The sequence below is a fragment of the Pinus tabuliformis genome, chromosome 5_1, assembly GCF_031772625.1.
Source record: "Pinus tabuliformis cultivar Carrire ecotype Pingquan chromosome 5_1, CPIR1, whole genome shotgun sequence".
Classification (NCBI taxonomy): Eukaryota; Viridiplantae; Streptophyta; class Pinopsida; order Pinales; family Pinaceae; genus Pinus; species Pinus tabuliformis.
The window spans coordinates 697688216-697760304 of record NC_142305.1 but is presented as its reverse complement, the minus strand read 5'-3'; positions in this window follow the sequence as shown (position 1 = coordinate 697760304).

Below are 72089 nucleotides of genomic sequence, written 5' to 3'. Positions count from 1 at the left end.
TTAGTCCTTGGTATTTGGACCTATGGTTTTGGACCATGGTATCTCGTCCGAAGTGTTGAACCCAGGTATTAGGTCCATGGTATTGATTCTCTATGGTTTTGGACCATGGTATTGAGTAAGGCCTAAGACTATAAAAGGGAAAGGAGATCATTAGGCAAAGGCATTCACTCAAGCATTGAATATCTTATGAAGAGAAAGATCTAGAATTGGGTTATGGTGCATAGCTGGACCTGAACCAAGGAGGAACCTGAGCACTAAAAGAAGGATAAGTTCTATTGTTGGGTCAAGATCTTAAGGGTTGAATAGTAGTATCTTTGTGTGATTTTGATCTGTTATATTTTGCGCATGACTTGATCTATAAATCTGATAATCTGGGTATAACGGATGTCTGAATAAGTGAAAAGGGTAAATTATCTTTTATAGATCTGTACGTAGGTTCGACACAGTAGATACACGTATACACGCTGGTTTAGTAAGTCAAAACAACATATACGCTGGTTGGCCTTAATACAGAAGCGTATGCACGCAAGTTCTACATATTGAAGTAGCATACGTCTCATGAAATATGTTTTAGCTACTTCTGTTTATTGCTGCAGTGTTCTGGGTTCAGGATTGGTTTTTGGTTACTGTTAATATATTCTGGTTACAACATTCAGAGAAGTAATTGTTTGATTCAGTTTTGATTGAAGCAAAGGAGATTGGTTGATGCAGATGTATTTGATGTTTGATTATTGTTATTGATGGATCCAGTCTGAAAATTTATGAAACATGGTCCCTGGAAGAAAAGAGAAGGTTGTAGCCTTCTGTAGGTCAGCACCTACGTACTAGTACATCAACTAGTACAAGAGATAAGGGGGTTGTAGCTCCATTCTAGGAGAAGCTGGAGAATGGGAGAAGGTTGTAGACTTCTACAGATAGAAGCCTGCGTACTGGTATAAGACTACACCAGTACAAAAATATTGTAAAAAGAAGTCTCTTATTAAAAGAAGATAGAGACGAATTGCAACAGGTGGTTTTCACCCACATTGGGTTTCCACCTTATATCTTGTGTTCATGTGTGTGATGATCTATTCTGTTTTACTACACTTGTTTACTATTCTTAAGGTTAATGAAGTTCTGATGCACTGATTAAAGATCAACATTTACTGAACCATAAGTTTACTGATATACGCTGGTTGCTTTAGACACAGTTGCATATATACGGAGTTTCCCATATCTGACGTAGCGTATACAAATCTGATTATGAAATGAAAATTAATTGATTTGATAACACTGATTCACACCCCCCCCCGACTCTTAGTATTATTTCCAAAAGTCTTTAAGTGCATTGATGAAAGAATATGGCTAATTCCTTTTCTGCCTTGTTTTTTCTCCTGATATGTAGGGTGTCCATATACATGGAAAATGTATGTAAGATTTCGGTCTTCATATCCTCTAGTGTACCTCCTATCTCATTTTTAGTAGTCAAGGAAGAGGAAAAGTGACTTATCGAACTTTTGTTTTCTCTACCTCTTTTTCTAGAAGCACTTGAATGATTTTTGAATACCACTTTGATTTCATCATAATTGAGCTGATATATGTCTCCATAGACTAGTAGGTTGAGTGTTTCCATCACTTATTCCCTGACTCCTCATAGTAGAACTAGATTCGAGTAGTTTGGATCCAAGGTGCAATTATGTGCCCTTCTATAAATAAACGAAAGCCTTTCCTCAAAATCTTCCAAAGAATTGTTTTCACCTTGGACCATTCTGAATATCTCATCTTTGGTATTCCTTAATTTGCAATAATCCTGATAGTTGTTGAAGATTTTCTTCATTTGTTCCCATGTGGTGATGTTGTCTCCTTCTCAGCTCATGAACCATCGAAGCGCTGCATCCTTAAGAGTAGAAGGCAACAATTTGAGTCCTTTCTCATCAATTGAATAGTTATTTCCTACATACTACAATGAAATCAAAACATAGAAGTGTGGTGGCATAGATGGACTAATGTTTTGCATTTTACGTTCTCCATCTATTTCTCTAATAGGAAATGTGAACACTTCTGGTTGTTTATCTTCAACCATGGTGTTGGTGTGATTTGAAGGTCTTTATCCTTCTCCAATCTCCTCAAATATCCTTGCTTTCTCAAAAAGGGCCTCAATGGTCCCTGTGGCTAGGTTAGGAGGCTCATTATAACCTAAAAGGGATTGGATACTATTGGAGGTGGGGGGTTTTGATAATATTTTTTTGGTTTTGTCCCTAACCCTTCGAGGCATAAAAGAAAGAAATATTTTTTTGAAAAGTAGATGCTAATGCAAATTTTTCTTTTTGCATTAGATGAAATGAAAGAAAGAGAATATAAACTAAGGAAAAAGACAATACATACTTTGACACCTCCTCGACAAAAATGCCAAAAAATGATGGCCCCTAGTATTGCAATAATAATGTTGCATCTCCTAAGGGTCTCAACTTTAATTGTTAACCCAATGTTCATACAAACTTAAGAGTGGCCGACACTACATGTGCAACAAGCACTATCTCTTCCCCTTTGTTGATTTTTATATAGGCTTAAGTACTAAGATGAAATATGGCTATAAAAAGACCAATCTAATTGTTTTACAACACTGTAAAAACTGAAATCATGGGATGTGAAGGAAAACAAGTAAACATAAGCTAATTGCAAGAAAGGAAGGAAAAATATTCTAACTGTAAATCAGTAAAAGCACACCTTTTTTTATCTTGCAAGGAAAGAAACACCCTGCTAAAATCAAATCTTGCAAACAATAAGCCCTAATTATGCAGGTGTTGTCGTTGCGAAAAACACCCTCCAAAATTTTGCTTACACTTGAATTTTGGAACCTACTTGTTGGGTGTGTCTTATATTCTTTCCACGCATCATTTTGTTTTATTTATGCGGACCCAATAATAGTTTGGTGGACCTAAGGATGGGGGGCAAACCCAAAGATGGAGGGTGGACCAACCCATGGTTTTGTGCATGGTTTTTGCACATGGTTTTGGGCATGATGGTTTTTTTCCCATGGTATTTTGTAGATTCAGTCAAGGGAACTACAATTATGTTCTAATCTAGGGTTCATGGATTGGAGTTTTATGAATGCTTCAACATGTATATATATGTAATGTAACATTGAAATGAACATAATGAAAAATAAATCTGGTAGTCTCGGTTTTGGGATTTAGGGGAAAATATCTATGTATATTTGTTTTATGTTCTCGCCATTGTATATATATATTTTTTATTTTAAGAATTCATTTGCAGGTAATTTTTATACAAGATTAACACATACATTTGGTATCAAAGTTGTTTCAACTTCAAGGGGCTGTCTTTGCTATTGAGGGGTTTTTCTTGGGCGTGTGGTAGACCTTATTACAATGGGAGATCTGCGGGATCAATTCTTGTTGTGAAAGGAGATGGTGAATAGTGGAAAGATATAGATCGAGAAATTCAATGGACAAAGTTTTGAGTTGTGGAAGCTCAAGATGGATGATATGTTGGTGGATAGAGATTAGTGGATCACTATAGATCTAGGTACGACACCAACAGGAATGTCGACAGAAGATTGGGCGAAGTTAGATCGAAAGGTGAAGAGCACAATACGATTGTGTATCTCATATTTAGTATTGTTTAATGTATTAGGGGAGGCTACAACGAAGGCTTTGTGGGACAAGTTAGGGACTTTGTATCAATCTAAGTCTCTGCTGAACAAACTATTCCCGTGGAAAAAGTTGTTTAACCTGAGGATGAAGGATGGGGACTTGGTGACAAAGAATCTAAGCACCTTCAATACTGTGGTAAGCCAATTGTTACCTGTTGATATTAAAATTTCAGATGAAGATAAGTGCATCAGTATGCTATGTTCTCTTCTATATTCGTGGGATAGTCTGGTTGTTGCTATAGGTAGCAATACAAATACCTTGAAGTTTGATGAGATAGTCTCATCCTTGTTGTCGGAGGAAATGAGATGTTAAAATATGGAGAGCCAAAATGGAGATGCCTTGTCTATAAGAGGATGGTCCCAAAACATAAATAGAAATAAGTCCTCAAGTGGGAGATCTAAATTTAGAGGGAGATCTAAATCTCCAGGAAAAACTGTAAAGGTATTCTAGAAATGCTGAAAAGAAGGGAACTATAAAAAGGATTGTAAATATAAAGTTCTTGAGAAAGGAAAGGGATTTGATGATGCTCCTTATGTAGAGGCGAAAACCACTACAGATGAAGGTGGGGATGTGTACTTGGATTCTTATTCAAGTAAACATGTAGACCATGAGGCGTGGTTGAATGAATCAGGTGCATGCTTTCACTTTACTCCCCATAGGGAGTGGTTCTGCGAGTACAAGAAATATGATGGTGGTGATCTCTTCCTAGGCGATGAGAGGAAGGCCAAAATCATGGGATGTGGAAAATTCAAGCTGAAATTGCAAGGTGGAAGGATTAGAACACTTCCTGGTGTTCTGCATATTCTTACATTGGTCGGAAATATGATTTCTATAAGCAAGATGGATGATGTAGGTGTAAAAATAGTGTTCAAGAAAGATACATGGGATATGGTTTGGGGAGCACTCGTATTGATGTGAGGAGTTTTGATTGGAACTCTATATAAGCTTATGGGTAGCACTATTATTGATGGCTGCAACAATTCCATGGTTCCTAAAAGTGGAACTGAAAATATAGTGGTCTCTGGAGAAAAGACCATGCCATGGAATCAAAGACTTGGACATATTAGAGAGAAGGGCCTTTGAATACTCCATGGTAATGGTATGGTAGAAGGTATGTCTAATTTCTCTATGGATTTTGATTTATGTTAGCATTGTGTATATGGGAAGCATAATCAAGTGAGTTTTCCCTCTGGTGTTAATAGGGTGAAAGGGATATTAGATCTTGTGCATAATGATTTGTTTGGACCTGTTTCGATTCCATCTCTGGGTAAATATGTGTAGTATATGTCTCATTTATAGATGACTTATTGAGGAATACATGGATATATTTCCTTGGAAAGAAATATGATGTCTTTGACAGGTTTAAAGAATTTAAGGCTCTAGTGGAAATCAGATAGAGAAGAAGATTAAGGCGTTGAGGACAGATAATGGTGGAGAGTTTTGCAAGAAGGAATTTTAAGAGTTATATAAGAAGTGTGGTATAAAATGACAAAAGACTACTCCATACACATCTCAACAAAATGGAGCTGCAGAAAGGATGAAGAGGATGTTGACGGAGAAGGAAAGAAGCATGCTTAGTGGTGCTAGGTTAGGACAAGAATTTTGGGTAGAGGCAGTCGTTACTACATGTTACATGTTTAACATATCACCTTCATTAACATTGGAAGATAAGACTCCACATGAGGTATGGAGTAGTAAGAAACCCTCTCTTTCACATTTCAGGGTATTTGGTTGTGATGCATAAATACATGTTCCAAAGGAGAAAAGAAGTTTTATAGTAAATCTGAAAGGTGCATATTTATTGGGTATAAGGATGGTTTAAAAGGTTATAAGATTTGGAACCCAAAAACAAGGAAGGTTGCGTAGAACTGAGATGTGGTGTTTAGAGAGGTGAAATAGGTTATTAAACATGAATTCCTACCAAAGGAACTTGAGAAGATAGAGTTTGAATTTAAGGAGGAAGAATCAGACTCTCCAACAGAACAAGAATAAGAAGAGGAAGAGCCACACACTCTAGTTTTGAGAAGATTAGTTCGAGAGAGAAGAAAACCAGAGAGGTATAAACCATCTTATTTCTAATAAATTACTAATGATGATCACATAAATGTTAGGGAGGCAGTGGATTCAAAGGATGGAAAAATATGGAAGGAGGCCATGGTTGATGAAATGGCATCTTTGGACAAAAATGAGGCTAGGGATCTGGTGGAGTTGCTGACTGGAAGGAAACCTATTGGTAGAAAATGGGTGTTTAAAAAGAAGATGAATGCAGAGGGAAAGGTGGAGAAATACAAATCTTGGTTAGTAGAAAAAGGCTATTCCTAGGTGTTGAGAATTTATTTTTGTGATATTTTTTCTCCTATAGCAAAGTTAGCTTCTATTAGATTAATTTTATCTATTTCTACTTATTTGATTTTGAGGTAGAACAAATGGATGTGAAGACAAGATCTCTTCACGAGGATCTGGAACAAGAGATCTACATGAAGCAACCAAAAGGCTTTGCGGTGAAGGGTAAGAAAGAACTGGTATGTAGGTTAAAAAATTCACCAAGGATGTGTTTTTAGAAATTTGATACATATATACGAGGAATTGGCTTCACAAGCAGTAAAATGGATCACTGTGCATATTTTAAATTAATTGGTGACTGTGTTATTTATTTAGTCTTATATGTGGATGATATGTTGCTGATTGGAAATGATAAATAAATTATCTAGGATTGAAGACCCAATTGTCCTCCAAATTCGACATGAAGTATCTTGGTGCTGCAAAATATATTTTGGGCATGGAAATTAAATGAGACCATGCAAAGAGGAAGCTTTGGTTAAACCCGAGAAAGTATGTTGAGAAAATATCGCAGAGGTTTAATATGCATGATAGTAAACTGGTCAAGGTTCATATTCCTGTAGGTGTAAAGTTATTTGCTGAATAGTGTCCCAAGACATAAGAAGAGGAATAAGACATGTCTCATGTTCCATATACGAGTGCAGTTGGTAGCCTTATGTATGCAATGGTTTTCACCCGACCAGACCTTGCGTACGTAGTGAGAGTATTGAGTAGGTTTATGTAAGAACTAGGGAAGGATCACTGGAAAATAGTGAAGTGGTTTTTCAGGTATTTGAATGGCACTAGTGATTATGGTCTATGATACCTATGAAGACCAATATTGGATAGAGTTTTCAACATCCGTGGCTTTGTTGATGAAAATTGGGTTGGAGATCTAGATAGGGGAAGATCTACAAGTGGGTATGTGTTTAAACTATTTGGAGGAGTAGTCAGTTGGATGAGCAAGAAATAGTCTGTAGTTGCACTTTCGACTATAGAGGTTGAATACATGGCAGCCACTCATGCAAGCAAGGAAGAAGTTTGGTTTCAGATATTTTTTTCAAGTATGGGGTTGGTACGACGAGCTATAAGGATAGACTGTGACAGCCAAAGTGTAATTTTATTGGCAAAGAACCCTGCTTATCATTCAAAGACAAAGCACATTGATGTTCAATATCACTTTGTGAGGGATATGGTTGAAGACAAAAAGTTGTTGTTGGTAAAGGTGGATACTTTTAAGAATGTTGCAGGTGCATTGAAAAAGTCTATGAGCACTGATAATTTTTTTTGGTGTAGAGAAACAATGGGAATTTCAGCGTTGGACTAATGACTAAGCTCTCCTGCGCCCCCTAGTTTTGAGCATGGTTTTGGGCATGATGGTTTTTTTCCCATGGTATTTTATAGATCTAGTCAAGGGAACTACGATTATGTTCCAATCCAGAGTTAATGGATTGGGGGTTTATGAATGCTTCAACATGTGTATATATGTATTTTAACATTGAAAGGAATAGAATGAAAAATCAATCTGGTAGTCCTGGTTTTGGGATCCAGGGGAAAATATGTGTATATTTGTTTTATTTTCTCACCATTGTATATTTTTTGTTTTTGTTTTAAGAAATCGTTTGCAGGTAATTTCTGTATAGGGTCAAAACCTACACTACTAAGGATCTTGTGATCTGTCCTCCCATGATCACTTCATGGCCTTCTAATGTTTTACAAAGTATTAAGTCTTCTTCTAAGTGTTAGATTCACTTGCTTACACATGTTTTGTATTCGATGAATTCACAAACACACATCTTTCTATGCAAGCTTAGATAAGCATCATGCATCTCTTGAAGGTAAAGCTTACAAAATCACTAGTGATAGTGACTGCGCAATCTATAAACACAGTGTATTGGACAACACGTGTCTCCAGTCAGTGCGCACTCTCCATTGACAGTCTTCCTCACTTCGATTGCAATTTTACTTCTATTTCGGTGGGTTTTCTCAACTGTCGCTTTGACGCGTGTTTGTTTTTGCAAGTGTCACTTTCACATTCACGACTCTCGTTTTTGCTTTCATTCACTCTAAAAAGTGTCATTTTCAAGTTATCTTCATTCTGGCATGTGTCACTTTCAGTTTCTTTAAGCCTTTGTAAATGTCATTTGCAATTTTCTCTTACTGTCATAAGTATCATCTTATGGTTGGGGAAGTGTCACATCTAGTCAAAGGGAGTCATTTGTACATTCTTTAAGGATAGTTATGATGCATTCTACTACACTACTGTGTTCCATCTATCATAATGACATGCATTAGACACATTCCCCACGTTTTATGCATTGTTGTACTGGTGTCGTCACTGTCGTTGGAAAGTGTATCTTGAGTGTCACACTTAGAGGAGGATGTTGTTTTTCCTTCACATTAAGGGATCATGTTTATTTTGAGTGTTGAGTGTTCAATGTTGTGTCATCGATAGTTCCGAGTGTGTGATCATGTTCAAGTCATACCTTAGTTTCACCTCTGCCTCACTGGTCCCACACTTAGTCAAATTCTGGAATATTTTCTTCCCTACCAACCTGGACCCTCTTTGCCGCTCTAAACTTTTCATTGTGAAGTTGCAAGCTCCATTCATTCATCCTTACCTCTTGGAACTGCGTTATGTGTAGTCACTACCTCTAAGGAATGTGCATTGCGCAGTCACAGTGATTAACTGCTGCCACCTACCCTTCATAATTGCACTGTCTTGCTTCCCAACGAGCCTATTGCTACACTTTACACAGTCTCAGTCATTAAGATGTCTCCCTGTCTCATTGAATTGCACAATTGAGTAATCCCATTTCCAAGTATCTCCCTTGAATTACACATTACGCAATCATAGTGGGAAAGCCTGCCTCATTATGTTATTGACTCCCTCAACAACGCGATCTTCCTTCTCTTACCCCGAGATGCTGCGCATTACACAATCATAGTCACTAAACCCTCATTCTTGCCTCTTGGAACTACACACTTCACAATCCTTGAACCTCCTCCTTAGCACAATACCTTGTTCTAGACCAACTAGTGCATTTCATGAAGAAGGTTAGACTAGGATATTTCCGGGCTGATGTCGTCTTGTCATGAGTAAATTTCATTTGCAGGTACTGTACTTTGACATGACAAGATGGTTCTTACAAAGGAGGAGGAGGAGACTATGCTAGAAGACACTTGTGAAGTGGGAACCATGAAGAAGTCATCAAGAAAGTGTTAGGGTCCTATAATAATAAGATTCATAATTTTGAATTGACTATGATTAAGTCTTGTAATATTGTACATACTTTTGCTTTCTGCAAAATGTTTTCCTATAATAAAAATAAAAAATGTAACGAGGGTAAGTCCTAAAAGAAAAACCAAAGGACCAAAAGAAAAGGATCAAAAAAGAAAATAAAATATGAACCCCACCAAAAAGAGATAAAAAGCAGATTATGAAAGTGATGCAAATTCAAGTGCCACTACTTTTTACTTTGCCTTGCAAAAATAAGATTGTGAGCAGCTTGTCAAAAATGCCACAATACATGATGGTCAAATAGTTTAATCTTGATTCATTAATGCTTTAAATTTCATGCTGATAGATAGAGAAGAAAGATCTAGCCAAATTGTTTAATCTTGGCAGATCAGTAGTTAGGTAGAGAATAATAATGAGCTCATCAGTTTTTGCTGAGCCATTGGAAGTTATAAGATTATAATTAGATAGTTTTCTTATCAAAGAAAAATAAATAAAGGGTCAGCAAGCTCAAATGCACCCAATAAATGAAGAGAAAATGCTAGGGTAAATAAAGGGTAGGTAAAAGAGGTTTTGGAATGCATAAGGTTGCTAGCTCAAATGCACCTTCATCATGCTTAATCCTATGTTTCATGTGTAGGAGGAATTATCAAAGAAAGAGGACATTCACAAAAGTCATATATTACTTTGGGTATTTACCCTAAAAAGTTCTATATAATTTTAGGCCTGAATACTAAAGGTCATTCACTAATTTCCCCTCATTTCACTAAACCCCTATAGTATAATTTATTAATTTCTCTTCATTACCCTTTCATTACTTATCATTCACTAATTTCCCCTTCTTGATTCCAAAGGACCCTTCCCTCTTCATTTCCCCTTATTCTAACTCATTTACCCCTTGTAAAAATATCCCTTCCCCTTCATTTTTACCTTTTCCCTTATTTCATCTCATTTTCCTTGTAAACCAACTAAAGCCCCTTATCCTAACTTTAAAAAGTTAAATTATATTGGGCCCCATTGAAAAACTCTCCCCGATACCCTTTTAACTCATCCCAAATGTTTTTCTAAACACTTGCTCTCGTATTCCCCAAACCCTTTATATTATTCTAACCTATAGTCCTGCTTTATATATTTCACCTTCCCACTATATTATACCCCCGATCCCTAAAAACCTTAGCATATGGGTTATAACCCTCCGCCGTATAACCCATGGTCCCCACTTCTATTTTAATACCGTCGCATCACTTATCCCCGGGCCCCACCAATCAACACCTCGACTCATACCTTGCAACTCCGCCACGCGATAACTCTCCGATCACCCACCTCCAGATCTAACGGCCCTCATCCTATATCGCACGCTCCAAAATCCGATCTTTAATAGCTCAAAAGCACGCAAGATTCACAGTTTTCCCCACTCGCCTTATGCTACGTGGCAACCCCACATTATATCACATCCTCTGAAAAAATACCACCTACCACTCAAAAGCGGTGCGATGAACTATAATACCACCTCCTCGTGTAAGATGAAACCACTTACTATTCAAACTAAATCCCACACCCAAAGCTTAACCACTGCTGGTTAAAAACCAAAAATCTTCCCTTTCCATTCTTTTTACTGTTATTCTGTTGCAAAGAACCTTTGTCGACCAATTCTAAAGCCCAGAAACTAGGCTCAACTGTTTTAACCCATTCACGACTAGAAGACGCTGCAAACTTTGATTTGAAGCAGCATAAAGACCATTGAAGCCTTAGAAAGCCTCCGTTGTCCCCAGAGAACTTGTCTGCATACCAAATCTTCGTTTTCCAGGTATTCCTGAAAGTACCAGAAAGGCCCTGTACTTAAGCTCTGCACAATATTTATAATAGGTTAATCAATTGAACTAATTAAAAACCTTTCCAAACTAAAGAAAGCCACTGCGCATCCAAAAAACCCTTTTATGCACACTGTATTCACCTTTCGTGCTATTCCAGAGGTCCTAAGCTTACTCCTTAAGCCAGATAGTGATTAATTCAATAAAATAAACAAATTTATGGCTTCCCAAAGATTTTGAATGCAAAACCCCTGCAAAACCCCTCACTTGGATATTGACTACCTCCCATTGGCCGACAAAGATTTCCAGATCAAAGACACAACCTCCACTAGCCATCTATTAAAACTCCACAGCTGGAGTAAAGATAAATTCCTAAACCAGAATGATGACATTCATCTATGGGAATCAAATTTACCCAAATACTTGTTCCCATAGGTATACCAGTTCCCTGAAATCATCCACCTATGCCAACTCTACTATATCCCAAGTCAAAGAGCCATAGTCTCTCTTAACCAGCAAATCTTGTTCACAATCACTGCAGAGTCAATAAATGGAATGTTGCAGATCCATCCAAAGCCTAATGAAACCCCATTTTCTATTGAAAACCTACTTGATATGTACTTAAAGTTGGACCATCCCAAGAGATCTCAAAATTTTCAGAATTTCATCCTAGAAGATGTTCATATTCCTACAGACAGTCCTCCATACACTGCCACCATTTTCTCTGAGAGGGCCAGACAGATTGTAACCATGCTATCTTGTATTCTAGGATATACCACTGATGAACATGTAGATGAGCTTGTACTTTTTTTCCTTCCTATTTTTTGACCAGGTAAGCCTCGAGCTATAGTTTTCCATTCTGCCCAGTTCTTAGCAGACAGAATCCATGATCAATTGATCAGATTTCCAGATGAAAGAGTATTCAAATACTCTTCAATATTGTTCCATATGTTCCTATATTTCCAATCAGACAGGTTTCCAGTTAACATCCAAAAGCTGGACACTAAGGGAAATCCTAGATCTGTTATCTTTTGGACACCCTTAATCCAAAAATATTCCACAGTTTTCAGCTACAAGGAGTTCATTGATTCATTTGTTCACCTAGTGGTTAACATGCTAAGCAGTAGCAATCAACGTAGGGTCAGTGATGAGATAAAGAAAGTTTTACAGTTGTCTAAACACAGTAGAATAGGGGACTGGTATTTATACCAGAACCACACTGAAATTAGGGTGTATGGATGCCAGCTCACTCCCTATAAGCTGCCTAAATATCTCCCCATGAGGATATTTTCATTAGAGTATATCAGGAAGATCATAAATTTAGATGATGTGAATTTTCTGTCAGCCAGGAAGAAAACACAATTCAAAATAAAAAACCAGCTTGGTCCTTTTATCTGCAATAATAGGGAGGCTGGAGAAGAAGCAAAAAATGTTTACAGGAAATGAAGTTCAGTAATAGTTTCAAATGACAGTATGATCCTTTAGGTGTCATAAACAAACTAAGACTAAAATTTAAATTGAGCCCTTTTATGCATGAGTCCAAGCCAGAGATTGAAAAATATGCCAACCAGTTAGAGTGGTTGGAAAACACCTTAATGGATATGGAGAAACAGATGGATACTAGTTCCATTCTACATACTCTAGCCCTACAGGACAACAATGAAAAAAGGACTAGGGAAGAAGGTTCTTGCTCAAACAAGGATACAACAGATGACAGATTTGAAATTATGTACAGGAAGAAGTTCAAGCTAAATCCTGTAAATGAGCAAGAAGAGATAGTTGATACAATTGAGATCATTGGTACAGATACAATGGTCAAAGAGAATACAACTCCAACAGTTTCAGAGGAAACTCATCAACCTTCAACCTCTAATACTTAGATTATTTAGAAGCAGCTTAGTATTGAAGTCTCTTCATCCAGCAAACCAGTGGATAAAGAAAAATACATAAAGGAGAAATATAAATAAATCAAGTTGAGAAATGAAGCATTGAAAGCTGAAACCTATGCCCAATATTTCAAATAGACTCCTAGTGATCAAAATATGTTACTTTCAACTTTTGACCTTAAAACAGGGAAGATGCAGATGACCTTTTTGCAGCCCACAATACAACATCCTAAGTCATTAGCAGATTACAAAAAGATAGAATTTGAAGTTTTGGCCAAGAATGTTCATCCTATAGATCAAATTGAGTTTCATAAGCAAGCAGGAGAAATGATATACTCAACAATGACCAACAAAGCTATGAGTGTACAAAAACTTCAAAATTCTCTAGAGAATATCACAACACAGTTTAAACTAGAGAAGGCATCCTCACAAGCAAAGGATAACAGAATTAAATCACTAGAAGAATTGGTTATTGAGATTGGATATAATCCAAATGACATCAAGGCAACAAAAAAGCTCATAAAAAATAAGAATGAAGACATTGCTGCATTGAAGAAGCAACTAAAATTTCCTCCTTTTGAACATCCACAGACCAAGGAATTTCTAGAGAATCAAAGCCAAAAAGATGAGATGATGGACCTCATTCTTCAGTTAAATGCTCAATTAAAATAAATGGAGAATGAGATGGATAAGTTAGTGCAGGAGAAACAGGCCAACATGGAAGAAGCTACTGCCACTGCTATTCCTACAGTTACTACAACAGTTCCTTCTACTTTGGCAGCTTCAGTGGCCACAACAGCTCCAGTAGCTACAACACTTCCCACTGCATCAGCAACTACATCAGCAACAGGTTCAACAATAGCAGCAGCTCATCCTAGTGATGAAGAAAGTAAATTGATCAAAGCCATGGAAGATATGTCCATCCAAACAAATGAAATAAATAGACTTAAAGAACAAATAAAAAGTCTAGAGGATGAAAAGAAACTGGCTCAAATCATGCATAAGAATGAGACACAAAATTCAAATAGATTGAATGAAAGGATATAGAAGTTAGAGAAAGAATTGACACTGAAAGAGCCACTAGCCCAAGAAAAACAACTTTTATGGGCCAATATCATTGACTTAGTCAATGATATTTGGCCATCTATACAAGTGATATTTGAGTAGAATGATTTGGTCAAAGAGGCTGGTGAGGCAATTCAAAGGGTTAGAGCCAAACTTGGGAATAAGCCAGAAGAAGCCTCAAGAATAATCCAGTTCCTTAACTCAAAGAACAAGTATGAATTTCAGGAGCTTGGAATAGATGACAGAACTGAGACCATACTAGAGGTAAAGAAGGTAATCACCAAGAGGAACCTGATGGTACAACTTGAGGAGAAGTGCCAAACAATGGAGCTAGAAATAGCTAGGTTTATGGTGAAATTTGATGCTTTGAGGCAGAAAGGTCTGCCTAATCCGTTGGTGATTAATGATAAGTTGATGGCACATGAAGACTATGATAAGAAAATCAGAGAAGTGGCAAAGGAACAAGCCAAGAGTTCCTTCATGAAAGGGATTCCTACAGGAAAAATGCTCTATCAGACTTTTGAGAACCTCTTTTACCTCCAGCATGCGGTAAAACATATCTTTATAAACAAGCCTACTTTTGCAAAATACACAGAAACTAATGAAGTCTACAGAAGAATGGTAAATATTAAATTACCAGATGCACAGTCTTGGGAGAAGTTGAATGATTTACTATGAAGATAAAAATTAAAACAGGTAAAAGAGCAATCAAGGTTAAAACAAAAAAAAGTAGTAACAGAGTTTAAAGATGAAAGAGTATCAGTGAAAGGTAGTATAAGAGACAGTTAGCGAGAAAAGCCAACAACAAGCAATAAAAGAGAGACAGCTCACATTAGTTACATATCTGTCTCTATTTTCTTGCATGAAGATGTTTCATTTTCCTTGAATAATTCCTGAACTAGTTTTAGGATATTTTGTAATAGTTTTTGTATAAATACTTCACAACTCGAAGTATTGAGCGGTGGATTGCTGAAAATTTCTATAGTTATATTGATCTAAAAACCTGAGGGTTTATTGTAACATTTTCAAGTTAGTAGACTAGACTGAGTAATAAAGGCATTGCATTACAGGATTCATGTGTTGGGCCACTTCAGTGAAGTATCTTTCATTTGTTAAATTGTTATTTTCTTAAGTATTTCACATACTTACATGTTTTCCAATTTGAATGAAATAACTGGAATGTTACTACAAAATTTGTTTAAGTACACTCTGTCTTGAATAGTTATTCATTTTGATGTTTTCTTCTGATATCCAGAGTAGGGAATTCTTCATTGCTCCTTAGTTTTGATTGAACTCTTTCATTTCCCTCATTATCCGTTTGAGGAATCCTTAACTACTCCTTGACCCCGATTGAAAAACCATTTCACCATCCATCCTAAAAGATCTGAATTTACTCAGCTACCTTGCCCTGTGAACACTATCTTTAGAACTTGATTCAATCCTGTTTTCTTGACATTTGGACTCCATGGCCCAATGGTAAAAAGACATTTATCTATCCATCTAAATCATTGATTCCACCGCCAAATCAAATCAAAGCCCAATCAATCTTAAATAACTAGCCTAAAATCAATTTATTCAACAAAGTTAATTTAAAAAGAGATAGCCCTCTCTGAGCATTAGGAAGGCTAGATCTTGATCTCAAAAGTAGGTTTGGTTACCTCTATTATTTCTTTAAACACAACATGACAACCCTAGGGAAATTTTAGAGTGATAACATAGTGGCAACCATACTGGGGACGAATCCTCAGTTTAATAAATCTTAAAGGAAATTTTAAATCTCATCTTTTCACCTTAAGGCCATTTTAGGGTTACAAAGATTTCATTAAAAAATAAAAATTAAAATTAAAATTCTGGCTTCCAAAAGAACATACTATACCAAGGTACATCCAGATCCAAACCCTACTATAATTGTTGATAATCCAGACAAAATCTTAAGAAAAAACAATAAAGTAGAAAGTCAAGAAAGCATTAGTCAGCTAACCAAAAAAAATTCACTTCCTAAAGAGTTATCAAACTTAGAGGATCTTCAATTTGATTTATCATTTGAGCACCAAATCTGAAACTTCAGTCCATGATACTATAATAGACCCTGCTTTTATTCAATTTATTGAATCAAAGAAGAATACTATACATCTTGATTTAGATCAGCATGTTCTAGACACTTTTGACAAACTTGATGCTTTAACCTCAAATTTGATAAGAGATATAGACGAAGCCTATTTTCAACAGTCAGTTGAATTAGTTTCTCTAATTGTTGCTACTCCTAAGCATTCTACCATTCCTTCAGAGTCTGAAATTTCATCTTTATTTAGTACCACCTCATCTATTATTTCCACTACACTTCATTCCACATAATCATTCATCCCCAAGCTTCCTCTTCAGCCTAGATTTTTATTTCCATCTCCAAATACTTCAAGCTCATCTGTAAGCCCTTCAAGTTCATCTTCAAGCACTACCACTTTACCTCCTTTCCAAGCTAGAATCTTAGCCATGGCTGCCAGATATGCTCCTTTGACCTTGCCAGCTCAACTACATTCCATGCCCCAAGACTACCAGAGAAAAATCTTTCAGTTTGATGGTACTAGTCAATATACTGCACAACAACATGTAAATAAAATGAGTGATATTTTTGAATTACATGAAATTGATGAAGAAGATGTACATATGAGATTATTTGCACAAACACTAGCAAGAGATGTCAAGAAATGGTTTAAAGGTTTACTTGTTGGTCATATTGCTGATTTACCTGCTTTCCATAGATTGTTTATCAATAGATGGGAAAGGAAGAAAAATCCTTTACAAATATTGTATGAATATGAAAACATTAGAAGAGCTCCTAATGAATTTGTTCAGGACTATTGTACTAGGTTTAACAATATTTATAATGCAATCCATGCAAATATCAAACCTCCACCAGACTTGGCACTAATCAAATTTCCTGATGGTTTTGACACTGATATGTCTTACCAATTGAGAGAAATAAACCCTCCAACTCTAGAATAGATGCAGAGTGATGCAGTTAGTGTAGAAGCTAACTTGTTGGCTAAAAGAGCTAGAATGAGGAATGAGAGGAGAGTTACCATTAAGGAAGAACCATCCACTTCAGATGTTAAGATAGATACTTTGGCTAAAAGTTTATAAAAGTTAGTTGATAGATTATAAATTATGGAAAGAAAACCACAATGGGATAATCAACAACAAGGTCCTCAAATAAGAAATCCAAACTTTAGGAAGAATTCCAATACTGGTAAATCTAGAGAAGGGCCACTTGATCAACAGAATAGACCACCTTTCCAAGAAAACTATGCTGAATTTCTCACCAAAATGAAGAAGATGAAGACACTCAGATTAACTTAATGGGAATAAATGATGGTAATACTATTTTTCTTACCCAAGAAGAACAAGAATTATGCATGTTACAACAATTACAGTTACAATCTGGAGAGTCCTTTGATTATAAACAAGGTTATGAATTTTCCATTAATGAAGTTCATAAGCAATATAACCTTAGGAGTAAGAAAAACATAGAAGCCCCTACTAATAAAACTGTCCAAACTCAAACCAAGAAAATAGTGGGAGCTCCTGCAACCAAAGTGCTGCAAATTCTCTCAAGGGAAACCAAAAAAACTTTCACTCCAAAGATTGCAGCCACTCCAAAAATTGTGGACATTATAGATACTGCTGTTAAAACTTCGGCTGATAGTCAAAAATCAGCTGCTGTTAAAACTTCAAAGGATGTCCAAAAGTCAACTAATACTCAAGCTTCAAATGCTATTCATATTTCAACTGCTTCCCAAACTATTCCAGATCAAAAAATTGAAAATAATAAAACAGTGGACACCCAAACAGAAATTGAATTACCAACCAAAGATAAGAAAGAAAAGACTACACAAACTCCAATTTCCAAGGAGGAAATCATTCAATTAGGCAAAACACAAACTCCATTTAATATCCAAACTGAAATTGCCAAATTGAAAATATCAGTTCCTTTAACAGAATTGATAAAAAATGATTCCTACAAAGCCCAAATCACTGAAACATTGAATATAGATGAAGGAGAAGACTCTGTTAATATAAATGATGACCAACCAGAGTTAATATTTGGTCCTGAGGTAAATGGAAAACATGAACAAAGTGGTGTTCCTCCATTCTACATTAGCTTGACTATTCATGATCAAATCTTACACAATGCTATGTTAGATTTAGGAGCATCTCACAATTTAATGCCTAAAGCAATCATGGAAACATTGGATTTAGATATAACCAAACCATACAAAGATCTTTTCTCTTTTTATTCTAGTAAATTTAAATGCCTGTGCCTAATAAAAGACTTGTGTGTCACTCTAGTTCAATACCTAGGTAAGAGTATTGTCATGGATATTGTAGTTGTTGATATCCCTCCAAAGTATGGAATGCTATTGTCTCGCTCATGGGGAGAAAAATTGCAGGGATCCCTACAGTTATACATGTCTTATGCCACAATTTCAGTATTTGGTCAGCCCAAAAAGCTTTATAGAGAAACTTTAATGAAATACATGGTCAGTAGTACAGATAAACCACAGAACTATCCTATTTATTCTGTACATTCTGATATGGATTATTTCATTTTATATGATTTAGACACTGGAAAGGACAATAACATAGTTGTAAAACAAGAACATAAAGAACCGAACAATGATAATATATTTCATGAATCCAGGTGGCACCTAGACTTTGATGGTTCAGTGAACAAATTAGGAGCAGGTGCAAGAGTTTGGATTCATAACATGAAAAATAATCATTTTGAAGGTCATGCCTTTAGATTAAACTTTAAATGCACAAATAACATGGCAGAATATGAAGCTTTGATCTTAGGATTTCAAATTGTAAGAAACCTTGGAGCCAAGAGAGTTTCTATCATGGGAGACTCAGAATTGATCATAAAACAAATTAAAGGAGAGTATTCTGTTAATAAGCCTAGACTTAGCCAATACAGAGAAACTGTTCTAGATCTAATTAAAGAACTTCTTGAAATTGATTTTACTGTTATTCCTAGGAAACAGAACATGCAAGCTCACAGTTTGGCTACTTTTGCTAGCACTTGCAGATTACCTTTTCAGCCCAATCACCAGTACACTACAGAGGTAAGACATAAGCCTGTTATACCTGATAATCTGAAATATTGGCAAATTTTTTCACAAGATTCTCAAATCTATGATTTTATGAATGCTGAGGGAGAGTTCCAAAACTGTAACATAGATACTGGTTGTATAGTAGATGACATCATAAATAGAGAGATAGATATAAATGATGTAAACGTAAGTAAACCCACTAAATTCACTAAAGTAGAAATAGATAACTTAGAAAAAGTAGAAGTAGAAGAAATAGTCAATGATGATTTTGAAAATTTAAATCTTAAAAATAACTTTTTGCCTAAGGGATTAGTCCCATTAGAAGATTTTTTTTGATTCAAATGATGTACCTAGAAAACCAAAAATGGAGCCTTTAAGATCAAACATAGAAGAATGTAACCTAGGAACAGAAGAAAAACCTAAGCTTATTAAATTATCCAAAGCATTACCTCCAGCTGAAAAGCTGAAATACATAAGTCTGTTTAAAGAATTTCAAGATGTCTTTGCCTGGAGTTATGAAGACCTCAAGTCTTATGACACCAACATTATTCAACATAAAATACCCATCAAAGAAGATTAGAAACCCTTCAAACAAAAGCTTAGGAGAATTAATCCAGTTCTTATGCCATTGATTGAAAAATAAGTAAAAAAGATGTATAAGGCACAAATCATAGCAACTATTATATATTTACATTGGGTCTCTAATTTAGTCACCACTAGAAAGAAAACAGGAGAAATCAGACTCTGTGTTGATTTTAGAAACTTGAACAAAGTATCATTGAAGGATAATTATCCCCTCCCTAAAATGGACCACATTCTCCAGAGGGTAGTAGGGTCATCCAAAATTTCATTACTTGATGGATTCTCTGGATACAATCAAATCCTAGTCCAACCCAAAGATCAAGCAAAGACTGCATTCACCACTCCCTGGGGAACTTTCATGTATTTAAAGATGCCCTTTGGATTGATGAATGCTGGAGCAACATTCCAAAGAGAAATGGACATAGCTTTTGCAAAATAAATCCATGACTTTTTAGTTGTTTACCAAGATGATATCACAGTGTTTTCCAAATTAGATAATGAACATCTAGATCATTTGAGAAGAGTATTAATAAAATGCAGAAAATTTGGCATATCCTTGAATCCTAAAAAGACACTCTTTGGGCTAGAAGAAGGTAAACACTTGGGACACATAATTTCAAAAGAGGACATTAGAATTGATCCAGCTAGAATAGAGGTAATCCTAAACATTAGTCACCCTAGGAACATTAAAGAATTGCAATCATTCTTAGGTAAAATAAATTTTCTTAGAAGATTCATTTCTAATTTAGCAGAACTAATTAGAGAATTGAATAACATGTTAAAGAAAGATTCAACACTTAAGTGGACAGTAGAGGCTAAGCAGTCTTTTGAGGCAATCAAAGAAGCCCTTACTAAAAAACCTGTCCTCATAAGTCCCGATTTCAAAAAGGATTTTATAATTTTTTCCTTCGCTTCAGAACACACTATTGCAGAAATCTTGTTGCAAAGGAATGATCAAGGTTATGAGCAACCTATTGCATTTTTCAGCAAATCTTTGAGAGATGCCTCACTAAAGTATAATATAATGGAAAAGCAAGCTCTTGCTTTAGTAAAATCCATAAAGGATTTTAGAGTGTACATTTTATACTCACACATTATTGCATATGTTCAAAATTCAATAGTAAAGGACATTCTAACACAGAATGGGCTTGATGGAAAGAGAGGCAAATTGATTGCCACTATTTTGGAATATGATATTGAAATAAAGCCCACAAAACTAATCAAAGGCCAAGGTTTAGCTAAACTCATGGCCGAATCGAACTGTAAGGCCTTATATATAAATTTCATTGGTGGTTTGGATGATCAGGAATAGATGGCGTATCCATAGACTAGTGAAGAATTTTTAGATTCACCTTGGTATACAGATATCATATTTGTTTTACTGAATTTACAAGCTCCTCATAGTTTATCTAGAACTAAAGGTAGATTCTTGAAAATGAAATCAATGAAATATTGTATCATAGACAATGTTTTTGTTAAATTGTTTATTAAAAGATGAAGCTGACAAAGTCATGGAGGAATTTCATGCAGGAGATTGTGGAGGACACCTATACCAGAAAACAACTGCTGATAAGATTTTAAGGGCAGGTTTTTACTGGCCCACCCTTTTTGCAGATGTCAGAAAATATGTGACCTCCTGTCACAAATGCCAAATATTTGAAGGAAAGAAGAAACTCTTACAATCTCAAACCCATGTCCACAGAAATGCCATTTCAACAATGGGGTCTAGACTTCATTAGTGAAATACACCCATCCTCCTCAGCCCAACATAAATGGATTTTGACAGCCACTGGTTACTTCACTAAATGGATAGAAGCCATCCCTTCTAGACAAGCCACTGACTCTGTCATCATCTCATTCCTTGAAAACAATGTCCTTTCAAGATTTGGATGCGCACAAAAGCTCATTACTAATAATGCAACTGCTTTCAAATCTAAGAAGATGGTAGACTTTTGTAACAAATATCACATTACCCTTGACCATTCCACTGCCTATTACCCTCAAGGCAATGGGCTGCAGAATCCTCAAACAAAAGGCTTGTTAATATCATCAAGAAACTGTTAGAAGACAATAAGAAGACTTGGAACAAAATTTGGTTAATGCCTTATGGATAGACATACTCACTACAAAAAAGTCCATTGGTACATCTCCTTATCAACTAGTATATGGAATTGATGATGTTTTCCCATCCTCTTTAGGAGTACCAATGATGAAAATGATTCAAGAACTGCAGGTAGAATCCAATGATATCCAAAGGAGGATAAATCAGACAATACATTTGCAACAAACCAAGGAAGAAGTCTATGTCAAATCCCAAGTGATCCAAGATAAAATCAAAAATATTTTTGACAAGAAAACCAAAGCTGATGATTTTTACATAGGTGACAAAGTACTCAAATGGGATTCCAGAAGAGAAGAAAAGGGTAAACATGGTAAATTTGATTTCCTATGGCAAGGCCCTTATATCATTTATGGTTACAGAGGTAACAATGCATTTTTCTTGAAGCAGTTAGATGGAACAGATCTACCAAGTGGACCAGTCAATGGTAGAATGCTGAAGCATTACTTGTCCCCAGATTAACATTTGTTGATATGTTTACTTTTCTCATTGTACATCACATCGCAAAGTTTAGATTGGATTGGATAATTACCTTTTGAGGTTGAAGCCCGAAGAGAAGGCCCTAAGCTTTGAAAGGTGTACAATCATATGTATGAATAAAGCAAATCATAGAAAAGCAGTTACAAGGAAAGCACAGTCAAAGTTTCAAAGGCTATTGATCTTAAAGTTCTTGAAATTTCACCAGGAAATTCTATCCCCATGTGGAGCCACTGTTAGGGTCCTATAATAATAGGATTCATAATTTTGAATTGACTACGATTAAGTCTTGTAATATTGTACATAATTTTTGTAGAAATTCTCACTGTAGATCACCTGATAATGTAATATACTAAAGCAAAATACTTGATCTACTTCTACAAACAAACTTGTGGAAGCTTAATCGATTTTGAGCAAGATCAAATAGAACACATATAACAGATGAAGAAGAAACAATGACACATGAACACAGAAGAATACTCTAGGGAAAGCCTCAGCTAAAAACCTCGCTATCTGTATTATCATACAAGTGGAAATATCTCAAGATTACACAAAGCTTTAGCTCACAAGATATCCAGCTCTCAGTACAATCCCTCACTGCTTCTCGTAGACAGAATAGACAGCACATATGCCTTCCTTTAGTCCTCCAAGCCTCCTATTTCCTTGCGCAGTTTCTCCTGGGTCCTCAAGCTGCCACCTGTGTGTAATTACCTCACACACTGCTCAACAAACTCAGAAATAACTGCGCAATCCTCAAGGAAAGAATTCCTTTTGCATGCAAGAGATATCCTCATGGGAATATTCCTACAACTGATAGTACACTGTCCCATCTTTTGATCTCAACTAGGTCACTGTCTGAACTAACATGCATGAGTTATTTATGAGAGAATATTCAATTATCTGAAGTACACTAGTTGCATGCATGCATGCATTGACTAACTGAACTCACAATCATTTCCACAAACTGTTGGAACTAATCTAACTGGACTTAACTCAGTTAACTGAGCTAACTAATTACAACTCAAAGTACAACTCATCTTGATCTCCTTAATTAAGGGATAACTTCCTCAATCAAGGGGATAATTGTTGCATGTCCTCACATAGACTTCCTGTTTGATTTTCTCTAACTAATTAACTCAAGATGAATTAATTAATTATTTTACAAATAGCTGCTGAGCTCAAATTTGAATTTTAATTTAGGGACTAATTAAAATTGGAATGTATCCCGAAATGCTATTTATAGCAATGTTATTTTTAGCACTTCTATATTTAGCATTTATTGTTGCTATTTTCAACACTTTTGCTTTCTGAAAAATGTTTTCCTATATTAAAAATAAAAAATGTAAAGAGGGTAATTCCTAAAAGAAAAATGAGAGGACCAAAAGAAAAGGATCAAAAAAGAAAATAAAACATGAACCCCACCAAAAAGAGACAAAAAATAGATTTCGAAAGTGATGCAAATTCAAATGCCACTACTTTTTACTCTGCCTTGCAAAAATAAGATTGTGAGCAGCTTGTAAAAAATGCCACAATCCATGATGGTCAAATAGTTTAATCTTGATTCATTCATGCTTTAAATTTCATGCTGATAGATAGAGAAGAAAGATCTAGCCAAACTGTTTAATCTTGGTAGATCAGTAGTTAGGTAGAGAATAATAATGAGCTCATCAGTTTAATCTAAGCCATTGGAAGTTATAAGATTAGAATTAGATAGTTTGCTTATCAAAGAAAAAGAAATAAAGGGTCAACAAGCTCAAATGCACCCAATAAATGAAGAGAAAATGCTAGGGTAAATAAAGGGTAGGTAAAAGAGGTTTTGGAATGCATAAGGTTGCTAGCTCAAATGCACCTTCATCATGCTTAATCCTATGTTTCATGTGCAGGAGGAATTATCAAAGAAAGAGGACATTCACAAAAGTCATATATTACTTTGGGTATTTACCCTAAAAAGTTCTATATAATTTTAGGCCTGAATACTAAAGCTCATTCACTAATTTCCCCTCATTTCACTAAACCCCTACAGTCTAATTTATTAATTTCCCTTCATTACCCCTTCATTACTTTTCATTCACTAATTTCCCCTTCTTGATTCCAAAGGACCCTTCCCTCTTCATTTCCCCTTATTCTAACTCATTTACCCCTTGTAAAAATATCCCTTCCCCTTCATTTTTACCTTTCCCTTATTTAATCTCATTTTCCTTGTAAACCCAATAAAACCCCCTTATCCTAAGTTTAAAAAGTTAAAATATATTAGGCCCCATTGAAAAACTCTCCCCGATACCCTTTTAACTCATCCCAAATGTTTTTCTAAACACCCGCTCTCGTATTCCCCAAACCCTTTATATTATTCTAGCCTATAGTCCTACTTTATATATTTCACCGTCCCACTATATTATACCCTTGATCCCTAAAAACCTTAGAATATGGGTTATAACCCTCCGCCATATAACCCATGGTCCCTGCTTCTGTTAATACCCGCCGCATCACTTATCCTCGGGCTTCACCAATCAACACCCCGACTCATCCCTCGCAACTCCGCCACACGATAACCCTACGATCACCCACCTCCAGATCTAACGGACCTCATCCCATACTGTGCGCTCCCAAATCTGATATTTAATAGCTCAAAAGCATGCGAGATTCATGGTTTTTCCCGCCCACCTTTTTGCTATGTGGCAGCCCCACGTTATATCGTGTCCTCTGAAAAAATACCACTAATCCGGACTTAAACAGGAATGCAACAAATTACAGAGATAACCATATACACAAAGATGCAGCGGAAATAATACTTCATTTCATTAATGGAAAATACTGAAATATGCATACAACCAGAAATGGAAATAAACCAGCTAGGGCGATGGTAGCTTATCTCTGAGAAGAGATGTGCGGCTACATGCCTCTCTACTGTTAAAAATTGTGTTACAAATGAGGCTCGAAGGCCTATTTATTGTTGAGAAACAATGGAAAACCCTTCACATCCCAAAACCTAACCCTAGAAGATGAAATGCCAAATTGTGGGCCCCATTTGGGTAAATTGGTACATCAATTTCTCGGGGTCATAACTTTGGCATACGATCTCCGTTTGACGTGTACAATAGCTTGTTAGAAAGATCTATCTGAGCACTACCAATTTGGGAGGCAACATCGGTCCATGGACCCATATTGCCACAGATTTCCCAAAAAACGTCGTTTATGGTCTCAAAACGGCTCCGCAAGTTCAGGACCCAAAAAACTGCTAAAAATAGTAAGTTGTGCTACAATTAACGAAACTGAAAAGACTGAAAGAGACAATTGTGGCGGTCCAAATGGGATAGGTGGGTGGCCACCAACATCCACCTGGATCATTCCTCCCCCCTTAGGAAGCAATGGTCCCCATTGCGTTGAGTTGGAAGCTTCTGTTGAGCGGGGTCTCTGGTGAGCTGTTCTACAATCTTTGATGTGTCCAGAAATGGTGGAAAGCATGGTTGACGATGGTCCACATTGAACACTCGGTGCCAGCGAAGGAATGGAGGAATGTTGTGCTTCAAAGCATTGTTTCCCATAGCCTTGGTACTGGTGTAAGGACCATGTCGGAGTGGTCTGAGTTTCTAATGGGTTCTGGTAAGGTGTTCTCTATGTAGATGTAACCGAACTTTGTTGCCCACCTGAAACTTGTGTGGTACCCCTGTGGGTGAGGAGAAGTTGTTCCTGTGTTCTTTCATGACTATATCCCTTTGCTGCTGCTGCTGTGTGGAGGAACCTGTTGCGGGGGTCATGGATGTAGCAACGATCTTCCCCTTACTTTGGGAGTGAACCAGACAAATGAATTTCCTGGTCTGGGAGATAAGCTTGCTGCCTTTCTTAGCGGTGATCAAAGATGTGGTGGTAGGTGGGGCTACCTCTGGTATTCTGTATAATGAATTATTCAAAGAAATAATGACAGCACGAGGCCTTGACTCATACACAGCATGTCACCTCCACAAGTATGGTTGGCCTAGTAATACATCACAAACATCCAGAGGTGTAACATCACACAATACCTCGTCTGTGAAGGGCTTGATGTTGTATGGAAGGCGACACTGCTGGCAAACTTTGAGATCTCGTCCTTCATGAAGCCATCCGATACTGTACGGCTGGGGGTGTGGTGTAGTCGGTAGGCCCAACCGCTTCACGACCTCTGCTGAAATGAGATTCTTTTGGTTGCCACTGTCGACAATGAATTGCAGCGGTGAACCCTTCACCCACATCTGTGAGTGGAAAAGACGTTCCCCCTCCTTTGGATCTTCGGGTTCATTCTTATGGATCTTGGTGGTGGCAACAGTGGCACTGGGATCCGCATCAATGATCTGCTTCCCTTTGACATTCCCCTTGTCAATTTCTGGCTCAGGGTCGGAACATGCATGTGATTCGGAAGCCTTCAACTTGGCCACCAGCGATTGCTTGGTCCGACACTCACTTGTGTTATGAGTGGGACTTTTATGGAACTCACACCACTTTCCTGTGTCCTTCTTCGGCTTTGTGGTGTTGTTCTTTTCTTGCGGCTTCGAGGGGTTGTCTTGGGTCACCCTGCCTTGGCTTTGTCCTTTGGGCTTCGGATTTGCAGATCCAAAGTCTCGCTTCTTCTGTTTGAACTTTTGCTCGATTTTGACAGCATATCGGTATGCTGTGCCGAGTGAGGAGATGTTCAAGAACTCCATCTCTTCCTGGATGTATCTGTGTAGGCAGCCGCGGTATTTGAGTATTAGATGCAACTTAGAATCTTTGATACCCAACTGTGTGCGAAGGGTATGAAAAATGTTTGTGATCTCTGGCACATCTTGGTCTCGTCCCTGCCGCAGTGTGGTCCATTTGATGTATTTGTCCTCATAGCTTTTGACAGGGTAGTACTACTCCTTGATAGCATCCCAAAATGAATCCCAAGTGGGTGCGGCTGAAAATAGTGAGCCTGTGCTTTCAACCTTCTGCTTGGAGTAGGTTTCCCACCAGTCCTTGACATGGGGGGCTGCTTTGATTAGAGCGAAAACAATCTTTTCCCGACTCGAAAATTCATGAACAGAAAAATACCCTTCTAGCAAATTTAACCATTTATCTACGGCATTTGCGTCTATTTGACCCTCAAATATGGGGATTTCAAAATTGACTTGTACCTTAAAGGGCGTGGCATTTCCAGAGTAGCTGTTGGAAGCCGATGCGTCGCTTCTGGGTAGCCACTGAAGGATCTGGGCAAAGTTGTCCATCATTGCGTTCCGTTGTCGCTCGAGGGCTTCTTCGAGCAAGATTTTGATAGGATCTCCTACCCCCTCGTCTTTTTTCTCATCCGTCATGGGAGGCCGTCGGGATTTGCGAGGCTGGTCTTGCAAAGGTTCGACCAGTTCAAGCCCTAACTCCTTATATCCCGACCTCGTTGGGGACATGCAAAGAAAAACAGAGAAAAGGCAGACCGCTCTGATACCACTGATCCGGACTTAAACAGGAATGCAACAGAGATAACCATATACACAAAGATGCAGTGGAAATAGTACTTCATTTCATTAGTGGAAAATACTAAAATATGCATACAACCAGAAATGGAAATAAACCAGCTAGGGTGATGGTAGCTTATCTCTGAGAAGAGATGTGCGGCTACATGCCTCTCTACTGTTAAAAACTGTGTTACAATGAGGCTCGAAGGCCTATTTATTGTTGAGAAACAATGGAAAACCCTTCACAACCCAAAACCTAACCCTAGAAGATGAAACGCCAAATTGTGGGCCCCGTTTGGGTAAATTGGTACATCAATTTCTCGGGGTCGTAACTTTGGCATACGATCTCCGTTTGACGCGTACAATAGCTCGTTAGAAAGATCTATCCGAGCACTACCACTTTGGGAGGCTCCCCATATTCCCCAAAAAATGTCGCTTAGGGCCTCAAAACGGCTCCGGAAGTTCAGGACCCGAAAAACTACTAAAAATAGTAAGTTGTGCTACAATTAAGGAAACTGAAAAGACTAAAAGAGACAATTGTGGGGGTCCAAATGGGATAGGTGGGTGGCCACCAACATCCACCTGGATCAACCGCCTACCACTCAAAAGCGGTGCGATGAACTATAATGCCACCTCCTCGTGTAAGATGAAACCGCCTACTATTCAAACTAAATCCCACGCCCAAAGGTTAACCACTGTTGGTTAAAAACCAAAAATCCGCCCTTTCCATTCTTTTTACTGTTATTCTGTTGCAAAGAACCTCTGTCGACCAATTCTAAAGCCCAGAAACTATGCTCAATTGTTTTAACCCATTTACGACCAGAAGACACTGCAAACTCTGATTTAAAGCAACATAAAGACCATTGAAGCCTCAGAAAGCCTCTGCTGCCCCCAAAGAACCTGTCTGCATACCAAATCTTCATTTTCCAGGTATTCCTGAAAGTACCAGAAAGGCCCTATACTTAAGCTCTGCACAGTATTTATAATAGGTTAATCAATTGAACTAATTAAAATCCTTTCCAAACTAAAGAAAGCCACTGTGCATCCAAAAAACCCTTTTCTGCAGACTGTATTCACCTTTCGTACTATTCTAGAGGTCCTAAGCTTACTCCTTAAGCCAGATAGTGATTAATTCAATAAAATAAACAAATCTATGGCTTCCCAAAGCATTCTGAATGAAAAACCCCTGCAAACCCCTCACCTGGATATTGACCACCTCCCATTGGCCGACAAAGATTTCCAGATCAAAGACACAACCTCCCCTAGCCATCTATTAAATCTCCACAACTGGAGTAAAGATAAATTCCTAAACTAGAATGATGACATTCATCTATGGGAATCAAATTTACCCAAATACTTGTTCCCACAGGTATACCAGTTCCCTGAAATCATCCACCTATGCCAACTCTGTTATATCCCAAGTCAAAGAGCCATAGTCTCTCCTAACCAGCAAATCTTGTTCACAATCATTGCAGAGTCAATAAATGGAATGTTGTAGATCCAACCAAAGCCTAATGAAACCCCATTTTCTATTGAAAACCTACTTGATTTGTACTTAAAGCTGGACCATCCCAAGAGATCTCAAAATTTTCAGACTTTCATCCTAGAAGAGGCTCATATTCCTACAGACAGTCCTCCATACTCTGCCACCATTTTCTCTGAGAGGGCCAGACAAATTGTAACCATGTTGTCTTTTATTCTAGGATATACCACTAATGAACATGTAGATGAGCCTATACTTGCTTTCCTTTCTATTTTTTGCCCAGGCAAGCCTCTAGCTATAGTTTTCAATTTTGCCCAGTTCTTAGCAGACAGAATCCATGATCAATTGATCAGATTTCCAGATGAAAGAGTATTCAAATACTCTTCAATATTGTTCCATATGTTCCTATATTTCCAATCAGACAGGTTTCTAGTTAACATCCAAAAGCTGGACACTAAGGGCAATCTTAGATTTGTTATCTTTTGGACACCCTTAATCCAAAAATATTTGATGCAGGAGCATTCAGCTGAACAATATCATTGTATCTTAGTAGACATAGGGGGTCTTGTATTTTCAAGGAAGTTGGTTTCCTATGTTTTGAATTCATGTAATTATTAATGTTTTTAGTGATTAGAATATGAATTAATTAGATATTGTGAGGACATTTGTAAATGCTCTTGAATGTAGGAGAACATGAGTGATTAGTGGGAATTGAGAGAGTTGGAAATCAATTGTAACTCTTATTGGTCTCATGATTCGAGGAACTAGAGAGGATTCTTAGGGATTAACTGGAGTTAAAAGTGGACTTAGAGGATATTCAGGAGTTAGTTCAGCAGATTAAGGATCTGAACCAAAATTAGTTCAACAGAACCTTTTGTATAAATGTAAGCCTAAAAGGCATAGAGAGTCAGTAGTTAGAGAAGTAGTTAGTGAGTCATGTAGTTAGTCAGTCAGATTGTAAGCCTACGAGCAGGAGAGGAAAGGCCACTGATATAGAAGATCAGGCCGGAAAGGAATTCACTGTGTAAATACTTGTTTATTAATACAAACAACTCAATTCTGAGTTCATGTGTGTGTGTTGAGTAATTGAGATATTGATTGTGTATGATCTTAAGTTATTCCGTGTAACATAGGTTACATATGCAGAACCAGAGGTGAAATACAAAGAAGAGTAGGATAGTGGTCTTACAACTTTGTACACATCGACAGTACAGGAGGAAGCCTTTAATGTATTAGTGAAGGTGGAGGAAGCATAAAAGCGCGAGCAAAGTTAATCTCATGAGGAGTTGCGTGGCAAAATAGCGAAAGAACCAGAAACCCTGAAGTAATCTGAAACCATAGAAGAACATTGAATAACGAAAAAAATAAAGTAAAGAGGTGATTAGTAACCGCAATGGAGGTAGAGAGTGTACGAGTGCCTTAATAGTGGTTGAAGGCCCATAATTGTTATTAACCGTTGATTGTAAATCCAAGTGCTTATGTCATAATCAACTACGAGGGTTGAGACCTTGATAATCCGCGTGCTTGTTGAAGACCCGCAGACCGTCAGATCGAATGATTATATCAAGCGTGCCTTGATCAATCAGTGGAGGATGGCGATCAGATTGTTTTGATGATCGGGACAAGTGATGACCATTAGATCTAGAGAGAGAATATCAACAAGGGAGAGTGAAAGTCAACATGGGACAGAATTTTTGTTCAATTGCCAAATTGTTGTTCAGTCGGCGAAGTTCTGTTTAATTGGCGAATTGTTGTTCAATCAACGAAGTTCTGTACAATTATGGATTGTTGTTCAATCCCGAGTGTTGTTCAATTACGGATTGTTGTTCAATCCCGAGTGTTGTTCAATTACGAATTATTGTTCAATCCCAAATGCTATTCAGTTGCTGTTCAATTGACGAATTGGAGAGTAACAGACTCAAGAAGGTTATAGGCATGGTTCCATTCTATTTGAAGTCTAGTTGTGTTATCACATATCGCATGCGAGAGGTGATGGAGTCATAGGTCAGTGGGATGCGATATTGTGACAACTGTTGATCTGGTGGACGAAATCAATGGTGGACAGGGCAATCGCATATCGCAGATCGGGAGTTTTGAAAGCATATTCTTAAGAGTCTTGAATCCCGCGATTGTGATAAAGGTATGCATTGATAAATGTGCAGAGGCGAGGAAATGCGATAAAAGGTAAGTTCACGTATGTTTGTGAAAGATTTCTATTATATAAGGTTTATAATAGAAATAAAGTGCGGAGAAGGTTTTACGGGTAAATCCATATATATAACCAAAGAAAGAATGGGGTCGATTACATGCACGGTGCATTAAGGGTTATTTAAAGTTTATGAGAAAGAACAAAGTCTCGATGGAAATGATGGATTAAGGGTAGACTGTGATTAATTACAAATCGTTTCCGCATGAGATTAAATTAAGGGGCCTTGAACCCTAAGTAATGAAGGTTTGACCATGCAAGTATTTGAAGTTCCTGGGACAACGAGATTATGCATTTTGTATGCATACTGTGGGTATTGCAGGTTATTCCTGCGTTAATATTCCATAGTTTTCAGCTACAAGGAGTTCATTGATTCATTTTTTCACCCAATGGTTAACATGCTAAGTAGTAGCAATCAACCGAGGGTCAGTGATGAGATAAAGAAAGTTTAATAGTTGTCTAAAAACAGTAGAATAGGGGACAGGTATTTATACCAGAACCAAACTGAAATTAGGGTGTATGGATGCCAGCTCACTCCCTATAAGTTGCCCAAATATCTCCCCATGAGGATATTTGCATTAGAGTATATCAGGCAGATCATAAATTCAGATGATGTGAATTTTTTGTCAGCCAGGAAGAAAACATAGTTCAAAATAAAAAACCAGCTTGGTCCTTTTATCTACAATAATAGGGAGGCTGGAGAAGAAGCAGAAAAATGTTTACAGGAAATGAAGTTTAGTAATAGTTTCAAATGGAAGTATGATCCTTTAGGTGTCATAAACAAACTAAGACTCAAATTTAAATTGAGCCCTTTTATGCATGAGTCTAAGCCAGAGATTGAAAAATATGCCAACCAGTTAGAGTGGTTGGAAAAAACCTTAATGGATATGGAGAAACATATGGATACTAGTTCCATTCTACATACTCTAGCCCTACAGGACAAAAATGCAAAAAGGACTAGGGAAGAAGGTTCTTGCTCAAACAAGGATACAATAGATGACATATTTGAAATTATGTACAGGAAGAAGCTCAAGCTAAATCCTGTAAATGAGAAAGAAGAGACAGTTGATACAATTGAGATCATTGGTATAGATACAGTGGTCAAAGAGAATACAACTCCAGTAGTTTCAGAGGAAACTCATCAGCCTTCAACCTCTAATACTCAGATTATTCAGAAGAAACTTAGTATTGAAGTCTCTTCATCCAACAAACCAGTGGATAAAGAAAAAGACATAAAGGAGATATATAAATAAATCAAGTTGAAAAATGAAGCATTGAAAGTTGAAACCTATGCCCAATATTTCAAACAGACTCCTAGTAATCAAAATAGGTTACCTTCAGCTTTTGACCTTAAAACAGGGAAGATGTAGATGACCTTTTTGCAGCCCACAATACATCATCCTAAGTCATTAGCAGATTACAAAAAGACAGAATTTGAAGTTTTGGACAAGAATTTTCATCCTATAGATCAAATTGAGTTTCATAAGCAAGTAGGAGAAATGATATACTCAAGAATGACCAACAAAGCTATGAGTGTACAAAAACTTCAAAATTCTCTAGAGAATATCACAGCATAGCTTAAAATAGAGAAGGCATCATCACAAGAAAATGATAACATAATTAAATCATTAGAAGAATTGGTTATTGAGATTGGATATGATCCAAATGACATCAAGGGAGTAGAAAAAGCTCATAAAAAAGAAGAATGAAGACATTGCTACATTGAAGAAGCAGCGAAAATTTCCTCCTGAACATCCACAAACCAAGGAAGTTCTAGAGAATCAAAGCCAAAAAGATGAGATGATGGACCTCATTCTTCAGTTAAATGCTCAATTAAAAGAAATGGAGAATGAGATGGATAAGTTAGTGCAGGAGAAATAGACCAGCATGGAAGTAGCTACTGCCACTACTATTCCTACAGTTACTATAGTAGTTCCTTCTACTTTGGTAGCTTCAGTGGCCACAACAGCTCCAGTAGCTACAACACTTCCCACTGCATCAACAACTACATCAGCAATAGGTTCAACAACAGCAGCAACTCATCCTAGTGATGAAGCAAGTAAATTGATCAAAGCCATGGAAGATATGTCCATCCAAACAAATGAAATAAATAAACTTAAAGAACAAATAAAAAGTCTAGAGGATGAAAAGAAACTGGCTCAAATCATGCATAAGAATGAGACACAAAATTCAAACAGATTGAATGAAAGGATATAGAAGTTAGAGAAAGAATTGACACTGAAAGAGCTACTATCCCAAGCAAAACAACTTTTATGGGCCAATATAATTGACTCAGTCAATGATATTTGGTCATCTATACATGTGATATTTGAGTAGAATGATTTGGTCAAAGAGGCTAGTGAGGAAATTGAAAGGGTTAGATTCAAACTTGGGAATACGCCAGAAGAAGCCTCAAGAATAATCCAATTCCTTAACTCAAAGAACAAGTATGAATTGTAGGAGCTTGGCATATATGACAGAACTGAGACCATACTAGAGGTAAAGAAAGTAATCACCAAGAGGAACCTGATGATACAACTTGAGGAGAAGTGCCAAACAATGGAGCTAGCAATAGCTAGGTTTATGGAAGAAAGGTCTGCCTAATCCATTGGTGATTAATGATAGGTTGATGGCACATGAAGACTATGATAAGAAAATCAGAGAAGTAGCAAAGGAACAAGCCAACAATTCCTCCATGAAAGGGATTCCTACAGGAAAAGTGCTCTATTAGACTTTTGAGAACCTCTTTTACCTCCAACATGAGGGAAAACATCTCTTTATAAACAAGCCTACTTTTGCAAAATACACAAAAACTGATGAAGACTATAGAAGAATGGTAAATATTAAATTACTAGATGCACAATATTGGGAAAAGTTGAATGATTTACTATGAATATTAAAAGTAAAACAGGTAAAAGAGCAATCAAGGTTAAAACAGAAGCAGAGAAATAACAGAGTTTAAAGATGAAAGAGTATCAGTGAAAGGTAGTATAAGAGACAGTCAATGAGAAAATCCAACAACAAGCAATAAAAGAGTGACAACTCACATTAGTGACATATCTGTCTCTATCTTCTTGCATGAAGATATTTCATTTTCCTTGAATAATTCCTAAATCATTTTTAGGGTATTTTGTAATAGTTTTTGTATAAATACTTCACAACTCGAAGGATTGAGGGGTGGATTGCTGAACATTTCTATAGTTATATTGATCTAAAAACCTGAGGGTTTATTGTAACATTTTCAAGTCAGCAGACTAGACTGAGTAATAAAGGCATTGCATTACAGGATTCATGTGTTGGGCCACTTCATTGAAGTATCTTTCATTTGTTAAATTGTTATTTTCTTAAGTATTTCACATACTTACATTTTTTCCAATTTGAATGAAATAACTGGAATGTTACTACAAAATTTGTTTAAGTACACTATGTCTTGAATAGTTGTTCATTTTGATGTTTTCTTATGATATCCAAAGTAGGGAATTATTCATTTCTCCCTAGTTTCGATTGACCTCTTTCATTTCCCTCATTATCCGGTTTGAGGAATCCTTAAGTGCTCCTTGACCCCGATTGAAAAACCATTTCACCATCCAACCTAAAAGATATGAATTTACTTAGATACCTTGCCCTGTGAACACTATCTTTAGAACTTGATTTAGTCCTTTTTTCTTGACATTTGGACTCCATGGCCCAATGGTAAAAAGAAATTTATCTATCCATCTAAATCAGTGATTCCACCTCCAAATCAAATCGAAACCCAATTAAGCTTCAATAACTAGCCTGAAATCAATTTATTCAACAAAGTTAAATTAAAAAGAGAGAGCCCTCTCTGAGCATTAGGAAGGCTAGATCTTGATCTCAAAAGTAGGTTTGTGGCTACCTTTATTAATTCTTTAAACACAACGTGACAACCCTAGAAAAATTTTAGAGTGATAATAGAAAGAATATTCAGAGGCACTAGTTTACGACAAAATACCAAATATCAAGGCCACTTTAAGACTCCATATCCTTAATCCCCTTGGGGGGGTAAGATGAGGAATAAAGAAGATATTTCATGAAGATGAAGTATCAAACAAACCTCTCATGAAGATTAAAGAAAAAGAATCAAGAAGAATAACTTGGAATTTCCATCTCATCATGAAGTCCATGTCATCATTGTCAAGTTGTGACTTGTACTAGTGTCATCGTAATTTCATATGTGTCCATGTGCTTTTCCACATCATTTTTGCATGTAATGATGTAATTATCAAAAGGAAAGGACAAAATGCAATGTGTGGAAGTCCAAGAGTCATATGTGGAATATGAAAAGTCACATAGTGATATATGGAAAAAAGTGTCATTAGGAAAATTTCAAAAGTCATATGGAATTCCAAAGGTCACATTAGAAGTCCAAGAGCCATGAGGGTAACTCAAGAGTCATAGGTGATATGAAAGGTCATTCCTCTTGTCATAAAAGAAACCCCATAAATCAAGCAAATGGATTTTGGAGGCTTATCCTTTGGAGAGCTAGCCTTGGTTTCTCTAGCTTAGAATAGGAAAGAAGATCATTCTTTGGAGAAGCAAGAAGTGACTTAATATTCCACTATTGGAACTAGTGGCTCGCCATTGTAACCATGTTCTTGGATATTTCACCTAATAATCAGAAGCTCGATGAGCCAACACATTTTAATGCATGTATAGTGAATGTAGTAAGACTATTGTTTATATGTTTGTGGTATGCATTTTGTTCACATGTAATAAGGATATTGAACTAGTTTGGTGGATTTAGTACTTATCTTGTTGAATGTGTGTTGTATTTTCTATAATGATCATTGTGTTTATGTGAACTACTTTTCTAGATAAATAATGAATATTTTCATGCTTTCATGTGTCTCTCTTAGGTTAGTACTATTAATTCCTTCTAGAGACTCACTCCTCTTTCTCCCCTTGTGAAAGTTTCCTTTTACACATTGAAATTGGTTTTCCATAGTGTCAACTTACTTGTTTCCTTCAAAGGATATGTGCATAATATCCTATGTTATTTATTGAAACCAAGGCAAACCTTAGATTTATGGTAGCCAGGCCGATACTCTAAATGGGGATCCTACTCCAAACAACGTGAGGTCTAATTGGGACTTCACATCGCGAAGACCCCTTTGGTTGACGAATTTCAAGAACTATCAATAGTTGGCGCTAGAAGGAGGACAAAAAGACAAGATGTGCCTATTGAGTCTCTTTTGAATCTCTGATCTTAAAAGGATCTTCTCCAAATCATACTACCAAGGTGCTTTTCCAATATATCCATTAGTAAACTTTTAATCCCTGATGAACCTCTTTATCACTTGTATCAATTCAAGTTTGATGGTGAGGGTAATACATCCATAGCCGAGCATATATTTCAATTATTAAATTTTTGTGAACCTTATGAAATAGATTGTGAAGATCTTGCTTGTGTGCTTTTCTTCCTCACCATTGAAGGTCGAGTTAAACGATGGTCTCATAGCCTATCACTCTCTTCCATTCATTCATTTGATCAACTTATCAATCATCTACTCATGAAGATTAAAGAAAAATAATCAAGAAGAATAACTTGGAATTTCCATCTCATCATGAAGTCCATGTCATCGTTTTCAAGTTGTGACTTGTACCAGTGTCATCTTAATTTCATATGTGTCCATGTGTTTTTCCACATCATTTTTTCATGTAATGATGTAATTATCAAAAGGAAAGGACAAATTGCAATGTGTGGAAGTCCAAGAGTCATATGTGGAATATGAAAAGTCATGTAGTGATATATGGAAAAAAGAGTCATTAGGAAAATTCCAAAAGTCATATGGAAGCCCAAAGGTCACATTAGAAGTCCAAGAGTCATGAGGGTAACTCAAGAGTCATAGGGGATATGAAAGGCCATTCCTATTGTTAGAAAAGAAGCCCCATAACTCAAGCAAATGGATTTGGAGGCTTAGCCTTTAGAGAGCTAACCTTGGCTTCTCTAGCTTAGAATAGGAGAGAAGATCATTCTTTGGAGAAGCAAGAAGTGACTTGATGTTCCACTATTGGAACTAGTGGCTCGCCATTGAAACTGTGTTCTTGGATCTTTCACCTAATAATCAGAAGCTCGATGAGCCAACACATTTTCATGCATGTATAGTGAATGTGGTAAGACTATTGTTTATATGTTTGTGGTATGCGTTTTATTCACATGTACTAAGGAAATTTAACTAGTTTGGTGGATCTAGTACTTATCTTGTTGAATGTGCGTTGTATTTTATTTAATGATCGTTGTGTCTATGTGAACTAATTTGCTAGATAAATAATGAATATTTTCATGCTCTCATGTGTCTCTCCTAGGTTAGTACTATTAATTCCTTCTAGAGACTCACTCCTCTCTCCCCCCTCGTGAAAGTTTCCTTTTACACATTGAAATTGGTGTTTCATAGTGTCAACTTACTTGCTGACTTCAAAGGATATGTGCATAATAACCTATGTTATTTATTGCAATCAAGGAAAACCTTAGAGTTATGGTAGCTGGGCCGATACTCTAAATTGGGATCCTACTCCAAACAACGTGAGGTATAATTGGGACTTCACATCGGGAAGACCCCCTTGGTTGATGGATTTCCAGAACTATCAATAGTTGGGGCTAGAAGGAGGACCAAAAGACAAGATGTGCCTATTGAGTCTGTTTTGAATCTCTGATCTTAAATGGATCTTCCCCAAATCATACTCCCAGGTTGATTTTCCAATATATCCATTAGTAAACTTTTAATCCTTGATGAACCTCTTTATCACTTGTCTCAATTCAAGTTTGATGGTGAGGGTAATACATCCATAGCCGAGCATATATTTCAATTATTAAAGTTTTGTGAATCTTATGAAATAGATTGTAAAGTTCTTGCTTGTGTGCTTTTCTTCCTCACCATTTAAGGTCAAGTTAATCGATGGTGTCATACCCTACCACTCTCTTCCATTCATTCATTTGATCAACTTATCAATCAGCTACTCATGAAGATTAAAGAAAAAGAATAAAAAATAATCACTTGGATTTTGCATCTCATCATGAAGTCCATGTCATCATTGTCAAGTTGTGACTTGTACCAGTGTCATCGTAATTTCATATGTGTCCATGTGTTTTTCCATATCATTTTTTCATGTAATGATGTAATTATCAAAAGGAAAGAACAAAATGCAATGTGTGGAAGTCCAAGAGTCATATGTGGAATATGAAAAGTCATATACTGATATATGGAAAAAAGAGTCATTAGGAAAATTCCAAAAGTCATATGGAAGTCCAAAGGTCACATTAGAAGTCCAAGAGTCATGAGGGTAACTCAAGAGTCATAGGGGATATGAAAGGTCATTCCTCTTGTTATAAAAGAAACCTCATAACTCAAGCAAATGGATTTTGGAGGCTTAGCCTTTGGAGAGCTAGCCTTGGATTCTCTAGCTTAGCATAGGAGAGAAAATCATTCTTTGGAGAAGCAAGAAGTGACTTAATGTTCCACTATTGGAACTAGTGGCTCGCCATTGTAATTGTGTACTTGGATATTTCACCTAATAATCAGAAGCTCGATGAGCCAACACATTTTCATGCATGTATCGTGAATATAGTAAGACTATTCTTTATATGTTTGTGGTATGCGTTTTGTTCACATGTACTAAGGAAATTGAACTAGTTTGGTGGATTTAGTACTTATCTTGTTGAATGTGCATTGTATTTTCTTTAATGATAATTGTGTCTATGTGAACTACTTTGCTAGATAAATAATGAATATTTTCATGCTCTCATGTGTCTCTCCTAGGTTAGTACTATTAATTCCTTCTAGAGACTCACTCCTCTCTCTCCCCTCGTGAAAGTTTCCTTTTACACATTGAAATTGGTGTTTCATAGTGTCAACTTACTTGCTGACTTCAAAGGATATGTGCATAATATCCTATGTTATTTATTGCAACCAAGGAAAACCTTAGAGTTATGGTAGTCGGGCCGATACTATAAATGGGGATACTACTCCAAACAACGTGAGGTCTAATTGGGACTTCACATTAGGAAGAACCCCTTGGTTGACGGATTTCCAGAACTATCAACAGTTGGCACTAGAAGGAGGACTAAAAGACAAGATGTGCCTATTGAATCTGTTTTGAATCTCTAATCTTAAACGTATCTTCCCCAAATCATACTCCCAGGGTGATTTTCCAATATATCCATTAGTAAAATTTTAATCCTTGATGAACCTCTTTATCACTTGTCTCAATTCAAGTTTGATGGTGAGGGTAATACATCCATAACCGAGCATATATTTCAATTATAAAAGTTTTGTTAATCTTATGAAATAGATTGTGAAGATCTTGCTTGCGTGCTTTTCTTCCTCACCATTGAAGGTCGAGTTAACTGATGGTGTCATACCCTATCACTCTCTTCCATTCATTCATTTGATCAACTTATAAATGAGCTATATCAAGCCTTTGATAAGTATGATTACTGAGATGTTCTTAAAATAATTAACCAAATTAGAATGGAGCTTAATGAATTAATTGAAGATATTTCTAATAGATTCCCTCACCTATTTTATGAATTTCCTGAAGGAGATGTGGATTGGGATTTCTTCAAAGAGGAGTTTCAACGTTTAGTTCCTATCTCTTTGGATCATTATAAATATGAACCCCAAAATAATTCTACTCTCCCAACTTTTGCAAACCATGAGACACCTCTAATTTCAAAGGAGTAACTTACCATTCCTTTTGTCCCTTGTTCTCCTCCTTTTTCAGTCCCGATGTGGGTGACTTGTGATGATGTCGAATTTTGGAAATATGAAAATAAAACTGCTAATCTATCTCTTCAATCTTCATCTACTTTCAATGAATCAGATCCGATGGAGGAAACCTTGGAATGATTTATGAAACCTAGGGGGAATATCAACTCCTCCACTTTTCAAGAAGATATTGAAACTAACTTCAGTCCTAAATTTGATTTGAGTACCTATCATCCTTTGTCATCGCACCTGAAATCCTCTTGAGTGCTAGTGAATGCATGAGTTATCATTAAAGAAATTTTGAGGTCTAAAATGGGTCTCCTAAGGAATATGATAAAATAATAGTAAAAATAATAAAATAAGATTAGATTACATCATCAAATTTTATAGGGAAAAAAAAAACTACTTTTTCAATTCGTAGTTTCAACTTATCTCCCTACGGTTTTACTTAAATTTTGAGCACAACTCATTGGATGCATAATTTAATTCCTCATCCAAGGAGTACCCATGTTGCATACTTTCGATGGACCTTACTACACGAAAAATGAGCAGCACATGAAAAAAAATTATTGCAACCATTTTTTCTTGTATTCATTTTTTGTGTAGCGGAGTCCATCAAAAGAACGCAACATGGGTACTCCTTGGATGAGGAATTAAATTATCCATACAATAAGTTCTCCCAATTGAAATTTGAGTAAAATTGTAGAGAGATAAGTTGAAAATATGAGTTGAAAAAGTAGTTTTTTTTATTTTTTAATCTTTTTACTTTTTTACTCCAAAAATGGTTAATCATCTCCTATGGTTGACATCATCATCTTGAATCCTATTGGTTCTTATTAAGTTGATTTTGGTTGTACCTTTTTGTTTTGAGGCCCATTTTAGACCTAACAATTTCTCTAATGTCGGTGAATCAAATTCCTCTTCACTTAGTGTATCCTGACTGATTTCGTGTGTTTGTTATACTGACATTCCTTTTCACTTCTTTTGATGATTATGATGCTAGTGCAATTTGTAACTAGGTACAAGGATATGGTTTTTCATATTTATAGTGCGAGGGAGATAATTCTATTGTTAAAAGAATTGGTAAAGTGTTCAAACTAATATGTCTTTTTGTCTTCTAACTGAGAATCTCATGCCATAATCAATCCATCTAATCATAATGCTTGTTTTAGTAATTGCCATTTAATTTATCATTTCCTGCCAGCTTATTTGACGACGATTGTTTTACATCGATTAATATTTATGGTTTATCTCAATATTCATATACTTATCAAGAATTTGAGGCACTTCAACCTTCGTTAATGGTTATTTTAGGTCCTCACTATCTTGAAAAAACTTCTGAACATGATCAAATTCATTTTCCCTTGCAAGATTCTCATCCTGATCCTATGATTTAATTGAAAATTCGCCTTTTCGAGGATTTTAGGGTTTTCAAAAGGATTGTTTTGAATTTCATGATCCAATCTATGACTAATTAGAAGAATCATACTTAGCAATCCCTTTGCTAATAACAAGCCTCAATATTTCTTGGTGCTTGCCAAGAAGGACAACACAAATGAAGGTGCATTCACAAGAAGATTTCAAGGTTTGCTTGATTATGATTTTCATCAAAAAGGTAAGATTTCCAGTTGGTTAGAGGTAGTTGATGTGACACATCTTCTGCTGACAAGAAAGACCTTCAATTTTTTGTGCAAGTTAGTCAAGCTCTTATCTTTTATGTTGCACATTGATTTATATCAGCTTTAATCGCTCATATCTTTGTGATTGCAAGTCAGGAGCAATTACGCTAGCTACATTGGAAATTTCATTATACCTATCCATGACCTTATAGATGGTTAGGTTAGGAGTAGGTCTATATACATTCTAGTTCCCTCGCATACTCATCATGCACTCGCTCTCTATCTAGTCTCCGTATTTGTTTTATTTTCTTATTTTTCTCATGCATGTTGTTTTATTTCAGTTCTCCATCTGATTTGTTCTTTTGATCTTGTTTTCTATGTTTGTCATGTCTTTTCTTTTATGTTTGTTTAATAAGAATTTTCATGAAAGGTGCTTCTTTTGGCTCAAAAGACTATGTGGCTAAATTTGAAAAGGAAACAATGATGACGGACAATGCTTGGCTAATAATTTACCTCTTCTCTATTTGAGTATACATATCTTTTAATTCAATTATGTTTGAACAAAAAATATGATTCGTTCTAGATGGAAAACCTTTGGTTTCACTATGAATCCCATATCTTTATTAGGATTTTCATTTTAACTCAACCATGTATTGAATGGTGTTTCGAAGAGAAAGGCTTCCTATGTAGAGAGGTGAAGTAAGAAACTTCACTGGGGTATTGTTCGGGCCTGCTGGTAGTAGAGTGATGCTTGTGTCTCCTTGAGGCGAATCTGTCACAGTACTGTCCAAGCTCGCTGGTAGCGGAGCAACATCGGGGAATGTGCTTAAAAATATTGATATACTTATTATCCTTCTCCCCTATCGAAAAGTTAAGATATTACTAGTCTTATGTTAATGAGTTTGAAACTAAGCAAGGAATAGAAGAGACTATATCTTTAACTGAGATAAGTGGAAAAGCCAGGCAAATCCACATGGCGAATCAATACGTCCTGAAAGATTAAGATGTTTCACTTAAAGATGAAACGAGAGCAGAGAAGCTGGAGTTCTACCAGTGTGTTTCCAAGTGTTGTTGCTGCAACACACACCCTCTAAAATTTTGCTTACACTTGAATTTTGGAGCCTACTGAGGATCTTGCGATTTCTCATCCCATGCTAACTTCATGGTTATCTAATTTTTTACAAAGTATTAAGTATTCTTCCAAATGTTAAAGTCACTTACTCACACATGTTCTGTCTTCGATGAATTAAAAAATTCACATCTTTCAATGCAAGCTTAGATAAGCATCACACGTCTCTTGAAAGTAAAGCTTGCATCACTAGTGATTGTGACTGTACAATCCATAAGCATAGTGTATTACACAACATGTGCTGATAGTCAATGCACACTCTCCGTGACAATATTCCTCAGTTTGATTGCAGTTGTACTTCTATTTCGGTGAGTTTTCTCCACGGTTGCTTTGGCACACCTTTGTTTTTGCAAGTGTTGCTTTGGCACACCTTTGTGTTGCAAGTGTTGTTTTTGCTTGCTTTCACTCTAAAAAGTGTTTTTTTCATGTTATCTTCATTTTGGCATTTTTCACTTTCATTTTATTTAAGCCTTTTCAAGTGTTGTTTGCACTTTTCTCTTACTTCCGCAAGTGTCGTCTTGTGGTTGGGGAAGTCTCACATCTAGTTAAATGGAGTCATTTGTACATTCCTAAAGGGTAGTTATGGTGCATTGTTTTGCACTATTGTGTTCCATCCATCCTAATGACATGCATTAGACACATTCCCCAAGTTTTATGCAATGTTGTACTGGTGTCGTCACTATCGTCGCAAAGTGTATCCTAAGTGTCGCACAAGGAGGAGGATGTTGTTTTACCATCGCATTAAGGGGATCATGTTGATTCTAAGTGCTGAGTGTTCAATGTTGTGTAGTTTATTTTTCTGGGTGTGTGATCATGTTCAAGTCCTACCTTGGTTTCACCTCTGCCTCATTGGTCCCACACTTAGTCAAATTCCATAATGTTTTCTGTCCAACCAAATTGGACCCTCTATACCCCTCTAAATTGTGCATTTCATAGTTGTAAGCTTCGACCATGCATCCCTGCCTCTTGGAACTACTCAATGCAGAATCATTGCCTCCAAGGACTACGCATTGCGCAGTCACAATTCTCAATTGTTGCCTACTGCCCTTCAAAATTGTGCATTATTTCTTCCTAGCCAACCTCTTGCTGCACATTGCGCAAGATTAGTCATTAAGCCGTCTCCTTGAATTGCGGAATTACGGAATCTTGTTTCCTAGTCTCTCTCTTGAATTGTACATTGCATAATCATAGTGGGCAAGCTTGCCTCACTATGTCATTAACTCCCTCAACTGCATAATCTTCCTTCTCTAACCGCTAGATGTTGTGCATTGTGCAATCACAGTCACCAAAGCCTCACTCTTTCCTCTTGGAACTGCGCACTGCACAATACTTGAGCCTCCTCCTTAGCCTAATACCTTGTTCTAGATAAGGCAATGCATTTCATGAAGAAGGTTAGACACAATGGATAGGGGGCAACCTCCTTGGGGGGAGTGACTACTTTCCCTTTAGTATCTAAGAAGATAGATCATGTTTCTTGGGTCACCATGTAGCAAGAAGAAGGGAGTATTTATTATCCTCATCCAACCGAGTTGGATGTCTTCTATAACATGAAGTAGTCCACATAAATATATCTGTCTAGATCTCCTTGAAATCTTTGCAAAATCCCCTTAATATCTTGCACAATAGTCATGTTAGGCACATAAAGCATGAAAAATATCCTTGACCCTATTAGTAACTCATTAAGATAGGAAAAGGTTATTAAGCACAAAAAGGAAGGTTTAATGTAGCTTTTATGTGCCCAAGAGTGCTTAGATGGGCCTTATTTTTTTCCTATTTAGGAGGCCCATTACAACACAAGTCAATTTAAAGAAAAATAAAAGACATCATCACCATAATGTTTTTCCATCTTCTCAAAATATCCATTTTTCTTTCTTCGAAAAATAAAAATAACTGTGGAAGATATTTAAAAGTGTATAAGATAAAAGATGTATGTATCATTCAATATATTTCTAATAGTCTAAAGAGTGCAAAAAATAGAGGTTTGGTAAAAGCATTATATCCATTTCTCAAAAAATTGATTAAAGTGTTATATATATAATGTGCCCAAGAGTGCTTAGATGGGCCTTACTTTTTTCCTATTTAGGAGGCCCATTACAACACAAGTCAAAGAAAAATAAAAGACATCATCACCATAATGTTTTTCCATCTTCTCAAAATATCCATTTTTCTTTCTTTGAAAAATAAAAATAAATGTGGAAAATATTTAGAAGTGTATAAGATAAAAGATGTATATATCATTCAATATATTTCTAATAGTCTAAAGAGCACAAAAGCCATAGGTTTGGTTAAAAGCATTATATCTCTATATATATATATATATATAGATCTATAGATAGGTAGATAGATAGATATAGATATATATAGATATATAGGGAAAAGGCAATCCATAAGGTTTTCAATATACAATGATTGAGTGTACTATTAAGGCACTCCTTAATGTTCAAGTCACACACACACACACACATAATTTAAAAATAGGGAAAAGACAATCCATAAGGCTTTTAATATACAATGATTGAGCGTACTATCAAGGCACTCCTTAATGTTCAAGTCACATGGTCAAAACCTATGGGCAGACCCAACACCTAACCTACAATAAAAGAGAGCAAAAAAGCTTATAAAAATAACTACATATGTATTCAAGATATTTTCAATGTTTAGAGAGTATAGAGAATTGAGGTGAGGGTGAAAATTTATGAAAAATTATCAAAATATTCCTTTAGTAATATCAATTTAATTATAGTTGTATTAAGAACTATATTGACATAGAGGAGTGACAATCAAGATTCATAATTGGTACAAGTGAATGAATGATTCGAGAAGGTTGGAAATGTTACAATTAAGTGATACAATGCAAGGGAGGATGCCAAAGGTGTTTTCAATGGGGGAAGGGGGGTTTCAACCCCTCAATTTATTTAAATCCTTTAAAGTGAAATTGACAGTGGATTCAAATCCAACCCTAGTGGAGAAATAAATGGGAGGAAAAAAGAAAGCTTCAATTTAGGAGGTGAGTAGAGATTTAAAGGAAAAGAGAGCATGCAACAATATGAAAGGTTAAAATATGTCTATTTAGCTAAACTCCAAGAATCCAAGTTATGAGGTCACTTCCATTGATGTTGGAAATTATGTGTAGCACATATGAGATCATGGAATTATAGGGAAATTTATGGGCATATGGTCGTTTGAAAATATTTGATAACCTAAATTAACACTAGGTGGAAAATGAAGGGTCAAATGGACTTAAATCTAGGTTCTAAAGGCTTTTTCACTGTGACCTTTGCTTGTCTAGAATATTGGTAAAAAATCTTCAAGGATAATATTTTTTCAACTAAGTAGGATTACGTTTGTGCTATTAGACAAAGATATTTCCACCATAAAAGAAGAATTTATGGTGGTGCCAATATGTATTCACCTCTATGCATTCCCTAAATAATCTTGGGAGAAGGAAACATTGGAGGTATTAGGAAATACACTTGATACATTGTGAAAATATCATAGGTAATAAATGTGGCTAAGTAGGCATCATATGCAAGAATATGTGTTTTCATGGATGTTATGGGAGAACTACTAGGGCTGATCATCATATGTTATTAGGATGCTGAGTGGGTTCAAACACTCAACTATGAGCATATTCTCTTCTAGTGTCAAAAAATCCACAAACATGGACGCCATTTTAGATACCATCCAATGAATGTTATAGTGGACCGGGAGAAGAATATAGAATTTGAAGATAAGGATGGGTTTACTAAAATCCCAAATAGGAGGAAAGGTTGGAAAATAACCTAACGAGCAAGACATCAAGGAACCGGTTAGATCAAATAGCAAATTCTATATCTTATCTGAGGAGTTTAAAGAACCAATGAAGGGTGAGGGTTCTTCAAAACCTATAAGTAAGGAAGGGACTTAAACATATTTGTATGGAAACCTTCAAAAAAATAGAAATATAGATTCTTAAGAGTTTAATTAGATGGGAATTAAGGGTGAAGAATAAGAAATAAATGATATCAATATAGGGGAGTAGGTATAAGGAGATTCAGAGGGGGAAATGGTCTTCTTGAATGACCAACTATAGAAATTCAAGCACTCAGTGACATTCATGGAGAATAGAATTAAATATTTGTTAGAAAGCTAATTAAGGAAATTACAAAAGGAATCCATCAAGGGATAAGAAAAGAAAGGAAAAATAACGTCATCAAGTCATACCATCATGACCTGAATGGGTTTATGGGTGAAAAAAAATCCCCTAAAGACTCTTAAGAAAATAGGAGGCGAAGGGAAGAAATGAGGACAAAAAATAGTGAGGCAAAAATAGAGGAAACTAGGTAATTGCTAGTTGATTTGGGTCTATTTATTGGACTCTAGGGAAATACTTCTCCACATAACCTAAGATTTAAAAATGAAGATGATCTTGTGCAATATGAGAGGGTTAAATGTCCCAACAAAAAAAAATCCTTCTAAAAACTCTGATTTAACATGAAAATTCAATCCTTATCATGTTACAGGAGATAAGATGTGAGTCAACAACAACGTCTTGAGTTGATAAGAAAGCATCGAGAAACAATGAATGCATATTATTAGAGGTTAAGGAGTGGTAGGAGCTATTAAGACCATTTGGAACTAAGGAGTGATAGTGAACCCTCTTGGGCGTCATTTCAATTTTTTTTGGGTCATAGTCAGTTTGGACCATGGGTTTATCACCAATGTGCATGAGTCATATATCCCTTTATTGAAATGAACCTTTCCTGACCATTTGTATTTGCAGGGAACAACCTTGGGGACTAGTTAGCGGGTTGTAGGAGGTGATTTCAACATGATAATATCTCTTAAAGAAAAAGGGAGGAGTTAGAAAAATATATGTGAATAATTCAATTTTTAAGAAATTTATAAATACACTAAGGTTGATCGATATTCCTACTAGAAATGTTCTCTTACTAGGAATACTAAGAGAGGAGAACCAAATTACTATTCATTTGGATTGTTTCTTGGTCTTGAAGTTTTGTTTTAGACCCATGATGTGATCTCAGTTGAGATACTACCCTTTGTAGGATTAGACCTTTTACTGATCATGTTTGCATAAAAGAGAAATCTTTAGATGGAACGTCTAGATTTATTTACAAGCATTGAATTAGGGTAGTTTGAATGGTTGGATCTCTATGGGACCAAAATGTCCATTTTTCATCATAAAATCAAACATATAAAAGGAAAAATTAAGACTTGGAATGAGAAGGTATTTGGGAATATCTTTGAAGCCAAACTAATGCTGGAACAAGGTAAGGATGATTTACAACAAACCATCATCCTATTAAGCAATTCAAAGAACCTAAGATACAAGGAAGCTAATATTTAGTCGAATGAAATAAATCAAATAGAACTCCAAGAGGAAATTTAATGGAGCCAAAATTCTCAAATCAAGTGTCTTTTTAAGGGAAATAATAGCACTAGATTCTTATACAATTCCCTTATCCAAAGAAGAAATACCAATAGGATTTTATATTTAAAAGAAATATTAGGTGAAAGGATTAAGTACTAATAGGACATATAAAATGAATTAAAAAATCACTTCTCCCAACTTATGAAGGGGCCTGATGTTGGATCAAGAAGAGGTACTCAAAAAATTATTGAAGCTATTTCAAAGTTGTTTACCCATGAGCAAAATCTTAGCCTCAATATGCCCACCTTAATTGAAGAGGCAGAACAAATTGTCAAGGAAATGGATAACGATAAATCTCTAGGTCCTTATGCATTTATGATGGACTTATTCCAACATTGTTGGCCAATTATCAAAAACTATATTTTGGATGCGGTGGAAGAATATTAGGAGTCAGGATCCATCCTCCTGAACCATAAACTACCATGGATATTCCACTGGACAATTTGTCGCAATAAATATAATAAAATAGTCTAAAATCTTTATTATGAAGGGTAAATTCCTTTAGATTCTAGATCTATTATTATTAAAAATTGTTATCTATGCATGAAATATATATATATATATATATAGATATTTGATCTCCTTCTCTAAATGGAAATGATACAAATACAATGGAGTGAGGCATGTGGCTTATATATATTTGATCTCCTTCTCTAAATGGAAATGATACAAATACAATGGAGTGAGGCATGTGGCTACTGGGCTGCTACAAAACACAACCCCTCTCTATTCTTCCTTTTCTCTATCCACTCTTAGCTACTCTGCTCTACTATGGAACAAAATGAACTTGAATAGAATGGAACCCCTTTCCTCTTGGTTGCACGATTATAACACAACCTTATAGCCAACTAGGGGTTAAATTTGACTCATTCAACCCTCAATATGATTTAAAAATTAAACCTTAGAGAGTATTCTTCATCATCCCCCTGTACTTAACCCCTTGTCCATGAGTAATGGGGTTTGACATGTCATCCTCTTGAATTATGGTGGTATAACTGATATTTGAACTTATGGGATATTTTCTCTCTTTCTCTGAATGGAAATGATACAAATACAATGGAGTGAGACCTGTGGCCACTGGGCTGCTACAAAACACAAACCTTCTCTATTTGTCCTTCTCTCTATCCACTCTTAGCTGCTCTTCTCTACTATGGAACAAAATGCACTTGAATAGAATGGAACCCCTTTCCTGTTGGTGGCATGATTATAACACAACCTTATAGCCAACTAGGGGTTAAATTTGACCCATTAAACCCTCAATATTATTTAAAAATTGAGCCTTATAGAGTATTCTTCATCATCTTCTTGTATTTAACCTCTTTTCCATGAGTAATGGGGTTTGACATGGCATCCTCTTGAATTATGGTGGTGAAAACGATATCTGAACTTATGGTAGGCATAACTTTCACATTTGAACTTTGATTAACATAATTATTGCATCATTGGAAAGGTATTTGAGTGTAAAATAGTTCCAAAGTATGAAAAACTACATTGGAAATATTTTAGCCCCAAAAAATGTCATTTAAGGCCTCAAATTAGCCACAATTATTTTTGACCCCAATTCTCCAAACTCGGTCTTGTTGCTAAATTTTCTCCTATATGTTGGTTTTCTTTGATTCTTCCACCCTAAAAGCATAGATATGGATGAAAAATAATCTAACGATACAATATAGATCATAACTCCCCATTTTTGGAATCTTTTGGTCCCTAAACTCTTTTAATGGAATGAGTGGGGAAATTATTCCTCTACATTCTCCCTATCGTACCATTTAACCTTCAATGGAAGTTTTCCTTTCAACTCAATCTACCAAAGGTCATGTTGCCGTTGTCTTGTAGTTCTAGACCTCTTATGTAAAATTGTATTCTTTATCAACTCTCCATGAGCATCTGGTACTAAATCATCTATAGAAGGTAGGATCTATTAATGTTCTTGATCCAACATGGGAGGTTCATAAAGCTTCAAATTTTCTGTATTCACCACTTAGTAAATGCACTTTTATGGGGGTATACAAAGTCTATAGGAATTTTCTGCCACCTTTTATAGTATCTTGAAAGGAAAATATCATATATCCTTGATTTTCTTACAAGGACCTTGTAGCCTCTCTTTGTTTAACTGTAACTATATTATGTCTCCCATTTTGAATAAATTTTTTATTTTGTGTTGACCATGACTAGCCTTGCCCTATTCATATTACTTACTCAATGTCTCCTTTACTTACAAATGGATTTGCTTGATCGTCTTAACAAAGTACTCTACTCTTAAAGGATCCCTTGTGAGATCCTTCCTCACTCCTCGATGTCCATATACAATATCCAAAGGTGAAGGTGGAAAATATCCAAAGAAAGTTTGAAATGGGGACTTATTGATATAAGTGTGGAATGATATGTTATAAGAGTGTGTATATATACCATATTTTCATCCCAAATTTTTGGATTCTTCTAATTGTAACCCCTTAAAGGTTACACCAAAGTCTTATTGAACATTTTTGTTTTCCCATCCATTTGTGGATGAAATTTTTTAGGTTCTTCAACTTCGTGTTCATATTCTCCCACAATGTAGTTTAAAATTCATTGAGGAATATTGTCATTATCTGAAATGATGCTCACTAGCTTCCCAAAGTGCACTTAAATCTTTCCAAAGAATAGTTTGTTGCTTCTTGCCCATTGATGTTCTTTTTACAAGGAATGAGAACATACATCTTGATGAACTTGTCAACTACAATGAATAAGTAGTTATGCCCCTTCCTAGTTTTTGGTAAACCTCCCATAAAGTCCATGGAAATGATTTCCCAAGGCTGAGTAGGTATAGGTAGCATATGGTATAGACATTGTTTCCTATTACCGGTTTTATTGGTATAATAAAGCATACATCCTCTTTCGAACCTAGCTACATCTTCTTGCATTTCAATCCAGTACACATACCTTTTTAAATTGAAATCTATCTTCCCTACACCAAAATTCCCCACAACGTTGGAGGCATGATCCTCTTTGATTAGCCATAGTCGCTCACCTTTAAGAATACATTACTTGTCCAACCTATAGAGTAATCCATTCTAGAGATGATTATCTTATTTCTCATAAGATAGTGTTTCCACTTTTTGACATCTTTTACCAAGATATAGAGCTCCTTGTCATAGGTAGGGTAGTTGAGAGCTTTCCCAAGAAACACTTTATAATGGTAGGATACAATCCTTCCTCCCTACATTAATATCACTCCCATAGAATACCCACTCACACCTATATCCACTTCAAAGGGATGTTGCAACTTTGGAAATGTAAGAACCGATGCTTGATTTCTTTTCTTCTTTAACTCCTCAAAGGCATTTTTTTGACCCTTTCTCAATTGGAAAGTCTTTCCAATTTTTTTATGGCATGGAGTCGTGCTACTACTTCTGAAAGTGAGGCCATGTATTTACTCAATTCCTCTACTTCCGAAATGAAACACCTGATCTCAAAAACGTTAGTAGACAATGACCACTTCATGATGGCCTCCCTCTTGGAAGGAGATACCTTTAACTCATCTCCACCAATCACATATCCTAAATACAACAATAATACTATTCAAACTCACATTTCCTAATGTTTTATAGCAAATGTTTGTTCTTTAATGTCTTTAGCACTTGCATCAAATGTAAGATGTGTTTCTCCTAGGTAGTACTGTATACCAATATTTTATTAAAATAAATAATAAAAAATGAATCTAGAAAGGAGAACCATACGTCATTTGTTAATATCATGAATGTAGTTGGTGCATTTCATAGAACACTCATACAAACCTTGTCTAGTTTTGAGGGTGGTTTTCTACTTATCTTCTTCTATGACTCGAACCTAGTGATACCTTGATTTTAGGCCTAACTTGAAGAAGTATTTTTCTTGATACAACTGGTCCAAATTATCATCTATCCTTTACAAGGGGTACTTTTTGTTGAGCATACTTTTTTTTAACTCTTTGTAATCAATTCACATTTTCCAATCCCCATCCTTCTTTTGCACAATTATGATGGGTGACCCACATGGTGAGGTACTTGATCAAATAACACCATACTCTAGCAACTCCTACAAATACTTCTTCACCACATTTTCTTCCATAATGGGCTACCTGTACAACTCAATGTTTGGCAATGGAGAGTTTAACAATTATTGGATCTCTTGCTCCACTTCCCTCTTGGGTGGAAAACCTTTAGGCTCTTGTAACACTCCCCTGCATGCATGTAGCAACTCATCTAATTATTTCCTCTATTCTTTATCTCACTCATCCAAGCATGCTTTTTCTCTCATTAAATCTTCTACATACTGATTTTATGTTAAAAATAATAAAACATACTTACTAGAATTGATTAGTTGCTTGACTTGGTTGACACTTACCAATGAAATTTTATACTTTCCCTTGTGCATGTTGATGGTGAAGGATTTTACTTCCTCAATGAGGTAGTATTAGTTGTCTCTCCACATGAATATTGCATCCTACAATTACATATAGGGACTCCCAAACACCACTCCACATACATCAAGTGAACACATCTAATTCTATTTCATTAATAAAATCAACATTAATAGCCAATTTTATTTTACACTATTTTGTTTCTTGGCTTTCTAAATCCTCTACCCATCCCAATGGACATGGGCTAGGGTGATCTTGAACCTCCAATCCTAGTTTCTTGACCATATCAATTGCAATGGTAATTTCCTATGATCCCAAATCCAATGGAGCACCAATTTTTGTATTCTTAACCTGTATATTTATTTGGAAGACTTTGGTCATGTCCTTCTCTTCCTATTACTAAAGTATGTTCAAATTCACTCCTTTCTACACTAATGTGTAGTAAATATTTTCATTCACGTATGAGTTTCTTTCCACCCGATTTCTTGAATATGTGGCCATGATATTATTCTTCTTCCCATCTTTCTTCTGGTTCTTCAAGTTGACTTAAGGATGTAGTTTCCAATGCTTATCCTTTGTGTGGCCATCGATGTTACAATGGTTTTTGGGATCTTTTAACTAGTACATCGTGGCTTTTTCTTCTTTTTCTTTACCCCTTTCCATTTCTTCTTCCTTTATTTGGAAGATTCCTAATGTTCCTTCTTCTTTGAACCACTTAACTTCCATTTCTTTTGTCCTATGCTTTCTAAATAGTTTTCCTATACAAAAGCCTCATCAAATGTTATGGGTTTGAAAAACGTCACTTGCTTTCATAGATGGCTATGCAAACCCCTAAATACTCGAGGAGGTTTGGGTTCTTGGGAGAGATACCCAGTAATATTTCCATCTTCCTAAATTCTAAGGTGTAATATTGTACACTCTACCTCTTTCTTTGCCCAAAGTAATGTTACTATATCCATTGATCCTCTACATAATATAGTAGAATTGAGACTTTATAGGAGTTTTAAATTCCCCCAGTTAGTCACTGAATATATTCCTCTAACCTCATATTTTTTGTGTGCCTTTCCCACTAGGTCAGGGATGGCTCTCTAGATTCAAATGATCAAATGAATTTTTTTGTTTCTCCCCTACGCGGTGAACATTAACTGCTACAACCATTGATTTAATTTCAAAGTGTCAATATCACCTTCATACGGCTTGGTGTCAACCTTCACTTCCATCTTGAATATGGACCTTTTTTTTACAGGCTCTTTCTCAGACTCCTACTCTAGTTCTTTTCAATCCCATGATTCTTCCACTAATCTAACCTCTGATTTAGAACCCCCACCTTCTCCAATTTATAGCTTGTTTGGTAGATTTTCCATAAGGAGGTTCATATTACAAATGATATCTACAACTTTCTCTTATAACCTTACAAATATCTCGTCCATTGGATCTCAAGGGTTATTAAAAATATATTTGTTGGTAATGGTTTGGGTTTTATGAATTTATGGTTAGGTAGATTTGTATCCCTTGCAACTTACCATAAAATACTCGAAGAAATATGCTCTTTTACCAATACAATTCGTAAATTGTAGTGTATATTCTACTAGATAGTTCATCACAATAGTTCCAATAAAATAAACCAAAATATATACTATGAAGGGTAAATTCTTTTAGATTCCAGATTTGATATTATCAATTTTCGTTATATATATATATATATATATATATATATATATATATATATATATATATATGGAGAAAATCCAACTATAAGGTGAAGCTACTCTACTCTATATTTCTCTAAATGGAAATGATACAAATGAAAAGAAGTTAGACCCATCGCTTGTGTGCTATTACAAAACACAAACCATCTCCATTATTCTCTCTCTTTATCCACTCTTAGATACCCTACTCTACTATGGAAAAAAATGCACTTGTATAGAATGGAACCCTTTTTCCTCCTAGGGGCGGTCTTAACACAACTTCATAACCAACTAAGGGTTAAACTTGACCCATTCAACTTTCAACATAAGTTACAACTTGACCCTCCTAGAGTCTTATTCATCATCCTAGCATGGTTAGCCCCTTTTTCATGAGTAATTGGGGTTGATATGGCATCATCTTGAATTATGTTGGTGCCCCCAATAAATATAATTTAAGGATTCAAACTAGCCTTGAAACTGGGTTTTGCCACTAAAAATGCTCCTGTAAGCTATTTTTCTTTTATTTTTCCACCCTGAAAACATTGACATGGATGGAAAATAATATAATGATCCAATATGGATCACCTCCAAGATTTTAATTCAACCTATCTAACACTTATTACTTGGGTAAGGAGGCCAAAGGTGTAGATATATCTTTTCCTATATCCTTGTGTAATGTCATATATAAAATCATTTCGAAACAAATTGCTAATATACTTAAACATACTTTGAAAAAAATAATTTACTTTGAATAGAGTGCCTATTGAACACTACAAAATTTTCTATATGATTATATTGGTTCATGAACACATCCACCCCTTGACCTCACTCAAAAATCTAGGCATGCTCATTAAATTGGACATGTCCAAAACCTATGGTAATTTGAATTGTCCTTTTCTAAAGAATATGTAGATATCCTTTGGGTTCTACAGTACTTGGGTTCTTAACCTTGTATAATCAACATTTTTATTGATCCAAATAAATGGATCTCCTTCTCCTTCTTTTGATCCCTTAAAGGGCATTTGTCAAGGAGACCCTATGTCCCCTTTCCTTTACATTATCAATGTGGAGGGCTTAGCAAGGTTTATTTGGAAAGTTGTAACTGAGGAAAAATTCAAAGGCCTATCCCTTCACCCTAATATTTTTCCCTTGACTCATCTACAATTCATGGATGACACCCTCCATATAGACATTCCCATAGTGAAAGAAGCTCTTGCTTTCAAGTAGGCTTTGAACATGTTCATGGAAGACTCCAAGGGCCTAATAAACCAATCAAAATACCATATTTATTTTTTCAATGCCCCTTTAATAATCAAACACAATATATCTAGAATATTTGGCTTCAAACATGCTTCCCTTCCCTCTCAATGTGTGGGAGCATTGCTGCTTCACAAAGCCCTAAGAAATGTGTCCTAAGAAGATTTGTTGGTGAAGTTGAAAGCTAAGATATCTAGTTGGACCTTCCATTTTTTAACTCTATTGGGTATAATCCCCTCATTAAGTTTGTTTCGCAATCAATGCCTCTTTATCTATTCTATATTCATGTGGCTCCAACAAATGTTATTAAGAGAATTAGAAATCCCCAACAAGTCTTCTTATGGGGAGGTTTAGGGAAGGAGAGAAAAAGGGCTCTTGTTGCACAGGAGAAAGTTTGTACTCCAAAAATGATAGGGGGTTAGGAATTCATGATCCTATTATAAAGGGAAATTACTTGTAGTAAAGACTTGGTGGTGCTACATTAAATGGAATAATTCTATATGGGCTTCCATCTAGTGAGCTAAATATACAAGAGGGATTCCAAAAGTAGATCCGGTTTGAATGTATGGAAACCTCCCAAGTCCTCTTATCTAGAATAACACTTGGAATAATACTTAGTTAGTTCAATAAAATTGTTCTTGGGAGGTCAAATGTGGAAAGTCAATTTATTTTTGGGAGGAGTGGCAACATGAGCCACCCCTAGGCAATGAGGAAATGTTTTGTGCTTCCAAAATTTCCTTGACAACCAATGTGTGGTATAAAATCCATCATTTTTGGGATGATAGGGAGGAAGTTATCCTTAGAAAGGGTTTCTAAATAATTATGGTCATAGACTTGCTAGTGGGAACCTCAAATGCTCAAGGAAATGGAATATTGGCTTCAATTAATGGTTATCAAAGCTAGTAATGAAGAAGATATCCTTCAAAGGGGCGATACAGGGGATGGTAATTTCAATGATAGTGAAATATATAGAATTGCAGTGAGCAGGAACATCTTAGGTCATTAGGTGATTTTTGAAGTAAAAAATGGTACTCAAAACAAAAAATGTACAAAAAAATCAATTTTAGAAGAGCCGATAAGATTCAAAATGATGATGTCATCCCCAAGGGTAAATATTTTTGGAGGGAAAAGAAGAAAATTATTATTTTTTAATTGTATTTCCGTTTATATCCTTATAATTTACTCAAATGTCAAGTGTAGGCACCTTTTTATGTAAAATATTATTTCCACATCCAATGAGTACCCACTTTGAATACTTTTGAGTAGACCGACACCAAAAAATTTAAAATACATGAAAAAATGTGTTCCTTGAAAGAAACACAAATTTTAAATATATTTTCATTTTTTTTTTGTGTGGGTCTCCTCAAAAGTATTTACAATAAGTATTCATTGGATGCAAAATTTAATTCCCCGTCCAATATGCGCCTACACTTAACATTTGATTAAACCTATAGAGAGATAACATGATAATATAATTAAAAAGTATTATTTTTTCTTTTCCTTTAAAAATTCGTAAGCCTTATTTTATTATTTTAAATATAATTTTCCTTATGAGGACCATTTTATACCTCAAAATTCTCCTAATGTATATTGAAACTTGGTCAAAAGTATAGAGTAGAGAATTGTGGCCCAAGATATCTTCCTTCTTCTAGATTTTTCTGAGAAAGAAAACATTTATCTGGGATAAAATCATTAAATGAGGATATTGAGGCCCCCTATATGTTTAATGTGTGGTCAATTTGGGAAGTCACAAAAGTACCCCTTTGATGAGTCTTTGGAGGTTTCCATATTATGGGATAAGGAGGCAATTCGCTTTAGATGATCAAATCAAGTTATAGCAGATATATTCAACAATTTTGGGAATTGGAAAATCAACCCATTCAACAACTGTATTTTAAATGAAGTTTGGAACTTGTTCCTAGGATTGATGTGGTGGAATGTGTTGAAGGGGTCTGAGAATATTTTTTAAGGATAAAAATCAACCAATAAGCAAAATTTGGGATATCATCATTGAGAACATCAAGGCAACAATAAGTGGAACCACGTGATTGGAGGAAGATTAGTTCTACTTAGGACTAGAGTTCATTATCTTCGAAAATTGCAGTGATCTTGCTATGCCAAAAATGTGATTCTTAGCTAAAAATACTCTTCCACCTCTATTATGGAGAACTAGTCTCCTCCTTGAACATAATTTCTTAAGTTAATATTTGGAAATGCCTCTAAAGGAAACCCGGGGCCTTTAGTGGTTGGGGGTATTTTGTGATCTGGTAGGCTCCATTCTTATTCTCTTTGAATATAGACTCGATAACAATACCAATAATGGAGCAAAATTAGTGGGACTTCTACAGGGCCTTAGTATATCTTGAAATAGAGTTTTCCAAAATCTGGTCGTGGAAGGAGATTCCCAATTCATTATTACAACACTTGGTCGAATTTTGAATGACATTAATTCATACAAGGTCTCCAATAATTGGAGACTTTTAGTAGGCCTTCAACAATTTGCTAATTTGAACCAACAATGATCAATCATCATTTCTATCCATATCAAACACAAATGAAATTTAGTAGTAGATGGATTTTCTAATGAAGATGAGTTGTCCAAAACTAGATTTATTGTGAGTGGCAGGGATTGGGAGCTACTCATCCTCAATTGTGCCAAACCTATCAGAGTATTAATGAGATGGATAACTTAGACTAGGATCGGGTGGCTAGTTGAGGATAGGGCTTTGTTAGTACAAGGGACATTGAGATATTATCAATGCTCATGTACATGGCCATGTACCTAGCAAAACAATGTAGTATATAAGGTGAAGGATACAATTTTAATGTTGAAGAGGAAGAATGGACAAGCCTGGAGGCTTGAGATGATTCACCAGTAGTGGAGGATGTATGTTATGTTTAGTTCTAATTAATTCCTAGTGTGGAGAAGAGCTTAGATCATCCACCATCAATTGAAGAGCTTGATGAGAACTAGAATGGGTACATAATCCACACAATACTATTATCCTCAAGCGCGTGGAATGGAGTATGTTGGTGAGGAAAGGTTAGGTTGAAAGGGCCATTTCTTGGATGTTAAATTCATGAAGAGAAGTATTGATGATCTGAGTTAGGAGGGTGTCTATAATAATTTATTAAAGGTTTTTTCTCCATTTCAAAAGCTCAAGGCTCTTAATGGTTTTTGAGTTTTTTCCTTGTTTGGATCCCTTCTTTCTTGGTTTCAACGTGGGTCTAGGGATAGGTTGATTTAGTGAAGCTATATGAGTTCCTCTATTCCTTTCAAAGGTTTTTTCCCTGTGGAGTCAATAGTTTTATATTTTTGTATTTATAGGGAAGGATTGGCTCTAAGCGAGATTTCTCCTTTTGGGAATTCATCTGTGAGGTGGATTTTGTTGATTGGATCTATTATTGATATGATTGGAGAAGTTGAGTTGGCTTCTCTCAACCGATCAGGTGTATACCAATCGATGAATGCTCCAAATAATTAGTGTATTTCAATTATATTTTGTGGTTTTAGGACTTGGATGACTGATTTATCCCTTATAATTCCTTTCCCAATGAAGAGATATTCAATATCCCAAACAAGTTTTCTGAGATAGAGTGGCAATGGTTTTGAATTTTTCCATCATAGAGTTTGGGGTAACTTTTGTTGCTTAGAAACCCATTATTTATGCCCATATTATGTGGAAGAATGAAACTCAAGAGAAAGAAAAATATGAGAGGAAGGTTGAGTCCTTAATAAAGTTTTCCACTTCAAGAAATATGACTAAAGTGAAGAGACAAACTATGGAGGAAAATTCAAGCTTCCATAATCAATGCTCTGTGAGGGTTGAGAAGGAAATGGAGAGGTTCAAGGAAAATATATATGTTACATAGTATTTTGCCACACTTCCCATCCCATATCATGAAGCGTCAAAATAACAAAAGTTGTTAGTGTACTCACCGTGAAACACATACAAAAATATCCCTGAAGAAGAGAAGAAAAGATACCTTGAGAGAATTTTGAAGAAGTTTGTCTGAAACCCTAGTTTTCAGGATTTGTGCGTTTTTCACCATTGCTGGCCCATGCTGATGGCCTATTGTAGCATATTGACCTAGCGCTTCCAGTGTGTCTTTTGATAGGAAACCCTACATTGAACCTCTTCTGGCAGTTTTTCCTAAAGTGGTGGAGAATATTCTCTTACTAGAAGCCTCGAGAACGACAAGCTGGATATTGTTGAATAAGGATATGGTCGAGTTCTCCCATTTTGAGTCCTTGATCCTACCTTTAGGGATCTTCCCCTTAAGATGTGGACCTTCTTCCCCCTTATGTGGATCCCTAACTCCCTCTCCTTTCCTATAAATGAAATCCCTTCTATCCCCAACTGGTTGGTCATTTCTTGGTTGCATTCCTATGTTGAAACTATGCCTAAATGCTACTCATCTTACTAAGGAGAAGGAGTGCTTGAAGGTCTTGGCTTGGACTTGGAAATCCACCACAAAGGAGGCTTCCAACATCAAGGCACATATGGTTGTATGCTTCCCTTATTTCTATTAATAAATACATCAGGTGTTTACTTTCCATAAGTGTATAAATCATTATTCATTTAGCATGATATTCCTTGATCTGTCATGTAGTTTATGTTAGAATGAATCATGCTATGTATGATATTGTCTCTTTTGTTTGATCTTCCTTGCAGGTACCTATCCAAAACAACGTAAATAGTATTGAACCTGGGAGCAAGAACGTCGAGGATGACATCAATGATAACTTAACATCAGAGTGAGGTAGGTTATCTGTCTTACTTTGCATTTTCCAACATAAGCTAGGAAAGCCTGCACTTGTTTGTCTAGTTTGTTGCTAGATCCTCTTATAGGACTAGAGAGATCACTTCTGTCCATAGAAGAGATTTTCTTCACAATAATATAACATCAAAACAGTAAATGGTCTGATTCTCAACCACCATAGGAAATGGAGGGATGGGGGAAAGACTCCATATGTGGTTACTTTTGTAAGATATAAAATACTTTAGGATGTTTGAGATCCATTAGGTAGTGAATACAATGATTGTAGAAACTATGGTACTTAATCGACATGAGCTAGCAGAGATCTGACATAAAGTCAAATTTCTCGAGAGAACTTTTGAATTATTTAATAAGGGGGTGTTTGGTATTGGCATTTTTGTCACACAAGTCGAGATGGAAAATGGAAGGGGGTGGTTGGTCATTTGGGCTCAAAGGGCTATTCATCTAACTCGATGGATTTGATAGACAACTTCTAGCCATCTAGCAACACCTAGGACAATTCGAAATCTGATAAAGAGATCTTGGAATTGATAATGGAAGAAAGTCCACCTTCCCCCAAAATCTAATTTATGGCTTCTATTTTTCTTATTCTCACTATGTTTAGTCTTTTCAATTAGTTAAAGGTATTTGTTTTGTTTTGTTTCTTTCTCCTTGCATATGTCTAGTTCGAAAGACAAATTACAATAATGATAATTTTGATATTTTTTTACCAAAGGCTTGATTCCATTGGGACAAACATCCATTAAATACCGATGTATCTTATTTTGTATATAATATAAAATAGTTGTATGTTTTTAGCTTAAAAATTATCATTTTTATTATAAATATTTATTAGATAATTAAATAATTATTATGAATAGTTCATAATGGTTTTTAATAGTAATTATTTGATATCATATAGTTTAAGATATTTGATTAGGCTGAGAGGTTATGGGGAGATGTTGCAGTGGTTGCAAATGATTGTAAAAATTTAAATGTCTACTCAATATGGGAGAGATGTTGTAGTGTTCATAAAACGAAACTTTAAATCAAAAAATATAATAATAAAACATAATGTGGGCTTAATTAAAAATATTAAAAGTAATAAAAAATAAATCGATTGAATTCAATTTTTATATTGTAATTTTGTTTTATTAATAAAATTACAAACAATTTTTACAATAGAATTGTGATACATTTTATCACATATACAAGTCTATATATTTCACAAGAAGAATATACATTATTTCTACTTTGTATATTTCACATGAGGAATATACATATTTCATCTATTACATCAAAATTTGTCATGTCACCCGCAAGAATTGAACCCAAGTGGGGTGGATTCTAATCCTACCTCCCAACCACTTGGGATAACCAATTCACATAGCATTATGATATATATATATATATATATATATATATATATATATATATAGATATATATATATATATCCCAACTAATAGATAAAATGGCCTTTTCAGGGCATTTTTTTGGTTAATTTTAACCAAAATCAAACAAAGAATTTTTGAAACTTAAGTTTGCGTTGTTTAATTTGTATAATTCGAGCGCACCAAGGGTTTTTAGGGTGTTGAATCCATTTATGCATTTAAAAAGTATTTTAAAGAACAAAAAATTACAATCTTGCTTGAAATTGTATAGATGAATTATGGTGAAAAAAACCATTTCATTTATAAGCCCCAAGGATTAGTTGAAGTGGTCTAGAGCCATACATGAATTTATTTGATATTGTTGCTAGTTATTACTCATCATGGGTTCGACTCTCTTTGACTCTATTGGGGCGAGACCCTATAATTAGGGGAAACAATTTACCCAATTTATCATCTGCGACATGTGGGGAAGTACTCAAGGTTTCTCGTGCTTTCATTCCAATATATATATATTCATTTTTCATATAAATTAAAATAATTATTCACATTAGTAATCATTATATTTCAAAACTTCACATTTAAATTTAAGTAATAAACATACAAAAAACAATCATTATAGTAGACTTTTTTTCTAAGTTATATATTGATCTATCCATCTATACATATATATTTTTTTGTAAATTAATACTTTATATTACCAAAATAAATAAATTACATTGCTATAGTAGCTAACCATAAGAGGCTTTTACTGTGCCTCGCTTGTACTAACATGGATTCAAAAGACCAACACTTCCCTTCATGCTCTATGGTCACAAAACTCAATGTACAACTACATCCGAATTACAATAGAGAATACAAAATCCCTTATTATTGGGCTTTCCAAAAAATACCAAACATACATAATAAAAAGACAAAAATCTTGCAGACAGGATGGGTGATTCAAACTTAGAAGATGATATGGGAGCTGGAGCTCTGACACTCGGTCCTGGAGGTTCAACATTATCATATTCACAGCATAAGTGTCCCTCCACATGTGCAAGCTCGACATCCAATCTATCCAACGTGAATCGTTGATCCCTTAACATTCTCTTAACATCTTCCATGGAGGCAAAGACATTATACCTCTCAATTTTCTTTTCCTTCATAACCAACCCGAGTAGAGTTTCCATTTGCCAATGTAAAGCCATTGAATTCAAATATTGCTTCTTCCTTCCCTTGGTGTGTCCAGGGTTCGGAATCCAGGTAGATACTTTGTCCATAATTACAAAATCAGAGTGGGATCGCTTCACCACCTCAACTTGGGTTTTCAACTTGTGAATTTCTCTTCTTGTTTACAGTGACATTGCATTAAAATACGTAGTAGAAAAATCCTAAGCGAAAAGCCTCACTCTTCATTGTCCTTGCAAACCTCTACCCCCCCCTTCGACAACGCATGCACTACTTAGGCGACATGGCAACAGTAGAGGGAGCACACCTGTGACAATTGTTGAATCTTCCTTTACCTGCAAAGAAACATGAAAGAACACTAGACACGACTTCCCCATGACTTAAACCCCACCCCACAACATCATCACCTATCCTCATAACATAGACCACACAATGAGAGGGATACCTCGACAATTGCCCCACAAACTTAGAAACCCCAGCCTCATAACCCCTATTCCCCAACACAGTGAACCATAACAAAACCATAGGGTGCCCAGAGACCACAACTTACAGAAAACCCTCAGAAACAAAAATAAACAAGAATATGGAGAGATGCATGCCCATACTCCCAATTCTTCTAATATAAATAATGAATACTCAAAGACATAACCGAACATACGAATGATAAAGTTTTTAAGACTAGACATCATTCAAATTTCATTACAACCACTCGAGACAACATGCTTAGACTTAACACAGACACCATAAGACAAACAAATTTCCAGAATTCACAGACCCGAGCTCTAGGCATAAAACAAAGTAGTAGACCAAGAAAAGGGGGGAGACGATATGCACCACTTTGCAGGGGTTCAAATATGGGGTATTAATCATCGACTGTTAGGAGAAAAAACCATGAGCTAACTTCCACGTGCCCTAGTTTACCACTCTCCCACCTCCTCAACCATAGGAAACCATCAAACTAGGTCCTTTCCGTTGCCCCATCATATTAAAACCCAAGCAAATTGAACCTCACCTCGCAGAACATGATAACCACTAGTAGCAAGGAGGTTGAGGTTGATTTGAACTTATGCGGAAACACAACATAATACATATATAAACATAAACATAGAGATGCAACAGAAATAAAACTTCATTTCATTAACATCAAAAAACTGAAACATGCTTACATATAGAATGGAAATAAACTAGCTCATGCGATTGTAGCTTATCTCTGAGAAGAGATGTTGCAGTTACATGCCTCTGAACTATGTTACAATGAGGCTCAAGGGTATTTTTATTATTGAACAACAAAGGGAAACCATAAACAACCCAAAACCTAACCCTAGGAGATGGAACACCAAGAGCTTGTGGGCCCCATTGGGGTTAGTTGGGCAACCAACTTCCAAGGGTCGTAACTTGGTCATATGATCTCAGTTTGGCGCGTACAATGCCTCGTTAGAAATATCTCTCTGATTACTAGATGACTTGCTATGGGCTTGCGGAGGTCCTCAAAAAACATCATTTAGGGGGTCAAAACAACTCTGGAAATTCAGGACCCAAAAAAACTACTAAAAATAGTAAATGTTGCTATAATCCAAGAAACTGATGAAACCGGCTAGAGGTCTAGGTGGAATAGGCAGGGGGACACCAATATCCACCTGGATCAGAGGTCTCGGCCTCACTTTTGCCCTTCTTCTCATTGCCGAATTGTTAGAGCACCACCACAAAGAACCATTTAAATCAAATGAAAACCATTTGGTGACATGCATGCTCTTGCATGTTGGGGGTGGGAAACACCCCTTAACATAAATGTCCATCACATCCAAGGGTGACAGCTCAACCCCCAAGGCACCCTCATTAAGACCATTAAAACCCTTATCGAGGATATCCATCTATATATATCATCAATATTATGCATATCACATTAAAAACTAAATGTGAAAATGATATAAATATAAATAATATTATTGAGAACTAGTATAAATCCATATTAACTTCAAATTTACCAAACATGAATGTTATTATTAATATTATTCAAATTACATATAAGCAATAAATTTATTAATTTTTGTTTCTTTATTGAAATTGATTGATTTATTTATGTTGATTCATATTCATTTTATCATTATTTTCAGTCTAATGGACTTTTCTACATTCTCTAAGACGTTCAACTAAATGCTTAGGTTTACGATCCATTCCACATTAGATGGAATAATCATTTGCTTGCTTTTTTTTTTTTTTTTTTTTGGAGGAATTCCAAATTAGATGGGATCATCATATGCTTGTTTTTTTTCGTTGTTGAAGGAATTACTATGATGGTTATAATCTTAAATATATTTTCTTATTACTAGATAATATTAATTGGTTTATAGGAAATAAATAAATTAAAATATTTAAATCTTGTTATTATAATTTTTTTTTAAATTAATTGATTTTGTAATTTAGTAATTAAAAAAATATTATTTTTATAAATCATTAAATCAAAATCAATAAATTTAAATCCGAATTAGTGGATTACAAAGATTAAGATTTCATAACCTCAATTAAATATATTAAAGGAAATATTATTCTCACCATTCAAAACTTATATAACTCTATAACCTAGAGAAATAAACCTAGAGAAATATAAATTTGTAACTGTACCAATAAAATCTCAAAGTAAAATGATTAACAACTTACATTTCTAAATTGTATTACATTTTGAACTTTTCAAATAAAAACAATATTATTCTAAGCCACTCACACTCATCTTCCATACTCCATGTATTAAGTTTGCCTTGAAAATAACTAATTATAAAACTTTTGATCACTTTGTTGATACTACGGGCACCCAACCTCAGAGGACTAAAGTTGAGGACCTGCTTAGAATCTCATATTATAGGCAATTTCTTGGTAACAATAGCACCAAGCAATTGAGATAATTGCAGAAAAAATCATATTCGAGGTATTTTATATGCAAACATCACCATTTCCATCTAATTTATATTACCATAAAGAAAATCCGTTTCTCTTTATAAATAATTTAGTCCATAAATTATATCAACTTCAGTCCAAATGCATTACAAGTTTCGAAATATGTGGTGGAGGACGAAATCCATAGTGCGAAACATTTTAATATAATGAGCCACAACAAGTCATGTTCAAAACAATAAATTGATAATGTCCAAAAGCCATAGGCCAAGTTGTCTAACTATAAACACTAGAGAATAACATTATTAACAATTTGATGGGGATCATCAGGGTCATTAAGGTTGGTTCCCATCCTATCAATAGGTTAGCATCACCCAATGGTTGTGCCCATCCATCATTGGGTTCTCTAATATGGCTAGGGTGAAAGTTAGGAACTATTTATTCAGTGTTGACTTTGGGCTCTAAAACTCCAAAATTGGTTATATGTGTTCTATTCTCATGCAAATATTTCACTCTTACATAATAATTTGTAAGGAAATATTGGTATATTTGAAGGCGCTATCATACTATGAGAAAGTGTGATAAGGATCTTTTCCCATTAAATAACACATATTTGCATTTACTCAAAATTAATTAAATTAGTTAAATACAAATGCATAGCTAGATATAATGAAATATGTGAGCCCAATTGGGATGGTTGCCTAATAAGGAATCCTTCCATGAAATGGATGCAGGAGGTATTGCTAACACAAGTTTGTGGCATAAGCTCATATATATTTGACTAAGGGACAAAGCTAGAAAACATGCTTCTGATTCTTAGCTCTCCACCACTAGGAGTAGTAAAAAATTTTCACATTAAGGTAACTTGGGATTTTTTCATTGGTAGAACTGTATGTAGAAAATCAACGAATTTTTGATTTACTAATATGAGCAATATGAAATAAAAACATAACATAGAATTTCTCTACTAAATGCAGCAGAATAGGAACAAAAATAAAAGCACAGTCACACAATTTGAAAACATAGAATTGTCTAGGGAACCCAACTGGGAAAACCCTCTGCTTGTTTGAGAATAGAATATTATTGATACAAAAATTGAGCAATTGATCTCTTATAAAATACAACTATTTCAATCTAAAAGACACACTTGTCTTTCTTGCTTGTACTAAGCTTGAAACCCTTGCAAGACTGATGATCTGCAATTGCCTTCTATCAACCTGTGCAGAAGCTTCTTTTGCACACTCTTCCTCTCATAAGCTCCATGCACAAATTCGTGTTTCCTATTGCTTGGTCTCACCAAAACAATGACTAAACTTGTGCCTTTTTTCATCCTTTTAAAGGCAATTTGAATGGTTAAAATTAGTGAGTTTTCTAATTAAGGAATGATTTTGTGATTGATTGAGTTAGCATGAGTTAACTGCTCATGTAACTCATCCTATTTTAATTCAACCACTTGAAACTCAATCACTTGTGTTTTTCCTCAATCAACTTACACTAGAAAATCAAGAACTCGACTTTCAATTTTAACACATCAGTTAATTGCATCCTAACTTGTCCTAATTTTAGGGATTGATTCCTAAATTATAGGAACTTGGCATAATTTATAGGGAATCTCCTAATTTTTAGGAACTCAAGTCATGCACAAGAAGGAACTCAATATGGCTCCTATGATTAAGGAACATATCAAGGAACCCTTTTCTCACTAATATTTTAAACACTCCCTCTTAGCGAGGAAGGTGTTCTTGAAAGAATCTCGTCCACCTAGATTTGTCTCCAACATTACCATGTTCTCCGTTGTTGCTGTTGCTCCCTCTGAGCTAGAAGGTTGCCCTACTTTCTTTTGCAAAACCTACTTTGAAGTCCTATTCTTTCCCACCATGCGAGTCCACCACTTTAGTCATAAGTTCCATGTACCATGTGTACTTGGGTGTCTACTTCTTGATGTTGGGAGACTTGACTCTCTTTTGATCTCCCTTAACCAAATCCTCTTCCCACTTGGCTCGAACTATCCCTATACTGGAATTATCAAAATAAGTGGTTACCTCCACTCGCCCTGGGTTATGGTCCCCATCATCATCATCCTGCTAAGGAACCCAACTGCCAACTAGCTTAGACTAAAACTGAGATACTAGCTGAGTCTCCATATTGAGAGCTCTATCATGCTCTCACTCAACCACCACATCTATACTATGAGAACTCCCTACCTTGTTGCTCAAGGAGGCACTTGTCTCTACCTACAATTTGTAGAGATTCTTCCCCCTCACACCTATATGCTTCTTACATCCAAAAGCTAAGTGTTGGAGATATGCCATACCTTTGTTGAAGAAGACATCATATCCCTTGTCCTCAAGGGTAGCGACTGAAACAAGATTCTGCCTCAAATCTTGGAACATAGAGAACATCTTTGAGATGAAGAGGATTCCTTAACTCCCTCTGAAAACTGACAGTACCAACTCCTCTAGCTGCATACATGCCATAATCTCCTAGCTCAATTTGAAACTGCATGTCCTTCTCCTTCAAGTGGCTGAAAATATTCTTGTTACCGGTCATGTGGAAGGAAGCTCCTGAATCAATATACCATATATTGTTATATGTTGAGATTTCCATGCAAGCAATCAATGAGAAATCTTTCTCGAATTGGGCAGAAAATATATCTACCTTCGTTGATGCAACACATGATCCTTTCTGCTCCACTTCTTCTTACTAGGACACTTAGAAGCATAGTGTCCAAACTCATGGCAATGAAAGCACTTGATCTTGCTTAGATCCTTCTTCTTTCCCTTCTAACTAGACTCGACTTCTCCTTGGTCCTTCTTTCCCTTAGCCTTGCTACTCTTACTTTCCAGGACATAGTTCTTCTCATCCTGATCCAGGGGACTCTAGGGACACACACAGGACAAAGAGGGCTTATGAAAGCTCAAAAATCAAAGTGTTTGGATTATGCTCGAACCAGGTTCATGTTAAATATCTCGTCGTCATGATCGCGGTGGTGTGAACGGGTCGTCAAACTGAGTCCATATGCGAAATTTAGGAGCAGTCAAAGTTCAGGTTGACTTTGGTGACTTGGTAGGCTTAAGGAGGCCGCAATTTGGAAAAAAATCTGATCACCGGATTCCGGCCAACCTGGGCCAGCTTCTGGGCAAATTTGCGGCCTGATTAATTTGTGTCCTTCGGCCTAACATCCGAATATTTCAAAGTGGCCTTATTATTATTAAAAATTAAAAAAATATATATAGGAGGTGGTGGGCCATCACCCCCACCACCCCACACCTCATATAACCGATATGTATTAATTTGGGGAGGCCGGTGGGAGGGCCGGCCCCGCCCACGCGACGGCCCCATGACCCAACAAACATTAAAACAAATCAAACCCCCCAATACACGTAATTAATACGCCACCCTTGCGCCAATCCAAATTTAATTAAACACTGCGGAGGATGATGGGGCGGGCCGCCCAATGCGGACCCAAACCCCCTAAAGAAAATTATGTATGCGGTTTTAAAAACGGAAGAGAGTTAATATGGAGGGGTCGAGGTTTAACCACCCAACCTCCTCCTTCTAACTTGGGCCTTATACCAATCTGCCCAAACAAATTCCTTGTTTAATATGCTCAGTAAAATTTATATAAACCTCATTTTCACAGTGCGCCTGCAAGCAGATGGAAGAACCAGGAGTGGGCATGGAAAACGAGGCAATTTTTTTTTAATTAATTTTTAATGCAGGCGAAACCATGAATGAGTGAAATTTCCAAGAGGGTGAAATTTTTGCAGTGTCCAAATTGAACAAATTTTATGTCGATCTTACACCTCTCAGCGACACAAACCTGATGGCGCAGTTAGTTTCCTGATCTGAGTAGTGGATTTGTAGAGGAATCAGAGGAGGGAATCTTTCAGGAATCTAGGGGGAATTAAAAAGATTCCTTAAGCCCCAGATTTTCATTTTCTTAGAATTCAGAAATTTGGCAGTCAACTTTGCACTATTCGACGCCACAAATCTGATGGTGTGTTAAGATTTTCCATTTTCTCATTCCATTTTTCAACCACTTTTTTAAGTGGAGTGCAGGTGTCAGTGTTCATGTGCGAGCAACCATTTCCATGAGATTCGACGCAGCAAGGTTGATGGTACGACTAGCTTCAACAGTTTGACATCCGCTTCTTCAGATGCCCCCTGGATGTGAGGTATATGTAGTGTGTTCATGGACTTCTTTTCCATGCATTGTGTTGCACAGATCCCTATTTGATGCTTGATGTGGGATCTTGTTTCTTATTCATTTTCATGATTCCTGCTTGATATGATGCAGAATCATCTGTGTGATGTACTTGTTGTCATGATTCATCATGTTTTGTTTGAGATCACTTTGTCCTTATGTTGATGGGATACTCATGTTGTCGTCATGTATGTTTGCATTGAGATACCTTTTATGCCATGTGTGTGGGATGATCATCATGCATGAGTTTTGTGTCATATTGATAGGAGTCCTTTTGACTAAGAGTTCCTATAGCGGAACATCTCTTGGAGCCACTCTTGTGTGACGGAATTTTCCTTGTATGATAGTGACATCACCTCTATGTACATCACCACTATTGGCAGCACTTAATGCAGCGACCTACACCATCTTGAGACCGGGGCCCAGAGACGTATTCCCTCCTGGACGAACTTCGTTATCAACGGCTTATGTTTTCATGTGCTGATGATTGTCATGTTCCTCTTCTTTAAAGCATGAAGATGTATTCATTTATGTTCTTTTAAAAATGCAATTTAACACATCACAAAAGTAAAAGGTCTTGGAAGGGTCCTTTGTCACACCCGAACATGGATAAAGTGGTATCAGAGCGGTCTTTGCATTGATGTGAATTGTGAGCATGAACAATGGAACATGCAGTGACAGAGGATGAGAAAGTGATGTACGAGACCATGCTCAAAATTTCCAAAAGGGTGGAAATAATGTATGAAACTCTTCAGAAAGACACAGAGGAAAAGGAGCGATTGCAACTTCAGTTGCAAGCCACGGAAGAGGCCCTAGAAGAACTGAAGCACAACAAACATGATCTTGAAACATAGAATGCTGAATTGAAGATGAGTCTACATGAAGAGAAAGAGGAGAAATATAGTTTGATATGATAGCTGCAAGCAAAGGACGAGGCCTTGGAAAAGCTGCAGTGTGACCCATGTGAGGTAAAATGTAATTCTTTGAATTCATGTATGTTTCTTGATGATGATTTTGCTGTTTTTGAAAATCATACCATAGGAATTGGCTCCAAACTATTGAAGAGAATGGGGTATGAAGGAAAATTCTTGGGCGTTAATGGCCAAGGCATTGTCAACCCCATCAAAGTAGAATAATTACCCCGTTAGGCAAGACTTGGGTATGTTAGAAAGGAAGTTGGGGAATGTGCCAAGACAACTAGCGAACCACCAAAAACAGATGATGAGAAGCCCTCATTAGTTCTTTCCAAATCAATAGAGGAGGTAAAAGATGTTGATTTCCTTTTGGTTTCGTCTTCACATAGTATGATTTTTGTTGGAGATTTGGAGATCCCAATTACAGGGGCAAACATGAGGCTCCTTACGAGGACGAGGCACAAGGAGGAAGAAAAAATTGGTGTTAATAACCAAGGCATAACTCAACCATTGGAGGTTGTGCATAGACCTCAGTTTGCAGGCTCGAGATACACCAAAAGAGAATGCTCGAAGGTGTCAGATTCTTCCAAGAAATCGTCAAAATTGTCGAGGAAAGAGAATGATGGGAACACATCCCCATAATCCCATGACAATTTCCATTGCAATGAAAGAGCTGAGGCAAGCTCTCATCACCATACTTACACCAGAGACAACAAAGAAAGTTATAAACACTCTCGACATTTGAATATTCATTTCTATTATAATCATTTTTTTAATGATGAACGTAAAACATGGCATCAAAATACATGTACCTTTTGTGGATTACATAACCATGCATTTTCTAAGTGTTGGAAAAGAATGGTAGCACACAAAAGGATGGGGCATGAAAGACCCCCTCAACAGTAGGTAAAGAAACATGTTAAGCAGATCTAGAGGAAGAAGATGTATTGTAGTCAATGCGACAAAAGTGGCCATCAAAGAGCCACTTGTTGGAGGCTCCATCCAGAGCAGTGCCTTAAAGACAAAGCGTCGGTGCATGAACCAAGTGAAACGATTGTTCGACAAGCAAAACCATCATAGGGTGATGATTCGTTCACCTTGATAAGTGAAAAATGATTTCTAGATATGTTAGCATTT